The sequence below is a fragment of the Gymnoscopelus microlampas genome (genome assembly GCF_963454915.1).
Source record: "Gymnoscopelus microlampas genome assembly, chromosome: 9".
Taxonomy (NCBI): domain Eukaryota; kingdom Metazoa; phylum Chordata; class Actinopteri; order Myctophiformes; family Myctophidae; genus Gymnoscopelus; species Gymnoscopelus microlampas.
The window spans coordinates 2,703,838-2,775,926 of record NC_139946.1 but is presented as its reverse complement, the minus strand read 5'-3'; the positions used below and the strand labels follow the sequence as shown (position 1 = coordinate 2,775,926).

Sequence of the window (72,089 nt, the reverse complement as noted above, 5' to 3'; positions counted from 1 at the left end):
AATCCCTTGACATTATTTAACCAGGGAATTGTTTGAATTTGTTACTAAGATATTTATATACGTATATAAATGATATACTGTTTTGCCATCAGGTCTACATGCCTCTTTTCTTTTTTTTTACTGTGTCAGATCAAAAATCTACAGTATATCATCAACCAATTCCATGCTGATGTAATCTATTCTTCCATAGGAATTGGCAGAAAAAGCTGAGAACATGAACGTAGTCTTCCTGAAGGTCGATGTGGATGAGGCAGCGGTAAGTCAGTGTGTTTTACCTATACAGCCCACCAGTTTCTGGCAACATTAAGGCAAGAAATATAGGATGTGCAGTTGCTCAACATGAATTCATTTACAACATCCAGTTTAGTTTTAGTTTTGTTTCTGTGGGTGTATGGGCCCAGCACAACAAGAGAACATATAGATGTCTTGCTCCTCACAGTGACATGCATATTTTCCTCTTTAATTATCTCACCAAACCGTGTGGTTGTGGATTGATATTGTGTATAATGCTGCTATGGCAACCATCGTCTACGTTGATACTTCTGTCATCAACAAGCGGAACATGATGTGGAAGTGAACGCAACAGCGAATGCAACATCTAAGAACAATCAATGACAATCATTTTCACCGTCTCTCTCTTCTCCCTTCTCAGGACGTGTCAGCAGAATGTAAAATCCAGTGTATGCCCACATTCCAGTTCTACAAGAATGGAAAGATGGTAAGCTATTTAGTTCAAGTACAGTATGTGTTCAGGAATAACTAGTCTCAAACTGTTGCCTCCCACAATTTTACAGTACAGTACATACAGTCTGGAGCACGGAAGCTCTGAAAATGGTCTCTAATCGTCTCTAAAGTTGTGCAAATTTGTTCTCATATACATTAAAATATTTGAAGCATATATAGTAGCTTCCTGCTTATCAGAAATTGAAATTATAATATAAAATGTAGAGACGGAATTGACGAGCAGATGACAGCTTCCGTGGACATGCTTTTAGGATGTGTAATTCCAGACTCTATATAGTATTCAGAGATTGAGGAATAGTTGTCTGGCTGCGCGTGACTTAAAGAATAATCATCAGTTATTTGAGCAGTGGAGACTGGAAGAAAACATCAGCATTAAATGTGTAGCGAGGCAGGTTTTTTTTTTGTTAACTATTATACAGCTTTGTTGAATACTCTATTCTTATTTGGTCAATCAAGGCATGCTCTCTTTGTTTGCATTGCTGTGGAAGCAGATGCTCTTTGGCTAATAAAAGCATAATTTTGCATTAGAATAAAGTAGGTGTATTATAAGTGGGATACTGTACAATGAGGTGGTCATTATTGGAACAAAAACCCAGACAGGGTGACCCAAGACGGTGGGGGTCCTTTTCAGGCTAAGGACCCCTTAGCTGAGAGAGAGATGAAGCAGGGACCCCCTACTACATTGTATACAATTGTGATACAGATACAGTAATCCTTTTCATAGATTTCATAGATAGCTTCATTTACTTTTATCAGTGTTGTGTAAATTAATGTTCCTTTTATTTGTTTGTTTATTTCAGACATTTAACCCTCAGTGCTTAGTAAACTTGACCTTTGGCTCTGTACTTGGTTTTCTGATCTACAAGCTCTTGTGAGCTAGTAGATCGTTTGAGCTTGTACAGTAGTATAGTATAGTGTAGTATAGGGATTCTAGGGTTCAAGTGGTTCATGTAAAAAGGATGATCCTATCACACAAAGATTTGCAAAGCCCCCTGTAGTAACTCCGAGGACCCCCTGTTGAAGACCCCTGCCTTAATGCATATTTTCTTTTTAGGTTGAGGAGTTCTCTGGGGCCAATTATGACAAGCTGGTGGAGAAAGTGACAGCTCTACGGTCATGAGAGAAAGCCCTTCCACCCATCCCAATGCACCTCAACTGTAGAAAAGAACGGGAGCCAACACTCTTCCCACAGAACCCCTGGAGACGTTCCACGGCAATAATCCTCTGAACCCCATCATGATGTCTTAAATATTTCTAAAACTTCATTGTTTGTTTTTCTGTATGTGCACCATGTGAACATTGGTTATGGTTTCATTAAAAACAACCATTATTAGTCTAAATGGTTGGCTGCATGTCATCCCCCCCTCTCTGCCCTCAGGTTCCTGTCACTCTGCTGTCCCATTTCAATGGAGGGAAAACATTTTAGTCCTGTTTTATGTCTCAGAGAGGATTGATGATGGGATATCTCCTCTGTATGTCATCCTCATTTGGTGGATTTAATAAATGAAAATAAGTAACAGACCTAATACTTTTGCTTTTCATGTGTGAATTTTGTTAATTTGGTTCATTTAAGCTGGCACTGCAGCTTGCATTATGAACAAAATATGAATGTAATTTTTATTTAGTATGAATGCCTATCTGCATGGCAGAGCTCATATGCCATGTGGGCTAAACAACACGCCAACAAGTGAACACCAATATAAACATTTTTTGGTGCCAAAGGATAATGTAGACATCGAGGAGTGGTTTACTGATGTAACAGTGACTATTATGCACAGCCTATCCCCACCAGACCCCAATTTACATTTCTCTGAAACAAAAGGGCAGGAAATGTTATCAATTATTCCATTTTCCTTTCAGTCTGAGTATTAGGACTGTATCCATATGCTCCTGCCATCTCTTTTTGGCATAAGTTCATCTTGAACGTGCTGTACTGGAAACTGGAAAAGCCAAAGACTCCTCAGCACTCATCACTTGTAAATAGGATTCTGACTGGTCAGAGGGTGCCGTAGCATTGATTAGTTTACTTTAATAAAAAATAAAAATAGACTTTAGACAGAATACAAAATATACAAAGCTAACTAAAATAAAAAATCTCTGTAGATTTATTTCTGATATTTTACCCTAAAACTATAGTTTTAGTCTTTGGGAAACTGGGATGTCTACATGACTGAGACATTTACCTATTGTGAAATTCTTAAATCTTCCCTCTGACAAATACCTCCTGTATTATAAAAACTAATAATACTGAAACTAATAAAAACAAAACTAGGACTTAACATCTTTAAGGGCAGGGTTACACCAAAGTTTAATTCTACCTATGAGGGCGGTTTCTGCCAATGCTTTTCAACGGGAGTAGAGTGGTTTTTTTTGTTGCAGAAATCCATAAATAGCAACAAACCGCTCGGTTCCCATTGAAAAGCATTGGCAGAATCCGCCCTCATAGGTAGAATTAAACTTCGGTGTGACTGCGCCCTAAACCATAAAAACTTAAACTAGCAAACACACTCATGAATCTATCAAAACAGAAAACAAAAATAATCTATAATAAACTACCAACAGGTAACATGACCACAACATTGCGAGAACACAGCATTTCATTAAGCCTAAGTGTCATTCTTTTTGACACATGTTGAGGCCACAGATGTGATTTTGTTTTACATTTATCAGTAAAGAAGCTTTTTAACAAAAGTATTACATTTGAATTATTTAGTCCCACGTTACTTTAACATTTTCCTAAATTAGCAATAGCCAATCCCTTGAGCTGATCAAATATATCTCACATTCTCCGATGTAGCAGTAGCAACAACCTCAACCATGGAAACAGGACCACAGCCTTATGAAATCAGTGTATAAAAATCGCCTTTTTTTCTGATCAAACAAAAACCTCCAGTAGGCAATCTAAGGCCACTACACTGGGTGCTTTATGTTTGAGATAAAAAGGGGTTTCTGCTTTTCCCAGAATGATAATTCACAAACACATAGAAATTAAGCCTTACACAATGTTATACAGTTAGTATTAACTTGTTCTCTAGTCTAGAGCCAGTGGGGCTGATGAGAGGCCAAGATGAGTGTGTAAGTGTTAGAAGTTCATTTGAATAACATGAGACAGACAGGAGAAGTTGTATGAAAAACAAAGTTCACAACCAACACAACACAGGGTTGTTGTTAACATGTTAGGGTGTGTGTACAGTAGCAAGTTGGTCGGTCTGTATAAGTTTAAAACTGTTTCACTGTGGACATAACCCTAAGCTAACATGATAACAAACAAACACAACAACATGAGCTCGGCTATTTGTGTGTGTCCCTCTTCATTTGTGTGTAGTTATGTATTCTATATGCCATGTTTGTTTGCACAACACTAAAGGCAAAACGAAATGTAATCATTGTTTGTGTTTCCCATTCTGAGTGTACAAATGGAATCAAATGGATGTTTTATTATGAATAGGATACAAAATGATCCCATTGAGCCATAGTGCTTTCTTGTGTTTTAAGGGTTTGGCCATTTTTCATATACCCTGTGCTAAGTTTGTTTATAAAGACCAAGAGATCCTGAATATCAGTGCTTATATTGTTTAGTTACAGAACTGTAAGGGTCCATTTGGTGGCCACTGGAATATTTGATCTTAAGTATTATGCATTTATATCTTCATTTCCCTCCCCCCTTCACAGGTTTCTTTGTCATTCATCACCATCCTTCCAGTGAGTACGAACAACTTAAAACACAATAACACAACCACACATCTTTAACTCACAACTAATACATGACCGAAATTGGAATAATGTGTGTTCCGTGTTGGACAAACTAAACAAACTCATTTTGTGTGCTGTTGAAGATGTATTGATGTAGCTTTTGTCAACATGGTGAAGAAAATAGATTGAAACTTGAAAGCTACATCATTCTGAAAATAGTTGTAAATCTTTTGAATGCCGGACTTTCACTTACATATTTTTTTAATTAAAATATTTGAGTACTTTTTTCCACCATTGGTTCTACACAGCCTGCTTTCTAGTTAAGTCCCATTGTCATACAAAGTGTTTTGTTTTGTGCAGCCATAGTTCTGCAACCTGTTAAGTACTGGGAGCTGATGGTACTGTAGGTGTTGCACGCTATACGAGCAAATCAAATAACAGAATTTATTTTATTCTATTTATTATTATTTTCTAATCAAACTGATCCCAATCATATGTTTTTTGTTTTGATCCAGATTACAATTTGAGTAGGTTTTCCTGATCTGATCAGATATCAGAGTGCTCCCAATCCTGTTTTTTCGGTTTTGAACTACCCAAAATCCAATCGAGATAGGGATTAAAAGTTTTTAACTTAATGAGAATTAACACTAACACTTTACCCAATTTTATTGTAGGGTTTTATTTTAAATAGCTGATCTAAAAGCTCACAACACATTGCTATGCAACATGAGCTTGAAGATCTGCTATTTCTGAATAGCAAATGAATATAATTTGGTGTCCTTGACATTAAACATTTACAGTGCCACAGCCATAAGAGTGTATTTGGTTCCTTCTGTACATTTTTTAAATTATTGTGAATAAACACATTGTGTAAAATTCTGGTTATTTTCTTTGTCTCAACAGTTCCAAAAATGACACGGCCAAAGACAAAAACATGTCCCAAATGCCGAGCTGATATGGAGGCCAGGAGGATCTCCTGTGGGACCTGTTTTTCACTCCAGTCCAAACCAGCAGTGGCTGCAAAAGTTCTTAAGTATGGCCCAGAGTGGGCCAAAAAAATAGTCAAAGCTAAGAATGTCTCACGACAGGTGGACAGTGCAATAATTGCTGTAAGTATATGTAGATCCTTCTAAAAATCATGTAAAAGTTGAATGAAAATATATATTTTTATCTTGATGATTATTATCAATGTGTTATGGCATGGCAACACAGTCTCACTGGGCAAGGAGGTGATCAGCCTGTGGTACTGCTGAGTATTATGGGAGCCCAGGTTAGCTTTGATAGCATTCTTTAGCTTGTCTGGTGTCTCTCATCTTCCTGTTGACAATACAACATAGATTCACTATGGAGGTCAGACCAGTTGGCCGGTCAGTCAAGCACAGTAAAACCATAGTTAGTTTCCTATAATCAGGGACGGATTATGGCTTGGGCAAAGTGTGCACGTGCACAGGGCCCTGAGCCAATGGGGGGCCTTGGATTTAATAGGCTTTTTAAAAAATATATATAATACATATAATATATATATATATACCCTAACCCTAACCCTAAAACCGAAATAGAGTAACCAAAAAACGCCCAAAAACGCCCAATATAACCGCAATAACCGCAAAAAAATCCGCACGCTCTGCACGCGCGGGGGCGGGGGGGTCCGTTGCGATTTTGTGCACAGGGCCCATTTTCACTTTAATCCGTCTATGCCTATAATACTTTAGCTATTAAAAAGTAGCTGATCTACAAACTCAGTGTTGTATTGTGACACATTGTGACCTTTGTGCATCGCCAAAGTATAAATATAGTTTTATTATATACAGTTTCTTTCTTAGTGATCTGTTATCCATCTTGGACCCATCTGTCTGATGTGGCTGTTTTAACCCATTCAGACTGGGATAACCTATATGTTATACGTTTCAATCTGAGTCTACATCATATCTGAAACTCTTGAGCTCCAGTTATACTTCGCCATGTGACGGAGTTGGATGCCAAAAATAGCACATCTGCTATTTTCCAGCATAGGACGTGTCACACAGTGAAGTATAAACATGGCTTTGTTTTTAGAATCATCCTAAAGTCTAAATGGGTCATAATCTGACAATCAGGTCAAAAAGGGTAAGGGTTGCAGGAGGTTAATCTACCACAGGTGTAAACTTGTTCTCCATAAAGTATAAATTATTATCTTATTTACAGGGTCCCCACGGTCATGAAATTCCTTGAAATATTTTGAAATTTAAAAAAAAATAATCCAGTACTGGAAAAGGTTTGAAATTAATCAAACATCATCAAAGGTCCTGGAATTTATCAAGGGTCCTGGAAAAATATTTGGCTATGCATTGTTTTTGGCTATTGATTTTGTTTTAACCAAACATTTTCATAAACATGAATAATATTACACGAAATATGTAACATAAGTAGTTTTTCGCCGAACGGGCTGTGTGACGGCAGCCAAATGTATGTCTCAATTGTTAGGTTGCACTGCATCAACACTGCATAGGGTGCCAGGTTGGTGTCACATGATAAAAAAGAACAGATCTACAAGCTCTACATAGGAGTAAGAGACACATTATTGCGCTGAATGATTGTTATATAGGCCTGGAAATTGGGCTAAATATTCTGGGAAAGTTTTGGAAATTCATTGCTAAAAATGTGTGGGGACCCTTTATTTACAATGTTTTGAATTGATCATATGTGGAAGAAGCCATTTTTGTCTATAAACTTTGATAAAGAGCGAAGTTGTGTTGTCTGTCATTGACATATGGCCTTACATGGGAATAAGCATTGAGGTACAGCAATGTTGCTTCTAAGATAATCATCTAAATTAGACAGGTTGCGTTTTCAATAATCCAGTGGTTTTAACTTATGTGTGCCAAATGCTTTTCTTAATTTCTTAATTACAGATGGCAAAACTTGGGGCTTTGGGCTTAAAGCCCGTCCTATTTCTTGCTCAACAAACCCGTCGAGGGCAGAAGTTGGTGGCCGACCTCATCCACCATATTCCAGTTGATGAGGAGTACAATGGGGTTTTTCTGACGATGAAAACGGGATATGAGTATCTACTGACTATGTGTAAGAAAACGTAAAATTGTCCTTATTTTTTTTGTAAGTGTAAGAACACACACACACACTTTTATAATTATTTATTTATTTTCTTCAAAATTTTTAATTACAATTTTCGTATATTAGTTAATAATAAATACAAATAAAAGATTACTTTTAATAAAATGAATGTAATCGTGTTAATTGACTAACCACAGCAACAACACCAGACCAGTCCTCACTGGTTGAGGATGAGGCGGATGCTGAGGAAGCAGTGGTTGCTGGTGCTGATGATGATGAGGAGGATCAGGATTCAAATGAGAGGTAACTCCATCAGTCTTAAGGACATAGCACACAGGATGCATGCGGACGCATGCATTATCTTTAGGTTGGCTCAGACAGGGTGCCTTTTTTCCATGCGAATAATCGCATCCTGTGTGCAATGGCCTTTATAGTGTCCCCCCCCCCAGCTGTCAGCTTATTACATGGTCTTAGCTAGGTAGGTAGGTACTTTATAAATAAATATGCATCTAAGCATCGTCAACCTACAATATTAAGAAGACAGACCAAACACTACTCAAGAGTCCGATGGCTTGTATCCCACATCCCCCATCCTAATCAGCCTGATCAAGCCAACCAGATGAGGACTTGTACAGTCTTAATGCTGCAGGCAGAACATATCTCCTATAGGGCTCCTTCTTGCAACTTGGGACTGACTGTTACATGTAACAGTCTGTTGCTGAAGGAGCTTTTCTGCCCTGCCACAGTAGTAGGGAATGAGAGGGATTGTCCATGATGGCCACAGTATCCAAAGTGGTACCGAGGACAGAACCAGCTTGATTCAGCCTCCTGCTGTCGCCTTCCTTGATACTACCCCTCCAACATACCGCCGCATACAGTACTGCACTGGCCACTACTGATTGATAGAACATGTTCAGCAGAGTCCTACACACCAAAGGAGCTGAGCCTCCTCAGGAAGTAAAGCTGGCTCTCGCCCTTCTTGTATAGGACATCTGTGTTCCCAGTACAGTCAAGTTTATTGTCCAATTGCATGCCCAGATGCTCTGGACTACCTCCACATCCTCCCCCCTAATGGAAATGGGAGACAATGGGGCAGCCACCATCTTCCTAAAATCCACCACCATCTCCTTTATTTGGCATTTTTTAGTAACAGGTGGTTCTGTTTGCACCACCTGACAAAGCTGTTCACCAGTCCTCTGTACTCGATCTCTTAACCTCCACTGACACATGCCTCAATAGCTGAATCATATTCTGCATATTTCTGCAAAGGACAAGTTGCTGGACTTATATACTTGGCTGTCCTGTATATTGCTATTCTGTGTTAAATGTTTGTTTTTATGTGAATATAAATTAATGTGTTAGTGTAATCCACATTGGCTATTTGTTTTTAATTGCCCATACATGTTTTTTATTCTATTCTAGTCCCACCAATGAACCGATCACCGTCATACTTCAACTTGTTGAAGTTGTCCCCTCTACAAGTGACCCGTCTCCTCCTCTCTCTACTCCCTCTACGACTGACCCGTCTCCTCTCTCTACTCCCTCTACGACTGACCCGTCTCCTCCTCTCTCTACTCCCTCTACGACTGACCCGTCTCCTCCTCTCTCTACTCCCTCTACGACTGACCCGTCTCCTCTCTCTACTCCCTCTACAACTGACCCGTCTGCTCCTCTCTCTACACCCTGTACCACTGACCCGTCTCCTCCTCTCTCTACTCCCTCTACGACTGACCCGTCTCCTCTCTCTACTCCCTCTACAACTGACCCGTCTGCTCCTCTCTCTACACCCTGTACCACTGACCCGTCTCCTCCTCTCTCTACTCCCTCTACGACTGACCCGTCTGCTCCTCTCTCTACACCCTGTACCACTGACCCGTCTCCTCCTCTCTCTACTCCCTCTACGACTGACCCGTCTCCTCTCTCTACTCCCTCTACAACTGACCCGTCTGCTCCTCTCTCTACACCCTGTACCACTGAGCCGTCTCCTCAACCATCTACCACTGACCCTTCTCCTCAACCATCTACCACTGACCCTTCTCCTCAACCATCTACCACTGACCCTTCTCAACCATCTACCACTGACCCTTCTCCTCATCCATCTACCCCCTCTGTCTGTCCTCCCACCCGGTCCGTCCGGAAGAGAGGGAGAGGGAAGATGCCGGAGGATGGGAATGGGAAAAAGCCAGAGGATGTGAAAAGGAAGAAGAAAGAGGAGAAGAAGAAAGAGGAGAAGAAGAAAGGTGGTTATTGTAACCCTAGCATTCTGGGACTAATATTGAGGAAAAAATAGCAGATCTACAAGCTCCCATTTCTGCGCATGTCTTAACCCGTTTAAGTTGCTGGACTTATATACTTGGCTGTCCTGTATATTGCTATTCTGTGTTAAATGTTTGTTTTTATGTGAATATAAATTAATGTGTTAGTGTAATCCACATTGGCTATTTGTTTTTAATTGCCCATACATGTTTTTTATTCTATTCTAGTCCCACCAATGAACCGATCACCGTCATACTTCAACTTGTTGAAGTTGTCCCCTCTACAAGTGACCCGTCTCCTCCTCTCTCTACTCCCTCTACGACTGACCCGTCTCCTCTCTCTACTCCCTCTACGACTGACCCGTCTCCTCCTCTCTCTACTCCCTCTACGACTGACCCGTCTCCTCCTCTCTCTACTCCCTCTACGACTGACCCGTCTCCTCTCTCTACTCCCTCTACAACTGACCCGTCTGCTCCTCTCTCTACACCCTGTACCACTGACCCGTCTCCTCCTCTCTCTACTCCCTCTACGACTGACCCGTCTCCTCTCTCTACTCCCTCTACAACTGACCCGTCTGCTCCTCTCTCTACACCCTGTACCACTGACCCGTCTCCTCCTCTCTCTACTCCCTCTACGACTGACCCGTCTGCTCCTCTCTCTACACCCTGTACCACTGACCCGTCTCCTCCTCTCTCTACTCCCTCTAAGACTGACCCGTCTCCTCTCTCTACTCCCTCTACAACTGACCCGTCTGCTCCTCTCTCTACACCCTGTACCACTGAGCCGTCTCCTCAACCATCTACCACTGACCCTTCTCCTCAACCATCTACCACTGACCCTTCTCCTCAACCATCTACCACTGACCCTTCTCAACCATCTACCACTGACCCTTCTCCTCATCCATCTACCCCCTCTGTCTGTCCTCCCACCCGGTCCGTCCGGAAGAGAGGGAGAGGGAAGATGCCGGAGGATGGGAATGGGAAAAAGCCAGAGGATGTGAAAAGGAAGAAGAAAGAGGAGAAGAAGAAAGAGGAGAAGAAGAAAGGTGGTTATTGTAACCCTAGCATTCTGGGACTAATATTGAGGAAAAAATAGCAGATCTACAAGCTCCCATTTCTGCGCATGTCTTAACCCGTTTAGATCAAAGGGTAATCTCTCAAGAACAGATTCCGACCTGCGGTGGAATCTGTCGGAGCGGTTCGTCCTAACCAGTGCGCATTGGCTAAAAGTGGGCGTGCCTTCAGATCAGGAAGTGGGCCGCGCTTTACCCAATCAAATGTAGTGGGCGGGATTCACGTGTCCATCCACCATGATCCACCCTCCCCCCCTCGAAACTAGCCGAAACTAATTTAACAATAGCGTCCTCGGAGCGGACAAAACCACGGAAAGATATTCACATTTTAAATTACTCTTTCATCATAGAAACAAGTGGGCTTATAACCAAAACCATCCATGTTCTCTGGGAGAAGTGGTGTTAGTGTTCCGTGTAGAAATATTGTTAGTGGGAATGAAAACATGGTCGCACCAACCGGAAGTGATGCGCTATAGGCAGACATGAAACCGGTGTTTCCCTGCGCTCTAGTCTAACATTATACTCCTGCCAGACTCCACAGAATATCAGAAAAGCAGAGGTCGCTGTTTTTCATTTTCTGTGGGGTCTGGCTATGCGAGACTAATCAAAGGGTGATTCTAAAAATGCCTTCTAAAGCCTTGTTTAATGTTTATACTTAACCGTGCAACACGTCCTATGTGGGGGAAATGGCAGATAAGACACACTATGAGCTTGCAGATCTGGTATGTTCTGCATCCAAGTATGTCATATGTTGTAGTATAAATGAGGCTTTTAAGAGTTTCAGAAATAAATGACTTATTCCCAGAGAGACGTGTTCCCAGAGAACATATAGGTTATCCCGGTCTGAATGGGTTGTGTACATTCATAGAAATTAGCCAAACTATAATTATTGTCAGCGAAGATTTGTAGTGTACAACAGGATGGGGCCTAGTATAGATCACTTTGGAATCAACTAAGTATAGGGTTTAAGTGGTTAGCCACTTAAACCCTATATACTTTGTTGACTGGAGTCCCCCAGGGATTTGTACATGTTCCCTTTACACCCAATCACTACAGCATCACTACAGACACAGAGATTTAGCTAATTTGCCCAATTTTTGTCCACAGCTAGGCGTTTATCTTGTGCTGCTTGTTGTGACTCAGGCATAGTTCTACAACTTAACAGCATTACCCCACATTGTCATTGTTTTATAGTAAGACATTATGATGTCACGTGAAGCTTGACCAATCATGGAGACACCACCCTTTTCCCCTCTCTGATGGGCTATGGGCATAAACAGCCCCTCTCGGAAACACAGATGCATAGAGATTCGGCAAATTTATAGATAGATGTAAAATACTGCTGATATTTACAAAGCATCATGGCTTAATGAACTTGTCTTTTCATCCTTTAAGGTTGCAAGAAATGTTCCCAGATGAGAAGGTCCCAGGTCTACCCATATAAGGAGATTACAGCGAGAAGGACAAATGAGGTAAAAAAAATATATATAGAACCCTATATGTCTGTGTGTCTCTCTCTCTCTCTCTGTGTACACACACACACACACACACACACACACACATAGGGGACATTTCTGTTTGGTCGATTATTGCTCTATTGTAACAAAGGTTCTTGGCAATTACTGTTATACCGTTGGGACGCATGTTTATTTACTATTTAAATGGTTCCCCATTTGTAGTGAAGATGCAATTATGGGATGAGCATATATGGGTTGTGGCCACTAAAAATGTGACAAATCAGTCAGGGGGTCAGGGTTCCTACAATGGTTTATTAAAACAACCCACTGTTCCAGTAAGTTAACTTCACGTCACCATGGCTTTCTGCTTTTCAATAGTGTGAGGAACTGTGAGGTCATTTTACTGCTCAGTGCTGAGATCCTGGTCAGACTACTTTAACCAGTAATTTGCACAAACCAGTTCTACACAAAGAGAGGTTGTTTCTGTATCCGCTCTAGACTCCAAAAAGTCCTGATGCCATCGCACATCACAATGGTTTGATGTGCAGATGGCGATTTAATAGGCATCGTCCAAGCCTAATAGTCTCACAGTGTATAGATACAGGAAGCAGGGAGAGTATTGGAGCAAAGGTCTGACCTGCCCAGGAATCAACCTGGGGACTCAGTGTCAGGCGGTAGTATTTCCCATAACCACTTGGCCATCGGCCCCACAGAACCATGTTAATTTGTATATTTGTCTTTAGGATGATCATGACTGAGACAAGCAAAGGTATTCAAAATAATGGTATACCTTACCCAGTGATTTCTTATACTCTGTGTGTGTGTGTGTGTGTGTGTGTGTGTGTGTGTGTGTGTGTGTGTGTGTGTCTGTGCGCGCGCGCGTGTGTGTGTTTAGGGCAACGAAGAAGTGTTGGTGCATTGGGCGCCTTGCCCTGCATGGTAAGACATTTTTGATATTATTCAATTGACACTATTTGCCCTACCAAAGGCAGTAGTTTCTGGTTGATCCCACAATTCTTTCTTCCCTCTCAAATTTGCCTTACTATTTATGAAGGTTTCACCTCATCTGTGTGGTGCTGCAGACCTGCCGATGGCCCACATTTTCACTTAAAAGTACGCTGGTACAACGTGTCCAGTTAAAGTAGGCAAAATGAAAAGCTGACGACCCAACTTCCAGGTGCTTTTATCTCTCTCCCTCACTCTCTACTGTGTGCAGCTGTGTGCTGTTCAGCGTAGAGCTTAAGATCTCAGCCCGAGGCCAACGTGACCCGACGGGTCTGTGCGGCGAGGGCTGGGCCGGGCCCAATTGGGTCATTTTCTTTTATCAGGCAGGCAAGCGCAGCGCGGTATCATGATGTCTCTGTGACTATGTAAGCTGCGCTCATAACTGTGGCTGTGAGTTATGAGCTACTTGACACAGTTGAGACTGTGTGCGCTGTGGCGCAACTTGACACAGTTGAGCGTGTGTCTGTGTGGCGGTGGCCGCTGTGGCGTGTGCATGCATGCAGTGCCCAAGTGGAGCGGAGGACATTGTTGAAACCGTACACGGTCACTTTTGTATATCCTGATAACATTATAGACGTGTGAACTTTGTAGCTATAATAGCCTGTACGCCTGTTGCCTGATTTAGCGGCGGCCATCAGCCGTGTTCTCCAGCGAGGCTCCGATATTTATTTGTATCCTTAATTAGGACGGGCTGGGCTCACATATTAGGCCCGATTAAAGCTCTAGCTCAGCGTATGGGCTTGATTGGCAGCTGCAGTCCACCGGCCTCAGCAGTTGGATTGTAAGCTTCTGTGTAACTTGCTTGTACAGCTTGAATGTACAGGAAGGTTACAAACATCAGATTGTTGGATTCTAGTAATTAATGACTGTTAGTCGACTAATGCTGTTAATGACTTCTCTTTCAGACTTCAGATATGGACTGCCTGTCACCAGTACAAGAGTAAATTGTTTTATGATGAACTAATCTAAATTCACATCAGTCAAAATCAAAATAATGAAATTACCAGAACTTTAGGCTGGATTTGTCAAAGTGGAATGTTGGCCGCTATGCTTGTCTTATCTTTTTTTACATGAAGGCATTAGGCAATAGACATACATGTGCATTAGGGCTGCATGATACTGATGCAAACTTTTTCCCCTGGACACCAAATGTCTTCACCAAAAATTGATGATCTACAAACTCACGTCACGTCTCAGTGCGAGGCATTCTGAGGTTGTAGATCTTCTCTTAGAATGTTTCAGGTGGTTAATATAAAAATAAAAGGTGTCCCAGTGCCCCTTTTTGAAGACCCATGGGATAAATGAATTTCTCTAAATAATGTATTTATACTTTACAGTGACTACATCTGGGAAGACACATGGCAACCAGCCAAGAACTTTCCAGAGGACATTGCCAACCTGTAACCTCACCAGCATCTACGCCATACTTAAAACCACTACATCTCAGAGGCCAATATTGTACTTTTACTTTGTGTTATTATTTATTTTGGAGATTTTGTTTATTATTAGAAACAGAGTATATTTCTACATTGCTGTATTGATACTTTTACTTAAGTGAAACATGTGAGGAAGTGGTCTAAGAGAAGGGCTATATTTTGTTCTGTGCAATATTTTTTCTGTTCTGACTTTGGTGTCATTAAAAGCCTTTTGCACTTTGAATGTTGTGTTTCTTCCAAGATGTCAATCTATACCAATCAACAGTGATATTAACTGTCATTTGTCAATGAATGAATACTGTATGTAGGCAAAACAGTGTCAGCTGCAGGTAGACTATACAACTGTATGGACAGTTGTTTATTCAGACTCATTATCCAAGAGAACAACATGTTTTACAAAATGTAATGAAGGTGATGCAAGGAGATACACACTTTTAATAATACATCATTTGCCAACTATGGAAACAATGAGAATTTAAAGCCATACACCCAATAACTTTATGATTCAGACAATGATGATAGTTATCTATAAGAGGCTATGCATCATATGCCACTCATTAGTCCAGGCGTTTCGGGCCAGAATCGTGCACTTTACGATACAAGCATGAAATTTGGCACACAGTTAGAGCATGCCATAAGGAACATTTTTGGCTATAGGGCCATCGCAGATTTGTCCTGTGGTAACCATGGCAGCCATTTTCCCAAATGGCCTCCATCTGCTGTTATTTTACCAATAACTCAGGTGCTAGACCACCTAGGATCTTGATTCTGGTGACTAATCCTACATTTTCAAGGATGAGGAATACAGCGGTACTGTTTACAACATTCTACTACCTAACTGCATATATCTGGCATTCAGTTAATTAAATAATAATAAACCCATCAAAATATGTAATGATGTAGTACAGTAGATGTTTTCAAACTGACACGTGAGAGTCAAGAATGCAGTACTTCACTGTTTCTTTTATTAGTAGTAGTATTGCATAATTATTTTCAATGGACTATAAGACACAACAAAGGCAGAAAACTCATGAGTCATAGCCTAATGGCATATAGACCAATTATTTGTTTACCAACATTGAGACTGGACGCACAGGTGATTGTTTCACGCAATCAATTCTCAACCTGTTGTTTTGGGGTGCGCTGATTTCAGCACACCCCAACCCCCTCTTGTGTGTTGGCTAGTGAGGCGCGTCCTAGCGAGACCTGATAGAATGGGTTTCATTGCGCGCATACTGGTTCCGCGCAGACTGGTTCTTATCAGTGTGACGTCGTCTGTTAAGGGGTCTATTCAATAAAGCCAGATAATCTACACAATGTTAGTTGCACAGTCCACCACAGTAGCAAAGGGCAGTACACTGAAGTGCTGCCTTAACACATCTGCATTGTCCACTGCATCCCTTTTTGCAACCACAGCGGAGGAGTTCCCGAAAGGCCAGGCTCTCTTCTGTGTGGTCCAGTGCACTTCCCATCCTCCTGTCAAAATTAGAATCAGCTTTATTGTCAGATCACAGGTTTACAAGTGTAAAGAAGTGGATTAAATTATTTGTATTCACCTGTCTCCTTCCTCTTCCACCCCCATTCACCTGGGGATGGGAGTTCAGGGGCTGCAACCATCGCCTGTCCCCAACAATGGCCAGCTTGGTAGGCTGCCCTCTTTGTATGTTGAATCAGTGCAGCTCGTGTTGGGGGGAGTCCATCAATTGTTCTGCCCTTCTGGGTGAATAGCTGCTTCCGTGCCTGAATCACTGATGCTTGGCCGCTAGTGCGGTCATAGAGCAATACCACAAAACGCTCCAGAGGCTCCATCCAGTCATCTATTTTGTCTGGGATGGCAGCTAAGGAACTGAAGGCACGTGTGACGTCACCATAGGTTTTCCAGGTCTCCCATGCCGTCTTCTTGCCTCTGCCTCCAAAAGATGACACTGTGTCACATCCAGTAAAGGCATCGAACATGGGTAAGGCTAAGCATCGATCTGGGCCTAATGCCCTTGCCATCTCATGAGCTGCTAAGTTACGGAAACTTTTCCCAGTTCCAAAAGCAACCCACAGCTCAGTCAAGTGGAGGCGTTGGGCTGACGTTACTGCCAGGACTAGCACATCCGTGTCTACTGTGCGTATTGTCACCTTGCTATACCCTTTCTTCACAGCATCTTCTAGGTGTAATATGACACGAGTATCAGCCTCCTCATGTACTGTAGTTAGTTAGGTAGTTACTAGCATGTTGTGAATAGTACCACTGTATTCCTCATCCTTGAAAATGTAGGATTAGTCACCAGAATCAAGATCCTAGGTGGTCTAGCACCTGAGTCATTGGTAAAATGACAGCAGGTGGTGGCCATTTTGAAAGATGGCTGCCATGGTTACCACAAGACAATTCTAAATAGTACCACTGTATTCCTCATCCTTGAAAATGTAGGATTAGTCACCAGAATCAAGATCCTAGGTGGTCTAGCACCTGAGTTATTGGTAAAATAACAGCAGATGGAGGCCATTTTGGAAAATGGCTGCCATGGTTACCACAGGACAAATCTGCGATGGCCCTATAGCCAAAAATGTTCCTTATGGCATGCTCTAACTGTGTGCCAAATTTCATGCTTGTATCGTAAAGTGCACGATTCTATCAAAATATGGCCCGAAACGCTTGGACTACATCTAGACTGTGGCAAAACAAAGCATCTTGAAGCTGGAGTTTGGAAGCGCTTGTTTGGAAAATCCTCCTAACTCCTCACTCCTACTGACTCCTCATACCCCTATTGTGTGTAGACTGCTAGCCATGCATGAAAATCAATGTTATTTCTATATTCCTGAGGGGTTAACGTGTAGACAATAAACAGAATGGGATCCAGGATTTGAAGCCTGGAGAAGAGGAAGATGCCTCAACAAGTGTTGCAGAAAATGACCTTTTTGACAGATTTGTTTTGCATCATAGCCCACAAACAAACAAAGAACAGACTGAGAGGTGTTTGGACCTTTTTGATAAAAGGTAAAATGATTGTCATTTTAAAGCCCAAACCACACCAATGATTCGCGATGCAAGTCCTTGCAACCAAACAGTTTTATGGACATGTCACACCAATGCAACTCCTTGCAACTGCCATTGTGGATAATGGTTGCGAGTAGTTGCAAGTAGTTGCATGCAACCGTTTGGTTGCAAGGAGTTGCATCCTGCTAGCCTGGGGAATGAGGCTCTAATGGCCATATTAAGTAAAGGGAAGGGTTAGGGTTAGGTAACCCTAACCCTAAACTACGTATCAGGTCCAACATGTAGTTTTCCTAATTGTAATGGATGACTATGTAAGTAAGGCACACATCAATATCTCAAACAAATTTGGTTACTAAATAATTCCTGAAACATCTGTTTGACTGATTTTATCTAGGATGGCTCTGAAATGGTCTGAGAATGTATGACTGTTAGACTCATAGCTTGGAAGGAGATGGACATTAAACTTTGTCATAGGTCAACAGCAAAGCCATAATTTGAAAGGCCTTGCCCTACATAGAAACATATTTCATTGTAAATATTATGGGTTGTTCCTGCTCATCAAAGGTGCCCTTTGAACATTGACACTGACCCACCTTAGCTTCAAAGTGGGCCTAAAATAGACGATCTACAAGATCACAACGGATTGCCGATGCTACTCATTTGAGCTTGTGTGAATCGGTTATTTTAGGCACAGTCATATGTGTTATTATGGATCTCAACAACGTTATAGGACAGACCCGCCTCACCTGTGTCTTGATGGGCTCCTTGGCAGGCCTAGTTGTACTGAGGTTAGGGTTATGGTAAGATTTTGGCATAGTTTTACTGAGGTTAAGGTGCAGGTCAAGGGTATGCGTGTGACATCATTGTACCTGGACGTTATGCATGAACGTCTATTGAGTGGCAAATACAGCGTCAGTAGGAGTTTCCCAATGAGCTCTTCCAAACTCGAATGCTTCATGATGCTTTATGTTTTGGCACTCAGTGTAGATGAGTGGCATATGATGCCTACCCTTTATTACTTTTTTTTAAAATATTTGTTTTTGGGCTTTTATGCCTTTATTGATAGGACAGTATAGGCTGACAGGAAATGGGGAGAGAGATGGGGGGCGACACGCAGCAAAGGCCGCCAGGATCGGGACTCGAACCAGAGACACGCTGCCAGGCATCAGAGCCTATGTGGTATGCACCTGGACCGCTAAGCCAGCACGCACCCCATACCCTCTATTACTTTATTAGTCTATTACACTATTACACTATTACACCATTACACTAACCTTGGTGTCATGTTTGACGCAGAGCTGTATTTTGACATTCCCAGGCCCCATGTGGCCAGCTTTCTGATACTCATTACTTTCATATACACCCACCTTGGTAACACTTGCTATGCATAATGTCTTATAACAGGGGTCTTCAACGTTTTCAGCCCAAAGACCCCCTAGCTGAGAGAGAGATGAAGCAGGGACCCCCATACATTGCATACAATTGTGTTGCAGATTAAACGTTTTCATAGATTTCATAGATAGCTTCATTGACTATCATCAGTGCTGTGTAAATTAATATTTTTGGTTCATTTCAGACATTTAACCACTTAAACATTCAATACTTGGTACTTGATTTGCTTCTTTTGCCCTCGACACCAAACCACTTTGCCGAAAATAGCCGATCTACAAGCTCACAACGCCTTGCAGCGTGAGGCGTTGTGAGCATGTAGATCTGCTATTTTCAGCTAATGTTCATAAGAATAGAGATGCTAGGGTTCAAGTTATTCATGGGAAAAAAAAGATCCTATCACAAAGATTTGGCGGACCCCCTGGAGTAACTCTGAGGACACCCTAGGGGTCCCGGACCCCCTTTATAAGAAACCCTGTCTTATAAGCATAGTTATAATGTATTATAATCTGCTTATGAGTGCTACTATACTATTACACTGTACTATTACAGATTCATGGAATGTATTGTTGTAGTATATTCCCACTGCTAGCTAAAGCCAGTAATCACCTTTTAATGTAATATTTTGGCATCATGTGGTAATAGGCTGGTCTACAATGATTAACATAAAATATATGTATATTGTGCTCCAGAAATGTCTCAACTCTCCACCTTGAATGTCCACACATTTTGTCCTCCAGCTAGTGGGAATGAAAGCATGATTTGCGGTTTTGTATGAACAAAAAAATTCTGTGAACAAAATGCTTCATAAGAACATTCAACAGACATTTACTGAAAAATGTATTACTTGCATAGAATACAAACAATACACGTAGGCATTTCCTGGTGTTCTATAGACTATAAGTAGCTTTAACTATCTTTTAATCAGAATCAGTGTTATTGGCACATTACAGGTTATATAGATGCCTGTATAAATCCTAAGAGGAAACGTCAGTTGCCCAGAGGCAGCACAGTCAGCCAGCAGTTACAACATGACAGATACACAACAAGGACTGTCAGATACAGCAATAGAGATGAATACATTCCAGAAGGACCAATATAAGGAGGAGGCAATGGAACAACAAGGAAGGTTTAACTGCCTTTTATTAAGGTGCAGAGAACTGTATAAATCAGACAGCATTTCCGTGTGAATCACACCTTCATATGGTCCAAAAGTACCATCAATAATAAACAGTATACGATATATACAAACATGTACCCTGCAAAACACAGATCACATTCGCACAATGGAAAAGAAGCCCCTGGGCCTTTAAAAAAAAAGAATGTTGTCATTACATTAGCTTAAACTTACTGTACTGCCTGTACTGTTAAAAGTATTAACAGGAAAAGGGACCACTTCACCCATTATTACAAACACTTCAGAAGCATTTCACCTGCCCCCGCTACTGTTCTCACAAAGACACAAAGGGACCCGCACACAGAACACATTCAAATGCATACTTCCCATCTTTCCACTCAAACAGAGAGCGTCTCCTTTCAAACCCCAATGGTTCTAATCAGCCCCCCGCCCACAGGAGTGGCCCAATTCTCTCACAACTTGCTACAAAAATCCCTCATGAAAAACTATATAATCTCCTACCTTTCATTTTCAACCTTCACATGTGTCTCCTTCTCTAATAATCAAAAAGTGCTATATATTTCATCTCGCAATTTACTTCCGGATGGTTCGTTTTGCACTTTTTTTGCCACATCGGTCACGGGAAAGAAATAAGCGCTGCCGTGGTCTATGGAAACGAGCCCAAAAGTGCACCCAAATAAGACCAAAATCGCTTATACAAACAGTCACACCTGGCAACGCAGCCTACGCCAATCATGCGTGAGAGATCTACAAGCTATGGGGCAGAGACGCCACCGTATCTTAGCAACAACTACAGCGCTCACTCTCATTGGTCGTGTCACGCTAAGAGCAGTCTCCAGACAATGGCATCGCAGACAGCTTGCTGTTACTGCTGTAGCCATCACAGCCAGTCCCAGCGACGACGGACAGGGCGCTGTGATAGCTGCCATGTCGCTAACGCTAACGTGGTTGTCATGCCTGCAGCGGCTGTGCAATCACTTTGTCAACAATGCACGTTCGTGTGGTGAATGTCAATATTGCTGCTCAGTTCGTCCATTGTAGATGGTGTATGTTTGTGTGTGTCTTCTGGAGAACTATGTAGCTCCACAGCAACTACAGTAACTAACGTAATGGCAGGACCGCCCCGTGCAACGCATGTTTAGGCTGCATTATGGTCATGTAGTAATTTCAGATAATTTCGCTCCGATTACAGCAGTGCTTATCAACCCTTTCACGCCGCCCCCCCCCCCCCCCCCCCCCCCCCCAAATAAACGTACTTGATCTGGGGACCCCCCCATTCTGTTTGACTCCGTTCCACAAGTACATATTGTGAAAATAGCCGATCTACAAGCTCAAAACGCCTCACGTTGAGAGGCTTTGTAAGCTTGTAGATCGGCTATTTTCTACATGATTGCCTCTTTCTTACATTCTTTGACAATGTGGCCCATGTTTTCATAGTATAGTTTGTTGACTACTTTTGTTGCAGAAATGCTCATTTCCTTTACTTTCCTTTTTTTATTGTCTCCGCCAGGCCGAAAGGCATGGCGCAAGACTATGTTTCACCCCCTGTCCGTCCGTCTGTGATAGCTAATCTCTCACATCGTTGACTTGATCCCAGCAAAATAACAGCCCGATGAGTCAGTGAGAGCTGGATAAACGAGGTAAAATGTGTCAAAAGGAGTCTGTACGGCTGTCGATAAATGAACACATGACGTCGGTGGGAGAGGAGATATTGTGTCTTTTGGACAAACAGCAGCGTCGTGCTGATGTTTGTTGTGTGAAGCAGCTTAATGTCAGAGTGTTTGTGTTGGAGCGCCTCAGTGCGGCTGCAGAGTTCATGTGCAACCTCTTCCAGAGAGAGACAGAGACACTAGAAACTCTGCTGGGGAAAAAAAAACACTGCTGGGCATTGACTTTCATATGGACATAGATCTACACACTGCAGGTATATCTGCAACACACACAACATCAAACTACACACTGCAGGTATGATGCAGCGTTTGCATTACAGCCAGCATGCCAGCGTAGTTCCCATATGGTTTCAAGGTGGGCTAAACCATATGGACCCCATGTCAGCAATGTCAGCGGCATCCACTTCAGTCCCAACTGCGATGCCCATGCAGGCTATAAGTAGCTTCTATCTGGCCCTTAGGTGGGCCCCAACTACCCATGTTTATGTGGGACCAAGGCGGGTCCTACCTGGGTTTGCCCATGCAGGCTTCAACTGGGTTCTACCTGGGCCCTAGGTGTACCCTAACCAACCACAGTGCAGTGCCCATCGCTCCAATTGTTGTGACGTCAGGGCTCTCAATACTGCACATTGATGGAGGAGGAGGGGCCGCAGGGCGACCGCACACATCGCTGAACCAATGGTAGCCCACGGATGTTTCCTCTGGGGATTTACAATCTGCCCCTCTATGCCACATATCATCCGCACTACAGGGTCTTCACTGACCGAGCCACGGCCCCACTGACCCTCATGACGCTACGCCACTTATATGAGTTGCCAAGTGGCCGCGGGCGCTACGTGGGCGTGGCCGCGGGCTAGACGCGAGCCCCCGCGTAGCGGGGGCGAGCTTCTAGTTTTCTCAAATTCTAAGCCTGTGCACTAAAAAGGTCTGGCACAGACATTATCCTCTCAAACATCAAATGCGTAAATGTATGAAGCAGTCAGGATGTAACCATGTCCATTATGGTCATATAGTGGCCTACCTGCAGCACATACTGTGCAATGGACACACGTTTGTACTATAGCACAAAACACTGGTCAGTGCTCAGCATGCAACAAGCTGATGTAACAAGTTTTGGTTAATGGTTAGGGAAAGCAAAAAACGTTGTCATCCTGTACAACCAACCATCCAACATATATTTTGGGTATATGGAATGTGTTCCAGTTGGAATGTGTTATAGGGCCAGAACACATTTGGCCCACAGGCCTCCAGTTCAATATCACTGGTTTAGATGGATGTTTACTGTGATATCATGCTCTTGAAATCTTTTTTTCAGGGGTTGACAATAAGGTCTTAGAGGCACTTGCCTGTCGGGCAAGGACAGGTCATGTTCTACTTTCCCAAAGGTCATCCATTATGGAATGATATGTAACATTTTGATTACCGTTCAATTCAACTCATACATAGCTATGAATATGACTATGGGTTCACACTTTCCATTTTATATTTTTAAGTGTAGCAACAGTGAGAACAGAACATTATACTCCATTCCACAGACCAGAAGGAAGAGTGCTCTGGCCACGTTCAGGTGTTCAGGCAGATATCTCATGTTGCGTTTACAAAAATGATTCCGTTGGCGTCCGCTCTCAAACAGCGGAGAGGGGACGTGCTCTCTGCATCCTCATGCGTTCTTCATAAATGGTTGGATTGTGTTCCTTGCTGAGGGCCAGAGTCAATGACCTCTTCTCTCCGTCTCATACCCCATGCTCCATCTGACACAACACAGCCCTGCTGTCCCCAGTCGGGCAACCTGAAAGCAAACTCCACCTGACAGAAAGTTGTATTTACCTGCCAGGGGCAGTTTAGTAGTCCGCAAAGGGAACAATCCACACAAATCGTGGTAATCCAACATTGGGAGTAGTCCATCAAAGAAAAGTGGTCCAGTGTGCCTGTAAAAAAAAGGCCTGTTGGTAGGAGTGGTTGAGAGAGAGCGAGATAGACATGACCAGAGGAGAGCCAAATGAAATGGTCTGCAATGTTTGCCTATTCCAATTCGTCCTCAGACATGTCTGAGTCACTGTCATCATCATCTGTGTCGTCCAAAAAGGTGACGTTCTCTGCATCATTTAGAACTTTCATGTAAAGTTCCCTTGACAGCATCATCACATTTTGGTTTTCCCACTGCTTACGAAGGATTATGCACTGCAGTCCTTTCAGACCCTCGAAACTTAGGTTCCACGGTGAGCCTTGGGGTAGAACACAAGACAAAACCTGTGTTAGTAACAGTCATCAGTGGTATGTATTATATTCATGAAATATTGTAACACTTGCTATGCATCCCATGCCTATAATGTGTTATAAACATACTTATACAGTTGTAAGTATAACACTCATGAATAATGCCATATAACAATAACCATAACACATTAGAGATTTGTATAATGACGTATAAGGCCATGTAAAATGAATTGGACTAAGCTTATAAAACTATACTTACAGTTATAGGCAATCATAACTGCAATCATAAACCATTGTATAATGACACTTCCTAAGAATCCCATCTTAATTCTCATAGTAGTAATGCTTTATAATCACTCTTATAATGGATTATAGTGTTTGTTAAAATCCATTATACTGTCATAACTGTTTATGCACAATCATATACTATAATACTTGACCTTAAGTCACCTTATAAGGGCCGATGCGTACTCCACTTTTAGAGCAGAGTTAAAATCGGTTTGGCTCTGTCCAAACGACGTCATTCAGAGCTTCGAAGGGTGCTGCCGAGATGTTGTGACACCCGAAACGAACCGATTTAAACTCTGCTCTAAAAGTGGAGTATGCATCGGCCCCAAGTCATCATTAAATGCTATTTGTGTTATGATCACTGTTAAAATGCATTAAGATTATTTTGTGGGTGTTTATTATTATCATTATACAGTGTTATACGCAGATTAGAATGTATTAGAACTATGTTTATAATTATTAAGAATTATAGACATGGAATGCATAGCAGTTGTTACAAAAATAATTTATTGCAAATACATACTCATTGGCCCAGAAGAAACACTGCAGGACAGCTCCTTCAGGTCATGGTCATAAGCTGAAAGACTTTTCCAGTGATGTTCCATCTCAGTCACCAGGATTTTCTTCTCCTCTGTGAGTCGCCTTCCTGCCATGATGATGTCAAACGCCCGTCTCTTTGTTCTGAGATCGACAGAGTCTGGAATGCATTTATGACAAAGATTCAGTGTTAGCCACTTCGACACTTGTAAACACACCACTCAATGTTGCCTCTCCCAAACTCAACGAGCAAGTGCGTATATTATGTGTAATTATGGGTCAGATTTGTTGGAAGCAGTCAACAGACTAGTGTACATACCACTGTGTTGTAGCTGCCATGGCCACGCCGTATCAACAGATAGGATGGTATCCATGCTCAGGTGTTCTGCGCTAGGAACCAACCTGTTGTATTGTTCTACAACAGAAGCTAGGATCTCCTTCTCCTTCCTCATCTTTCGAAGGATCCTGGCACGAGCTTTTGTTCCGTCAGTGTCTTTATGCAGACGCTGAGACCTCCTTTTGATCCCAAGCACCAGCATCTCTATCCTATTGGCCAAGGCATCAGGCTCATCAGCAGTAGTTGTAGGTGCTGCAGAAGAGAGGAAATAGGTGGGTACAAAACCACAGTATAAGACACAAGGATTAAGAACCCAATGTCAGTGAACTCCAGGTAACGTGACCATATCACCCCCATCTTAGCTGTTTTCACTGGTTACCCGTTAGTGTCAGAATCGATTTTAAGATTTGACTTATTACTTTTAAAGCTGTGAGGAAATAATATGTGCATTAACAATAATCAATTCCTCACCTTCTGCCCACTCCTTCACATCATTCAGCCAATCCTCCAACTGCCTCTCTGACACTGCTAATTCTACCTTTAGAGATTCCAGGTTCTGCTGTTGGCTTTGAAGACCTTTAAAGGCCTACAATGACAAAGAATCAGAGAAAAGAAAACAAATGTCGTCTCAAACACGTAAAATACTGCCACATGGAATATTAAAGATATTAAAGAACATCACTGATCTCATTACCTTCTGATATCGGCGAGACAGTGATGAAGCTAAATTGTCAATCTTTTGTTTATTCCAGCGCATGGCCATGAGACTCAACATGTCTGTGCGTCCTGCAAATATAAATTGATGCAAAGTTTCAAAAATGATAGAAAACGCCAATATTTAGCCAATTACAGCACATGGTCATGCGAGTCTGTCTGTGAGGGCTCCAAATTGAAATTAATGTTAACATTATCATAATATATGTTAACACATAGGCCTAAGTAAGTATTATTATACTTGTATACGTTTTTGAAGTGGTCATCTCACCTGCTTTTGACATGTGCTTGGTGGTCACTGCAATTCTAGAGAGGAAGGCATTGCATTGCTCAACCTAGACAGACAGACAGACAGACAGATACCTTTATTATCCCAAGGGGGGAAATCAGTTGCCCAGAGGCAGCACAGAAGTTAAGGTTACAAGTTACAGAGACGTATGAAAAGGAAAAAGTACTGTTAAGTACCAAAAACGTGTCAATGCTACATAATTATATCACTTACCTCCTCTCCCAAAGTTAATCCAGCTCCATCTTGATGATTTCCACTCCATTTCACCTGGAAAAATGTATACAACAACAAATACAATGCACAGATTAGGTTGACATCCATGTGCTGGTGTTCTGATAAAGTAATACTATCACGTGATAATGTTTCCTTACCTCACATTTGAAGTCATGGGCCTTAGCATGAAACACCGAGAGGAAAGGTTTCATGTGGAGCAGATGGTTTAATTCTGGACATTTATCTGCAACTTTCTGAAGGTATGGCCAATATTTGCACGTTACATCCATGCAGAAGAACTTTATTTGCCTGCTGGCCAGCTGGTTCTGCAGGTATAATGGGTAGGCAAATATTTCACCCCTGAACATATTAAGAGCGCCAAGTAGCACTCCATGGCGGCACACTGCAATCTCCAGTCCCTCTTCATCAAGATTGCTTGCAGAACGTTTGGAGGTCTCTCTGGCTGCTGACCACTGACCACCACAAACGGCTCTCCCAGGGACCTAAAATATGGAAAATGGATGATAAAAACCTTTTCATATGAGCTTATTGTAGTTGTGTCAATACAAAATAATAACGTTTTTTATTGTGAATAAACCAATCCGCAAGTTACAGAATACATAAAAATACATATCTGTAGAAAACAGAACAAAATACTACTTTCCACAAAGGATCGATGGAAAAGTACCATTTGACTTTTATCCAGTCTGCGCATAAAATGCAGCCTCTGCTGACCTTTCTTAGACACGGCATCGTTGTTGGAATTCCATGTCATCTTGGAATCAATCGTTCTACCCAAGTACTTGTATTCTTCTAGTTTCTACCTCATCCCCATCAATGACTATTTTCTGGTGTGCACGAGCACTAGTCCCAAAAGCAACCTCCTTAGTGTTCTTAATATTTAACTGAAGGAAGTTACTCTTAGACAAACCAGCAAACTCATCCACTCTTCCTCAATATCTTATCTCATCATCCTCAATCAGACCAACGATAGCATGAACAAGTAAGCTCAAGGTGAGAGGACAGCGCATTTTGAAATATAATTATAGTATGCAATCTTACATGATTGGTGGTCTTGTGTATGTAGTTCACAAATCTGGTCACGTCTTCATCCCTGGCAATGAAGATTCCATCTAAGATGGCCTGTTCCTCAGATCTAGAAAGAAAGAAAGAAAGAAAGAAAGAAAGAAAGAAAGAAAGAAAGAAAGAAAGAAAGAAAACAAAGCTACTCAACATTTTACAATAGATTTCAGCCCAAGGTTTCTTGGTAATATAAATGCTGTTACATTATACTCATTTTTAAGTACCTGGCTGCACTCTTAAATCGATAATGTTTGCGATTTCCATCGACTGAAATCGCAACCATTTCTGGTGTGCATGCAGGGCACACGAAGGGCTCCTCCTTGCAGAGTTTTTCGACCTCAAACTGTACAACTTCCCACTGAAAGTAGCTCTTCTGGAAGGCTTCTGTTGAGATCTTCCCTGTCTATTTAAAAAAAAAGGATATCAACAGTTTATAATGGGCAGGCAATAAATAAGAAACAGATTCAATGCACATGACAAAAAGAAAATATATATACTGTAGGCTAACTAAATTAAATACTCACACGGCCAAAGTGAACAGTTCGCTGATCAAGCATTCTTAAAAATGCCTGGCAGGACAGTCCTGGTGCAGCCATCTTCATTTTCTCAAATGAGAAAAATATATCTGTGGCATAAACTGTTGCGAAATTAAGTGTAGCAGGCCAGTAGTTACTGCAAATGAGATCGTCCACTCCAGCAGTCCAAGTGGCTTGGCATTGCTCGCAACTCAGGTCAGGCATGCTGAGATCATATCGCCCTAGAAAATCAAAGACACGCACACTGTAATGTAAAACCTAGCATGGCATAAATTAGTCAATAGGCATACGTTTGATTTCATAAATACACCTATGACAAACCTTGTGGGTAAGTAAAAATACCAAGTAAAAATATCTTTTTAAGATGCTTTAAAAAAAAAGAAAACCCTTACCATCCATTGTGATCACAGCAACAGACTTTCCTGGGTTGACCCTCAATGCCTCCGATGCACAACCACAGATATTTGCAGGTATCCGCACAGGTACAAAGCGCTCTGAAAAGGATCATAGATTTGAATTTAGATCATTTGTGTCCAATAGGAAATAGAACATTACGATTGCTGGAACCACTTGAAGAGACTGAATGAGTGAGAAAGGTTAAAAAGATTCCATGACCGTAAGACAGGACAAAAAAATGCATTGTTTAGTGGTCAAAGTAATGAGATTAATGAGTCAAGAGAGGATATGATATGGTGTACTCACAAACAAGAACTTACCACAACGGCAATGAGCCTCATCTACAATGCAGGTGGTTGGAGGCAAAGGCTGGAAGAATCCTGCATTCATGGCATCCCTGTTGTGCATCACGTTTCTAGTGTCTGTGTGCGTTTTGATGTCACATTCGGCACACAGGAATGGCCGTGGTTCACAGCCATGACAGCAGACAGCAGCTGGACTGATGGCACACTGTTGGCACATGTGTGTGCCTACATGTGCCCTCGCTGCAACGCGGTTAATCAGACGGGGTCTCTCTGCCCGCCATCTCTCTAAAAGAGAGTGGTTCCGCGTACTCCAGTCGGAGGAAGCTTGGAGAGGAGCTGGGGTTGGTGCTACCTCGATGTCAGCCGATGCAACGCTCAGGGAGTGCTGGAGCTCTTGTATGAAACGCTCTGTTAAGATAGTATGGGATATTGAAAAACAACATTAGGTTATGTTTTACATTTACAATATAAAAAGTATAATAATGGCTGTGAAAAGGTTGGTTGCACATTTATTCTGGTAAATGTGTAATACAAACATATAATTAACATTCAAACTCATTGACAGATTATTAGAATATATCATGAACATATTGCTTTGCACTAATGAAATACACACCAACGGCATTTGGAGCAAAGGAGACCTCAGCATTAGTGTCAGGAAAATCGTTGGGAGGAACAGGTTTCTGACTGCAACCACCTGGATGAGCCTTCCGACTTGGACCAGCTACAAGAGGAAAAAAAAACCCACTGTCATCAACATTTACTCTCTCCTCAACATTTACTCACTGGCCTGGCATGTGCACTTAAGCCTTTCCAAATTGTCTAGAATGCCGCAGCATGATTGGTCTTCAACCAGCCAAAAATGGCACGTCGCTCTGGATTGGTCTTCAACCAGACAAAAATGGCACGTCGCTCTGGATTAAGAGCATCTGCTAAATGCATGAATTGTAAAAACTATAACTAACTATATAACTACACTATGATATTTGCTGCAACACTAGTGTCAGCCTGGTTATTATCCTGAGGACTATTAGACTTTTCCCAAACCATAACGTGGACAGTTCAGTCGCCTATGAATATGCAATCAAATAGGAATGATTGCTGTAGGTTGTTTTAAAAAAATGTCTAGCTGTCCATTGGCAAGGCACTCAGGACATCTTTTTTAAAGGAAGCCTTATCAAGGTAAATGTTGTTATATCCACAGTGATTTTCAATGTTTATTACATTCACACACATCAACACAGACGGCAAAGCAAGGCACCAATCTGCTCATCAGGAGCAGTTAGGGGTTCAGTGTCTTGCCCAAAGTCAATTGGACACTTCACATGGTCTGAAAATGTATGCCATACACACATATGACCACTGAACATGGCAGCTGAGATAGGCTGCCGGGTTAAGTGGTCAGATGGGTGGATCGCAAAAGCTTTTGAAATTTTAAAGTGGATTTTAGAATCGGCCTCAGGTCTAAATGAGTTAATGGTATAACAATACTGACCCTGATTTCTGGTTGATCCTGGCCTTGCAGGGATGACATTTCTATCGCTGTCTCTCTTTTTCCACCTTATGGTAGGTCCAGGTGCCTTTGCCTTCTTCGCTGGAGTTGGTGGTGCTCTCCATTGTGACTCTGGAGGAATCAAGGCATTTAGACTTCTGGCCACAGCTTCCGCTTTTGCGGCATTTAAACTCCTTTCAAGTTCCTTAACCATGGCTTTTGGATCACTCATGGTGACGGGTAACAACAAATAACAGACAAAGACAATGATAAGACAAACAACGTAAAAACACACACACACACACACACACACACACACACACTAAGAGAAAGGTGGGGGGGAGAGAGAGAAAGAGAGAGAGAGAGAGAGAGAGAGGGGCTCTTAAAGTGCCTTTTGGGTTGTTTGCTTGTTTAGGAGAGTTTGGTTGGAAGGATCTGTAAGAGAAAGCAACATATTCAGAATTACAATGAACAAAGGGAGAAACAGCCCTAAACCAGATATACAGAATCTTATACTTGCCCAAAAACACATCACAGTACCTTTTATAGCTGCATACACTGAAATCCTCAGATAAACTCTGAGTGTACAGAACCGAATAGAACAGGGGTCTTCAACGTTTTCAGGCCAAGGACCCCATAGCTGAGAGAGAGATGAAGCAGGGACCCCCTCTAAAATTGTGTTTCAGATTAAACTTTTTTTGTTTACTTTGTCTGCTTTTTCCCCCCCAAGCTCTCAACGCAAGGCGTTGAGAGCTTGTAGATCTGCTATTTTTGGCTAATGTTCCCCTCAGAAAAGGAATTATAGGGTTCAAGTGGTTAATGTAAAAAAAAAAATCCTATCACACAAAGATTTGGCGGACCCCCTATAGTAGCTCTGAGGACCCCCTAGGGGTCCCGGACCCCCTGTTGAAGACCCCTGGAATAGACCCTTATAGACCATATCCACACAGCGGCCATATTGCCATTAAGTCAATGAAATGCCACCCCAGTTGCCACAGCAACGCAATGTTAAATTCCAAAATGGCCGCCGTGTGAATATGGACTATGGCTCTGCAAGTTTTTCATGTGAAGCACCCCAAGTTAATAAGTAACATCTCAGTTTTAAGAAATAGATCCATAAGCTCACAACACGTCACATCGCAATGCGTTGTGAGCTACTTTCGAATATTCCAACAACAACATTAACATCATATACATTTAAATTAAGTGATTAAATAGCTCCTGTTTCAAAAAATCTTTATTTAACTCCTGGTACCAGCTTTATAGTTGAATCCTCTGCCCCCCGCCCCCACCCATCTTCTCTTATTCAACTGACCTTTATCCCAACATGTTTTGGATTGCACCTCTGTATGGTATATATATGACTGTTCATTTGAGTACAATGGACCAAAATGTAAACAAGCCCCTGGGGCTTATTGTGTTCATATTTTAGCATAACATTTGACTGTACTACTAGAACTGATTGATTGATGTAATACTTTATTAGCAGTACAGGACAGTAAACTTCTATAGGATTTAAAACACAAGAAAGCACTATGGCTCAATGGGATCATTTTGTATCCTATTCATAATAAAACATCCATTTGATTCCATTTGTACACTCAGAATGGGAAACACAAACAATGATTACATTTCGTTTTGCCTTTAGTGTTGTGCAAACAAACATGGCATATAGAATACATAACTACACACAAATGAAGAGGGACACACACAAATAGCCGAGCTCATGTTGTTGTGTTTGTTTGTTATCATGTTAGCTTAGGGTTAAGTCCACAGTGAAACAGTTTTAAACTTATACAGACCGACCAACCTGCTACTGTACACACCCTAACATGTTAACAACAACCCTGTGTTGTGGTTCTATGATTTAGTGGTGGTGGGGGGCATATTTAACATGTATTTCTATTAAAGAAATGAAAAAGTAACAAGACTTGACTTACCGCGATGAGTTGAAAAACAAATGCAATGCATCATGGGAGGACCAGACGCACATATCAATACATTGTGACCAGTGTTGCCAGGTCTGCTTATTATAAGTTACCCCAAAATTGAATTTGAAAATAGCAGATCTACAAGCTCACAACGCGTCGCATCACGACGCGTTGTGAGCTTGTAGATCGGCTATTTTCAAGCATGTTTGAAGTGCTCATGACTGAGTCATGTGGCCCATAGTTGCTTCTTTTGGGCTTGTTTTCCTAGACCAGTGGTTGCTTGTTTCTCTCACAAAATCTGGCAACACTGGCAATGACGCTTTAGCAGCCAACTGCCCCCAGAATCAATAGGATTGTTCACGTCCTAAATGTTACAAAAAACATTAAATCGTTTTGAGAAAAAATAAATGCTGCTATTTGTTCCCAAGCGACTGCAAAAGACTGCTGTTATTTGTTTCAAAAGCTTTAAAAGCAAGCCAGAACCTTTACAGAACGTGAAATGTGCCTATAACCATATTTCCGGTCCAGAGCGGATACGGAAACGTTATGTTTGTTTTCACGTATGTGGACGTGGTGAACATCCGGATGCAGTAGGCGGGATTTTATGAGTGCTAGGAATCAAGAAATTACAAATAATTATTTATTGCTAGAATTGTTCATACATTTGCCATTTAAGTGCCAGAATAATTGATTTATGGACAAGCAGATCATTTATATAGATCTATTATATTAAAATAAATTGTTTTGATCGGATCTTTGCTACTGTCAATCAACTCATACGGAAGTAATGTGACGTGACGTCACGGGTATAGAAAAGTTAAATAAAAGTGTCGTTCTCAACAAATACTCATCGAAAAATTACAAAACTAGTATGTACATGCTCAGAATATTTACAGGTTTTTGTGGGTGGTGGCGTGTGGTCTGGTGCATTTCAAACAAGCTTCTTAGCGCACGTTTTGAAATGCCAATGCATTATCAATGGCCTGCCTGTGACGGCGCAATGTGCCGTCTTTGGACCTCAATGAATGTCTATGAGTGACCGTGGAAGGCACAATGTGCCGTCTTTGGACCTCAATGAATGTCTATGAGTGACCGTGGAAGGCACATAATTACGTCGCTGGCGTCCAGCGACGGCATTCGGCTCCGTCGCGGGGTTCTGACAAAAAGGCAACCGGCTACGTTTTCGGAGTGAGACTGTGTTGATGTGGTACATCAAGAGGTGGAAGGTCCTCTCAAGTAGAATACATCGGGTAAGTACCTCCACACTGAACTTCACTATTATTTGACAATAAAGCAACATCATTTTGATTTGAAACAAGTTTGATTTTTCACCGCTATTAAAGGCATCAGGGTAACGGCTATAAAAATGAGGCATCATCTACAGTATATGAATAGTTTTGATGCGATAGCATCAATATATTCTAAAGAAGTATTTGTATAATTTATTCGTCATGTCCCTGGTGTTTAAAGACCTTAAGAGGTCTAACGATAGAATAATATCTTAGCTGTCCACTTAATATGGCATTTTCCTTCCTGTGACTTTTACCATACTCTCAGGTTGTCATGGTTGGAGACACAGGAGGTAATTCATTGGATGATGCACCCAGAAGAATGATGCCGTTCCTCATGTCACATGAATTGACACTCCAGTACAACCTTTGTTGACATCATGGCAAGAATAAGTCCCCGGGGCCTGTGTCTTTTTGACGTTGCATATGGTAAGTTAAACATTTTAATTGCCCGATGTAACTTTTCCTTGACCTTTCCGTTATCTTTCAAATTCAAAAAGGAGTGCTACAAAATGTTGATTATTTTTATATACGTTGGCAGTTATGCCTAAGTTCAAGAGTTTGGAATCACTGTGAAAATTAAGTAAGTACAGCCAAGACACTGATGATAATAATAATAATAATAATAATAATAATAATAATAATAATAATAATAATAATAATGGTAATAGTAATAATAATAAGGGTAATAATAATAATAATAACTTATATTCTTCAACATTTCTGTTCATTAAATAATCCACCAAGTGCAGCAATATCTTTAAAGACCTTAGGCATTCTAGATGTCATATTCTCTAGATATCCAGGTCAAATTTCACCCCATATTTTCAGTAGAATTTGCCGTACTTTGAGACTGGTTTGTATAAAACTTCTCATGAACCTTACGGTATAGCTGTTCCCAACATAGGATTTAGATCAAGCAATTGTGATGGCCCTTCCATCAGAGACAGTACTCATATCTGCAAACTCAGTTAATTTCAAAATCATAATTTCTCACTGATTCCAAACTTTTGAACAGATATCTGTCAGTCAATAAAGATGTTTCATAATGTAAAAATCAAGTTAGAGTTATTAAAATAGCTTATTTCTGTCATTTATCTTTAGGGGAACTAAAGAAGAATGCAACCCTCAACAAATTAAACAGAATGATGCAGAGAAGACTCTCCAAGTGATTTACGGGAGCTCAGTGTTATTTCTCTCTCTTTTTAACGTTTTTGCCCTTGGTGCATATGTTATAGACATGCCTCAAAGAATGCACTTCATTGTTTTTATTGATTTGTACTGTTTAGTTATTTTAAAGTTTCACAAATGGAATCATTTTCCTACAAAGGCACTTTGGGCTCTGAACCTATTCACCAAACCTGTAACTGTTTGGACAACAATATGACTTGTAATTTCTGTTTGTTTATACTACCTATTCAAATGTGCCAATTACAAGTTTAAAAAATATTTAATAATGTTGTTTTATTAAACTTTGTCAAATAATATTGTCTGATATTGTATTTTCACCTTGGTAAAACTTGACACTGAAACAAGATGTAATTTGTTGTTGGTTGTCTGACGTCGTGATGATGAGATATCGACGTCAAAATGACGTCTGGAAGATGTCCTGTTCCCACCGCCCACTCAGTGGGCACAGGACGTTATTTTAACGTTGATATCTTGTTGTGACAAGATATCTACGTGACAAGGTAACTCTGGAGGTTGATGTCCTGCTAATGTTGGATTGACATTTTATTCTCAACTAAAATACAACGTGATTACAACGTTAGAAATATGTCATATTTTGATTGTACTCTAACGTTGAGCCAATGTTGTACTATGACGTCAACCCGATATAAATTTTCAGCTAAAATACAACTTGTATCCAACGTTGGGAGTCTAACCTTTAATCAACGTCTACATAACATCAGAGATTGACGTTAAATCAACGTTAGTTTAAGATGTCAAACCAACGTCAGTTTATGACGTCAGACAAACGTTAGGTTATGACGTCAGACAAACTTTCATTTACAACTAAAATACAACTTGTATCCAACGTTGGGAGTCTAACCTTTAATCAACGTCTACATAACATCAGAGATTGACGTTAAATCAACGTTAGTTTAAGATGTCAAACCAACGTCGGGTTAAGACGTCTAACCACGTTAGGCTATGACGTCAGACAAACTTTCATTTACAACTATAATACAACTTGTATCCAACGTTGGGAGTCTAACCTTTAATCAACGTCTACATAACATCAGAGATTGACGTTAAACCAACGTCAGGTTATGACGTCAGACAAACTTTCATTTACAACAAAAATACAACTGGTATCCAACGTTGGGAGTCCAACCTTTAATCAACGTCTACATATCATCAGAGATTGACGTTACATCAATGTTAGTTTAGGATGTCAAACAAACGTCAGGTTATGACGTCTAAACAACGTTGGGTTATGACGTCTAACCAATGTTGGGTTATGACGTCAGACAAACTTTCATTTACAACCAAAATCCAACGGTCATCCAACGTTGGAGTACAACGTTGGGACAACGTTGTACTGACGTCGCGTGTCAGCTGGGTTCCTGGGAAGATGACAATGTGAGTGACCATTTGATCTGATCCTCTGCTGCTCTGTCACTGTGTTGAAGGTGTTGTGGTATTTGTCACACACAGTTAAATGTGTTCTCTGCAAAAGTGAGGGGACATTAGTGTGTGTGCGTGTGTGTGTGTGTGTGTGTGTGTGTGTGTGTGTGTGTGTGTGTGTGTGTGTGTGTGTGTGTGTCGGGGGGGGGGGGGGGTTAGACGGTGACATCATGACGTTCACTGTCAGTTTTGGTGTGGCTCCGAAGAGTATAGAAATGTAACCAAATGGACTCCTCTGTATTCAATAAACAAACTAAGCATTAAGTAGCTATAGATAAAGGATATGGACCAGATTGTAAACGTTAAAGTAATTTTCAGACTTTCTATTGAAGAGAAATTCAAGCTTACTCTATAGTGAAAGTTAAAAGAACTTCATGAAACACTGGATTTCATTTCAATAAACATCACTTAGTAATCAGGAAGTCAGAATAAATAGTAGGGTTGCCAATCGTCCCGTATTAGCCGGGACGCCCCGTATTTGAGCCAAACGGGGCGTGTCCCGTACAGGACTTTGTTTGTCCCGGACTCCGGTGTAAAGGGAAAAATAAAAAATATATTTCTGTTTGCTCACAATGCAGTGTGTCTGGCTGCGTGTTTGTGTGCTGTATGCGAAGGGCGCTAGGACCGCTCAGTTGATAGGGCAGGCACAATGCTCGCACGCGTGTGCGCGCGCGCGCGTGCGTGTGTGTGTGTGTGTGTGTGTGAGATTTACTCTGGTGGGCGCGGCATCATTGTTTGTGTGGCATGTCAGCCTGTTCGGTCGTGTGGGAAAATGAGCGCTGCCGGTGGAGGAGGTGATAATGAAAGAGGAGAAGAGAGAGAGGATGTTGTCCTGGGCCCTGGCCCTTCTAAAAAGAAAAGACTTGTGTCTTACAATGAACAGTGGGAAGAAAAACACAGTTGGGTAAAGCCTGTGAGTGGAGATCTGTTTCGGGTCTTCTGCACCTTGTGTCGGAGGAAATTTTCAATAAGTCACGGTGGAGAAAACGACCTGAAACAGCATGCTGCACAGACATGCACAAGCGAGCCACACAAAATAAAGGTACATCAAATATAACTAAATTCTTTGGCAGTTCAACTGCAGAACATGACAAAGTTGCTGCTTGTGAGGTAACATCAGTGTATCACACAGTTAAGCATGGTTTGAGTTACAACAGCATGGACTGCAGTAATAAGCTGGCAAGTGCCATGTTTAGTGATTCTAACACAGCAAAGAAAATGCAATGTGGAAGAACAAAGGCTGAGATGATAACAGCCAATGTGCTTGGCCCCAAAACTGTTCGGGATATTCTAAAAGAGCTGTGCAGGTGGATGCCGCCCCTGTGTATTTTTCAGTAGCCACAGACGCCTCAAACAAGGGGAACCGAAAAATGTTTCCTGTGTGCCTGAGATACTTTAATGAAGACGGAGTACAGTCCAAACTACTAGATTTCTATGAAGACAGTGACGAATCCGCCAGTGGGATCCACCACGCCATAATTGAGTGTTTGACCAAATATGAACTCAAGACAGAGTGTATCACATCTTATTCTGCTGACAATGCCAATGTCAATTATGGCAGGCATCACTCTGTTTACCAGTTATTACAGAGTGACAACAGTCGCATTTTGAAAGCAAATTGCCCAGTCCACGTCGCTCACAATGCCTGTAAACATGCATGCGACCAGCTGTCAGTGGACATAGAGACAGTTGTCTTAAAAGTGTATAGCCACTTCTCCGTGTCAGCTTCTCGGCGAGAGAACCTTCGTGGATTTTTCGAGTTTGTGGACATTGAGTGGAGAGAGATTCTGCGTCACGTCTGCACGAGATGGCTGTCACTGTATCCAGCTGTTGAGCGTCTCCTACAGAGCTGGCCAGCAATAACAGCATATTTCAGGTCACTCGGCGAGGCCTGCCCTGTGGTGCTTAGGAAGATATTTTCTGATGATGATGATGAGGATAGAGGAAACAAGCTAGAGGAAACAAACCTCTGCATCACTGATGTGTATGAGGAAATCAGGAAATTCAAAGCAAAAATTCAACAAAGAAAAGATGACGGATTCTGTGGATTCCAGACCAGGCAGCTGATGGATAAACTGCTGCCTGCAGAAAAGGCCAAAATTAAAGTGGATTTCACTAAATTCTACAGCACTGTCATTTCATACATTGAGAAATGGTTTGATTTATCCACAGACAATGTAATGATGAAACTCAGACCAATCGGCCTGTTTGAGACACTCAGATTCTCTGACTTGGAAAAGGTGGCGGCTGCCCTAAAGTTGACTGACACACTCAACATGGACAAACTGTATGAGGAATTCTGCAACGGCACGACAGGATCCCCAAAAATCAACCAGTGAGAAGTGGGTGTCTGTCTTCCAGAAAGTCGGAAAAGCTAACTTGACCAACCGGTTCCAGATAGTGTCATTCGTTCTCAGTGTGCCCGGATCAAATGCCTTTGTGGAGAGGATATTTTCACTTATGGCCAACAAGTGGTCAGATGCAAGAAATCGCTGCAGCACTGACCTGATCAAAACTGAGCTTCAGTTTTCAGTGAACATGATTATGCCTTGCAAAGACTTCTTTCTTGCTGCGCAGAAGGACAAAGAATTGCTGGGTGCTGTTAGGAGCAAGAATAAGTATCCCTGGAGAAATAAATAGGTGAGTAATATTTTAATTGTATTTTCATTTTGACAATATTGGGCTGTGCTTTTTACACACTCCTAATGTGTTTTTCCTCTTGTTCTTTTTTCTTTCTACTCAGAACTTTGTCACGACTCACCCGACCCCCCATGAAGGACACTTATACGGACGTTTACTTTACATCTTATATGGACATTTACACATTTAAATGGACATTATTATCATCCATATCCTGTCCATATATTATTACTAGCAATAGGCCTACATGCCTTTCTGTCTGGTCCTTGTACTGATACTGATCGATCTCTGGAAAAGCCAATTAAAGTAATACTGAAACTTGAATCTTTGTCTTCTTGGTTGAACATTAGCAATTGGTAATGCGTGGTGATGGTTAAACATTTTCATCGCAGGTGATCCTATTTTTCTATTTTGTTAACGTGTGGTTGAGTGAGAGAGTGAGAGAGTGAGAGAGAGAGAGAGAGAGAGCGAGAGCGAGCGAGCGATGAGTGAGTAGGCAGGCGCTGTCCGCGGTGCTGTTTGTGTGTGTGTGTGTGTGTGTGTGTGAGAGTCAGTCAGCTGATTGATGGGAAAATGGTTGGTTGAAGGATAACATTAAGTCTAATAATGATGTACCGTGCATGTTCACATCATGTATACTTTGCATTACTTAATACCATTTTTCAAATATTTTATTTTGTAACATTTTGGACAAAATAGCCAATTGTACATCGAGGTGCCCAGATGTCCCTAGTGCCCACCTATCCTGTATTCGATTTGAACATGCTGATGTACAATGTGATGTAGGCCTAGCCTAATGCAGGTGTAAGACCAATGTGTTTTTATTGTGTTATAGGTATGCATAGTTTTCTATGCATTTTGAGGGTTTTGGGGGTTTGACCCCCAAAAACGTTTTCGAACCCTATGGGCTGGCTCCCCCAAAATAATTAAATTACATAACCCAACCCTAACCCTAACCCCAAAACCGAAATAAAGTAACAAAAAAAGTAACTTTATCCGCGGGAAACTCGAAAAAAATCGAGGGACCCATCGACGCACGCTTAAAAAGTTTAAAAAATGATTCTAAGTCAAGTGGATGGCAGAGTTCACTGCACAACTAAAACCAATACAATGGTGAACCATATAGTTATAGTGCTCAGTGTGAACGGCCCTTTAGAGTTAAGACGTTTATTCAGTCTAAGCAGGATGATCAACCACTTCATGTGGGTAAAAAGAGAGAGCTGTTCACTGTAGGACTGAAAGTTCAACACACACACACACACACACACACACACACACACACACACACACACACACACACACACACACACACACACACACACACACACACACACACACACACCATATTACAGCATGCACGCGCACAAACACACACACACACACACACTCATAAGCACACGCACGCACGCACACACACCACACGACGGCTTAAATCGGGCCTAAATATGTGAGCCCGGCTCGACCCAGCCCGACGGAACGTCAAGCCCGGCCCGACCCAAAACCCGATACATAATTGACTAATTGGGCCCAGCCCAGCCCGAAACCCGTCATTTTTCTAAACAAGCTTAATTGCTGCATACAACCTTTTTTCTCATTAAATCTTGATAATTCGTAAAGAACAGGAGTCATTATACCCTTTTCCAACTGTCTTTATTTTTTAAAAACAGTTTGTTGCAAATTCAGCAAATAGGGCTATAAATGTATAAAATTGTAATAATAACTGTTCTAAGTGGAACAAATAAACATTGTTGGAGGCCTCTCTTTCTTGGAGGACACATCACGGCCTCCGCTAAATCAGGCAGCAGGCTGCAGGCGGCAGGCACCAAGCGCAGTATAGCGCGCACGCAGGCCAGGCCAGGCAGGCCTGCGTGTCTATTAGGCTATACAAAAGTAGCCTATAATATTTAAACAACAACCCAACAAACCAAAAAAACTTCTGCTTAATAGCGATAACAATTAAAATGTGTACAAATATTGACTCAAATCAAACTAGGCTTATGCAATATGCATTATGCACCACTAGGTCTGGAGGACAATTTAACATTCGTTCGTGTTTACAAAACTTTACATTGTGCAATCTTAAATGAAATCTGGGACTCTGGGCACATGAAATTAGCCTAGGATAAATCAAATAAGGATACGACATGAATGAAACATATAACATGAAAACATATCTATGATGAATAGCCTGCCCTGCCCTGAATCAGTAACTAAACATTTCCGGATTAAATTAAATATCAAAATAGGCTAAACAAATAAAATAACCAACATTTGCTATTTTTGTCCAACACAAAACTCTACTTCTTTTCAAATTAACACTTTCTTGTTCTTCTTAATAGTCCCAACAAGTCAGCGCACGCACGGCAGGGCCTCGCTCAGGGCAGGCCGCAGCAGCGAAGCAGCAGCTGAGGAAAAAAAAAGAAAAGAAAGAAAAGATAAATGAAAATGATATAATCACAAGAGAGTGAGACTAAGCCTACATTTAAGGTTTATAATGCTTAGTTACCAATGATTAATTAAAGGCTAGAGGCTACAGTAGGCCTACTCACCAATATTATAAGTTGTTATGTAGAAAAAGGATGGAATCCACTGTGGACGATCCTCCGCTCGGAGATGGTTCTGCCTGCGGTGCTGAAAACACGTTCACTGGCACTGCTGCTGGCTGGGATGCAAAGCACTGATCTAACCAACCGTGTCAGTTTTGGGTACTGTGCCTTGTTGGCACTCCACCAGCCAAGGATATCTCTTTCATTGTCCATGACAGCCGTCTGGGCAATATACAGATTCACCTCGTCAACTTCTCCCTCGTCTGCGCCTCTCTGCTCATTTTCCCACTCCGCAAACTCATGGTCCGCATTTTGGGCCGAAGGAGCCGGTGTCCCCGCAGCCTCTCCATCAGTGTCAACATCTCGTGCTGCTGCTGTAGGCATGGCCCGGAGAAGAGTGCGGGTATGCTCGTAAACACTGTCCCTGTCCGATGGTGACATCATTCTTAGCTGGTTAAATTTAGGCCAGAGGAATGTAGCGACTTTGTGACGGATATCTATTATGATTTTACGAGCGAGCCACTCTTCGTGCCGTTTACGCACGGCGGCCTGCTGGGCTGAGTCAAGTAGGTGGGGTTGACAATGGCGTTTGAGTCTCTCATGCCAAAGGCACACAAGATTGAGCGTAGGATACTGGTCTCCCTCGAGTTCCTTCTGTGCATCGTAGAAAGGCCTTAGAAAGTCTACTAAAAAGCTCAGTGTGTCAGGGGCTATGTTTTCGATCCGTGCACTCTCTCCGCGCGATTCCAGTTTCACATGGAGCTCATTGTAAATGTCCTGAACAGAAGTCAGTGTGAGGAAAACTGTACTGAACCGGGTGTCCCCCATTTGCAACAGGGTTTTGGACAGTTGAGCTGCCAGCCCAGTCTGTTTAACATACCTCACTAACTCTTTTGCAGCAGTAAGTGTCTCTCCTATATCGGGAGCAACATTCTTCTTCAACTCTGCAATGTCAAGTCCATGGCGTAAGACTGTGTTGAGTACGTGGTCAATGCAATCGAGCCGGGTGTATGGACGCAGAGCGTACTTAATGTTAGATCCCTGGTCCGTAACCCACACAATTCTGCTCAGAAAAGTAGCATCAATGCCAAACTTTATCGTTAGCTTGTTGACAATCTCCCGTCGGATATTCTCTCCGGTTTTTGGATCTTCCAATGGGAACGCGGCTGTTGACAGTGTTTTTGTCATAAGTTTCATCTCCTCTGTTATGAAATGGCACGTGATCGTCAGATAACTTAATTTGCGATAATCGTCGGTCCACATGTCTGTTGTCATAGCGACAGTGGAGCCATCTTTCAATAAAGCCTGTAGTGTCTGTGCCAAGGATTCCCTCCTCTCTTCTGCCATGTCATTACACTTCTTTGCAATTGTAACATTGCATGGCATTACTGAGCTAAGGGCAACTCTCCCGTGCGCAGCCCCCACGTTAATGAGCTCTTGTGCTAGATCTTCAAAGCCCTCTCCATTCACGATATTAAAAGGCCTGATATCTTTACAGCAAAAGCTGACACATTTTTCTGTGATATTTTGTTTCACCTTTGCGGGCAAGGCTTTAGGGGCAGTTGTGAAAAACGATGCCACACTTGGTTGACCTGCCTCGACCGGCAGTCCAGATTCACACCGCTCTTTGTGCCTGTTAAGCGAGGAAGTCCCAGTGTTTTTGCTGCTGTGACGGAGCACAGTTTTGCAGCTTTTGCATTGTACAAAATCCAACTGATCATTGTTCTTGTCATGCACTTTGTCAAAATAGTTCCATACATCAGACTTTAGTCTTTTGCTTTCTTGCACAACTACACCATAATCACCAGATGCCAGTCTCCTTTTCACTTCAACAGAATCCATTTTTTGCTCCATTTTTCACCTTTGCCGCGCTGCTGTTTGTTATTGTCGTTTCGCTGACAGCTGACGTTCAGATCAACGCATCTGCCAGGTTATTGGCCAAGGCAGGTCATGAGGGAGAGGGAAGGGCGGTGACACACACACACACACGCGCGCGCGCGCGCGCGCAGTCACACACACACACACACACACACACACACACACACACACACACACACACACACACACACACACACACACACACACACACACACACAGAGTCAAGCGCACTTTTAGCGCAGCAGCAGAGCAGCAGCTGCAGCTTACAACAGTCAGTGAGTGAACAGTGAGTCACAGACAGAAGACAACTTAACATTCCGCGCTTATTGTTGCTTTTTGTAAACACAATAGGCAACTAAATTAATACAAATTAATGAATATATACATTTATTTGTAAAAAAATAAAATATTGCCCAGCGGCCCCAGCCCAGCCCGACCCAAAACCCGACAAATACGTGACGAATTGGACCCGGCCCGGCCCGTGCCGACGGGCCGGGCCGGGTCCCGTCGGGTTCGGGCAAAAATCTTAAGCTCTAGCACCTCCCACCTGAACCAGTCCCTCCACCTCCTGCCCTAGTCCCTCCTCCTCCTCCTCATGCCCACACCTGTTGTGTTATGATAACGAGGGGGAGGGTATATTTCTACTGCGTCATTAAAGCGCTGTTTTTCTATTGGCACGTTTGACCCTCAAGGTTTCAGCCTCCAGGAAGAAACTCAAAATAGTCAGAGAAGACATAAAACACCATAAAAACACCACCGGGGGGCTTAATGAAGTTCTATCAACCTCATAGACACATGAAAGACACATGAAAAGTTCAAAACAATGGCACCACCTCTTTAACTAAAATATTATAGTGACACATTATACAGTGCACTACAGCAGAGTAAGAACTTCACTGTTTAAAGTTAACCAGACTATTATAGTGACACAGTACACACTGTGTCATGAGACTGAATGGATAATTGACTGTTCACTCTTCTTTTCTCATTTCTACACTACCTAGCCTACTTTACTCCAGTCAAACTCATTCACACACAAAGTCCGACATAATATCTGTTTGGTTCCATTTGCACCTCTCAGAGTAAAAATGTAACAGTGTCAGGGAACAAAAGTAGGACGTGCAAGTAAAGTACATTGAATAAACATAACCCTGATTGTATCACTACAGTCTTAACTACTGTGCAGTGTTACCATGGTCATGCCAAATTACATTATTAGTGTATTATGTAAACAAACTGTGGTATAGATTCTATGTGAGTTTATATGTACAGTACTGTACTATTAATGCATATCGTCGCTGTCGGGTGGAAACCTGATATGTCCAAAACTATACTTTTCAGGATTCAAGCTTGTAAACAAACACAGTGGGGATATACAGTAGGTGTTACATGAGTTCATATGAGTTCATACGTATGCACTGCATATTATTTTGTAAACAAAGCAAAGTGTTATGATGATAAATGAGTTCATATGAATTCATCTAATAATGATAACAATAATGTATTATTAATATTATTAGGCCCCCCTCTTGTTTACAGTATGTATTTGTCAATGTATATTTGCAAACAGGCCTACAGTGAAATGTGTTCTCTGCATTTAAGCCATCCTAAGTATCAGGAGCAGTGGGCGCTACGGGGACAGCGCCTCAGGGAGCATTTAAGGGTTAAGTGTCTTGCTCAGGGGCACTTCGACAAGTAGACTGGGGCCGGGACCTGAACCAGGGACCTCTTTTCCCAGGCAGCCTCTCTACTCATTCAGCTATGAATGTAGTGGGCCTCTGGTTATGTGAAATAGATGCATCTCTACTGTATAAACATACAGTACATGCTGACCCTGAAATTCCTGAAAACTCTCCCTTAAAACACACACACACACACACACACACACACACACACACACACACACACACACACACACACACACACACACACACTGTTGCAAATCTGTGTGGAATTTTCAGTTCTGTGTAATTGGGTTAACCATTAATAGGCTAACTGTAGTGAGACACGCATGCACGCACATGTGCGCGCGCTCACACACACACACACACACACACACACACACACACACACACACACACACACACACACACACAGTGGCATTGCTACTGAGGAGAGGAAACCGTGAGCTGTGCTCGGTCTGTCTTCAGCGAGTGAGTTGTTTATGGTTTTTGTCTATGTTTCATCGTTTTGTAGGAGTTGTGACTGTCATTTTGTTTAAATATTGTAGGAGCTCTGTAAGTTATTTAGTTTACTGTAAGAGCTGTGTTCTTTGTTATCCTCGCCCCCTAGCACTTCACTCTCCTCGTATCCTCCCTGTCTGTTCTCACTTGTTCTCATGTTTTGTTTCTTAGATTATTGTTTTATTGGCCACAAATGTACAAAGAGTTAGATAGCATATTGTTTTTTAGACAGATGCTAGACTCATTGTTTATCTGGGATCATCCTAGATTTTCTTCACTGCATTGTTCTCTACTTACACTCTGACCCCACACTTCACGCTGTACAACAGCTTCTGTTAAATGCCTAACATATTGTAGTAGTGTTTATCAGTGGTGTACTTTACTGGAGCATTTCCAATTTCCAATACTTTTACTTCCACTCCACTACATCTCGGATCCAAATATTATACTTTTACTCCACTACATTTATTTGAAAACTTTAGTTACTAGTTACTTTACAAAACGTCCATTATCCACTTCAGCCCTACATTCTGTCCGATCTGCTATTTTCAAAAGATTGTTATACATTTGAAAACTTGAAATGGTACATTCTGTGTAATGAGTACTTTCTACTTCTGGTAATTTAAGTACATTTTGATACCAATACTTTTGTACTTTTTTACTTTTTTTGTTGAATTCCGGACATTACTACAGAGTATTTCTACATTGCAGTATTGATACTTTTACTAAAGTAAAACATTTGAGTACTTTTTCCACCACTGGTTAATTATTTATTGTATTATGGGATGCATTTATTGTATTGCAGGGGTTTGTGATGGCCAGGTGGTGTGCTGTGTCATGGTGTTTGTGGATGATACTGGGGGTTGTGGCAGCTCAGACAGGTAGGAGTCACTCAACTCTACAACGCTGACACTTTGTTAGTACATGTTAAAATGTCACTTATTATTTAATACAATGACACGTTGCTTTCACTAACCGTGTGTCTCCGGTTTAGATGTAGATGATTCACTGACCGTTTCTCAATCATTTTGAATTAAGTTGAGGTTTTGGTACACAGTACTACTATGTGCAGTGGTGGAAAAGTACTGAAATGTTTTACTTAAGTAAAATTATCAATACTGCAATGCAGAAGTACTCCGTTACAAGAAAAAGTCCGGAATTCAAAATGTACTTGAGTAAAAGTACAAGAGAATTGGGATAAAAATGTACTTAAAGTACCAAAAGTAAAAGTTCTAAAATGCTTGAAAATAGCAGAGCTACAAGCTCATTGATGCGACGCGTTGTGAGCTTGTATAAAATAGGGCTAAAGTGGTTAATGTATGTTTTACAATGTAATTTATATCTTCAAAGTAACTAGTAACTAAAGTTTTCAAATAATTATAGTGGAGTAAAAGTACAATATTTGCCAAGATGTAGTGGAGTAGAAGTAAAAGTATAGACAATTGGAAATACTCCAGTAAAGTAAAAGGACCTCAAAATTGTACTTAAGTACAGCACTTGAGTAAATGTACTTAGTTACTTTACACACACTTTTGTTTTCTTTTCTCCTAATAAAATTGTTTTTAAACTGTTTTGTAAAGCGACTTTGGGTACTAGAAAAGCGCTATATAAGTCTGATGTATTATTATTATTATTATTATTATTATTATTATTATTATTATTATTATTATTACCACTGAGTATGCGTCATATCATATGAGCTGAATCTGTTTCTTAACTCAAATTATATTTTAGTTAAAATATGCAGTTTATCATTCATGTGAAGTTTCTTTTCAATGACTGTGCGTATTTTTTTTAATTATTTCTGTTTTTAAATGGGTTTCTATTTTTATGTGCAGCCCTTTGGGACATGATTTGTGATACTGGGCTAAAATACATTTTGACTTGACTTGTAATGTTTGTTCACAGTTTTGATATATTTTCATTTTAGTGGACTTGATCTAAAATGTATTCTACGTTAATCGAATGTGCGTGTGCGTGTGCGTGTGCGTGCGTGCGTGCGCGTGTGTGCGTGTGCGCGTGTTCAGAGCGTGCTCTTCCTCAGTGGTTGACAGGTATCATAGCTGTTGCTGCGTTTCTCTTCACTGTTTTCCTGGTTTTCCTGGTAAACAAGGCTTGGTGTGATGACTCACGGTGAGACCCTTAACCAATCTCACCAATTTTCAACCATATCTTCATATAATTTGCCCTCGCTCATTATAAGATTGCACCATTTCTGTCTTCTCATTCTGTGTCTCAAAGGAGGGCTGTGGACGGTTCAGAAACCTGCCTACTGGTGACATCATCGGTAGGCAGATGTCATTGTCATTGACATTTCAAACTAGATTTAAATTTGTATTTAATTTTGTATGAAGAACAATGGCTTCCATTTCAGCATGCTAACATTCCAGGAAGAGAAAGGCTCTAGCTTCTATTAGCTTGGAATCCCTGTCGATGATGATTGGTAGACAGGTTTCTGATCTGTCCACAGCCCACCAATGAGACACAGAGTGAGTCGACAGAAATGGTGCTATCTTATAGTGAGCATTAGTGAGGACCAATTATATGAAGATAACGTTGAAAATGGGTGAACTGGTCCTTTAACAATCACACCCCCCCATATACATTTAAAGGAGCACTTCACCTATTATTTATAAGACTAACCATGGTCTTGTCGCCAATGTGAATTTTACACAGCAGTGGTTCCTAAACCCTTTCCCCCAGATATAAAAGCTCACAACCCGTCGCGATGCAACAGGTTGTAAGCTTGTATATCTATACGCATATTGAGTATATCACATATTGTATATTGTGTATCTATATATTTACACATATTGTATATCGTCGCTGTCGGGCAGAAATCAGCTATCTCTATTTTTCAACGTTTTTATTTGTTTTAATAAATCAGTGCTATTGAACACCATATGTGTGAGGGTTTCACAAATATTTAACCAATGAAAAGTATTACAAAAGCGCTTCTGACTAAACCTCCTAACTCCATTGGATCCTCAAATAGGCATATGCACAGCAGCCATATTGGACAGAAATTGGGCCCCTTCCTTGCTTCCTTCACAGGTGCTACATGACACTAATGAAGGCTCTGTTCCATTCTGGTCAGGGTGCTGATATCGTGCATGTTGGCTCACTAGAAACACTCCATTTTGGTTCCCAAATGGCCCCTTATGGTGGGTGTGTAACTCTGAGAGTGTAGAAATGGAACCAAATGGACCTGTGAGGGTCCATTTGGTTCCATTTGTACACTCTCAGAGTTATGGGGGGTCATTGAAAATAAGAGACAACTGTGCCAGACTAAATGGAACAGAGCCTTAATTAGTATTATATTGGTAACACCTGTGAAGGAAGTAAGGAAGGGGCCCAATTCATTCCCAATATGGCTGCTGTGCATAGAGCCTATTGTCCTAACTCCAACTTGTGGTTTGGAATTGGATTAGAATGACAAAGTCAGACGGAAAAAAATCTCCACATTAATGGTCAAAAACCTCCAAGCTCCACTTGAGCTGTATGTGGGTAAAGTGATGATAATATAAGGACACATGCAAGTACCTGACAATGTATAAAGTCACCATACCGACTTTGATTATGCGGTTTTGTGTTGTTCTAAACGTTTTTTTTCCTGAAAAGTTTATATTTTGGACATAACTGGTTTCTGTTCTGCCCGACAGCAGAGATATGTGAACTTGTGTATTTTCACTTTAGAAGCTTATTTGAAAAATGTGACACGTTGGACTGATTTCACATTGAGAAAATACACGCAGACAGTGGATGAAATCTAGTTATGATTTTCTATGTTTAAAATGTTGGACTACCTCCAAACAGACATGACCTGTGATTTCACCACACACACACACACACATACATGCTCCATTAACTCTTTGACTGCGGTTGACTCGATAACGCGTCAATTGCTAGTTTGTCCAGTTGGCCGTGGACGTGTTAGACGCGTTGGACGCGCGTTCATTGTTTGATCGCGCTATGCTGTTTATTTTTCAATCTAGGTTTCGAGTTCCACTTACTTCACCCACACCTGCATCCGGTTTTATGACGCAGATTTCGTTTCCGGTTTTCATTTTTTCCCCCCCGGTCATTTTCGGCCAGAATAGGGAAACACACGTTTTTTCACACGGTATAAATAATGAACGGAGACGTCCACTTCTATAATCTATAGTCTGGGTGACGAACAGTCATCGCCGTCGTGTATCACATCGTAATTTTGGCCGATCGGAGAATCTGAGAACACGTCACATCCGGTTTGACGTATTTGACTGGGTGTGGGGGGGGGGCGAGTGAGTCAGTGAGCTGATCAAGCTGTCATTTGCTGCTCTCTAGAGGCAGATTTGTCGTATGTGTTTAAAACCGCACAAAATAAAAAAAAATAAAAAACACGAAAATCGCTGGCACTGAGGGAGTACTTTATGAAAATACTCTGGCAGTCAAAGAGTTAATGTTAAAAGAACTCCAAAACATGAAAAACATGGTTGTCAAAAGCACAGATATTGCCTCTGTAGCCTAACACAACTGTCACTTTAATTTTTTTGCTTTTTTTTTGTTTCTTCTTTTTTCATAGACCTGGTTGCTTGTCTCTCTCATGATAAATCTGGCAACAGTGCATGCAGTTCATTAGTTGTGTTTTGTGCAGGAAGGGGATTAAGGAGGAGGAGTCAGAGGGCGTCAATCACTTCACCATGACCAATGGGAACCCCCGTGACATCACTGTGGGCACGCCCATCAGGTATGACATCACTGTGGCCACGCCCAGCATGTATGACATCACCGTGGACACACCCAGGTCAGAGTGTCAGGTCACAGATACTGACCCTTCAGTGGTAAAGTGCCTGGCCACCACCGCGGAGGTTGTGGGTTCGAATCCACCGTGGTGCGTCCGGCTTTGTCGAGCGTCTATATACGAACACAATTGTCCCGTGTTTGGGGGAGGGGCGCCGGGGCGGGAAGGGTGATAATTGTCATAGACCACCGAAGTCTTGACGTCACTCGTTCATCCCCAGGTTCGTAAAGTAATTTCGCTATGAAGAATAACATTGGGTCATCATAGAATCGTCTCATATAAGAATTGTGGTACAAAAATAAACAAACTGTCTCGGCGATATTGTCAGGGAGGAGGTTCTGTATCGTTTATGATAGTCAGTCACTTATATTTGATACAGTCTGTTTCTGGCGAAAATGTAACTAATTCGGCGGAAGTAACATTATCGCTTTCTCACCGTCAGTTGATGCTTCATATCCATAACAGTAAAAGTGCCGGGTCATTTGTTTATTTTTGGAACACAGTTCTTGTTTGACGCGATATTAAATACGTCTATGGGATTCAGAATGGGGGTGGAAAACCGCGAACCAGGTAGACAAACAAAGGATGTGTAAATTACGCCAGACTTCGGCGCTCTATTGAGTGTATCCCTACGGGATACACTCAATAGAGCGCCGAAGTCTGACGTAACTTACAGCAAGGGAGTGTTGGGCAGGAGGAGTAGGAAGAAGGCTCTTTAGTCCTCCCGGTGGGGGCTCCTCCCTGGCAGGTGAGCCAGTAGGAGACAAACAAAACATTACAACATACAACAGCCAGTTAGGTCTGAGCAGGTCTTAACGGTTAAAGCTGTTAACTGATGGTGTTCTAATGTAGTTCCCTGTGTGTGCGTGTGTGTGCGTGTGTGTGCGTGTGCGTGTGCGTGTGTGCGTGTGAATAACCAATAGAAGTGGAGCTGAGCAGTGTCATGACAACCTGGGATTGGACACAGAAGAAGGACGAAACACTTCCATGTGACCTTCCTGGGTCAATCCTATTGGCTGCTGGGATGACACGCACGCACGCACGCACACACACACTATACTGTACTGGGCCCTGTTATATTTACATGTAGGCTATAAATAATGATTTTGAATTATATGCATCAATCACTACTGATATATGGAAAGCTAAGAGTACAGATGCCATTGTGCTCTCACTATCATGCACAGACGCACGCATGCATGTGTACACGTATGCACACACATAGTGTATGGATGGGCACACTTTATATGTACGCACACACATCATTCTGATCCACTAAATCTGACAGTCAACACGTTTAGTTCATTTTGTACTAAACGTTAGTTCATCAAGTACATTTTGATACCTTTGTACTTTTAAAGTACCAAAAGTAGAGCATACTCATTGTGCAGAATGTCCGATTTCACAAGTTCAAATTGTATTCAAACATTTGAAAATAGCAGATCTACAAGCTCACAACACGTCGCATCACGACGCATTGTGAGCCTGTAGATCGGCTATTTTCAAATGGCCGAAATATATATAGGGCTGAAGTGGTTAATGTATGTTTTGTAATAATCATCTAAATCTGCAAAGTAACTACTAACTAAAGTTTTCAAATACGTATAGTGGAGTGAAAGTACAATATTTGCCTCTGAGATGTAGTGGAGTAGAAGTAAAAGTATTGAAAATGGGAAATACTCCAGTAAAGAAACTCAAAAGTGTACTTAAGTACAGTACTTAAGTAAATGTACTTAGTTACTTTACACCACTGCTTATGAGTGATTTTAAAACACAATTCTATGACATACAAATGTCATTCATTCTTTAAACCACAAGAGCTCTAGTGCGTCCCTATTCTGGGGCCAACATTCCGTGAAAATAGCCGATCCACATTTTCAGAGAAGATATCTGGTGTAGAGGGAAAACGGAGGGGGGTTATTATTAGATCCCTGGAGGACCTAATAATACTGAAATACTTCATTTCAGTCAATGAAGTATAGCTTAAATAGTATAAATCAGTGTTTCCCAAACAATCGATTGTGACACTTTTTTTATGAGTCACCTTCGTTGTGCATTTCCAACTATTTGTTTTGTATTGTTATTTCAAAATAATTTCAGAACCCCCCCCCCCCCCCCCCCTCCATAAATTAAAAGAAAATAACATGAATAGGAGATCTACACGGTCACATCTGCTATGTTCACTAAAGATATGTCGTGAGCTGTTTTCACTATTAAATGGTGCTCAAGTGGTAAATTCATAATGGATTTTGGGTCCCGGCCGGGGAGACGACTTATTTATCTTTTGGGTCTGAGCTTAAAATAGTTGGGGTGCCAATGGTATAAATAGAATAGTGGCATACCTATTGAAACAGAGGACTAGGACCTCTACAGTTGCTAGAATAGAGCTGGTACACTATAGACCGTGATTCCGGTAAAAGAGTCACAGGAGAGGAGCTTGATTCAGTTGCTTTACTTCCGATACGTGCGGTCTACAAAACACAAAATACAAATTGCCTTTAGCATATAATATAACATAAATCAACAATCAAATTATTGTTACATGAAACATCACGGTTCAAATAGACAGTAGGTACTGCACAGCTAGCAGCTATCAACAAACAATTCACAGAAAGTACAGTCACTGTAATATATTCAAACATACGTGCGGTCTACAAAACACAAAATACAAATTGCCTTTAGCATATAATATAACATAAATCAACAATCAAATTATTGTTACATGAAACATCACGGTTCAAATAGACAGTAGGTACTGCACAGCTAGCAGCTATCAACAAACAATTCACAGAAAGTACAGTCACTGTAATATATTCAAACATACATAATCTAAAACAGCACATGACAATAACATAAAGTATCGCATCATATTCTAAACAAACAATAAGACACTTACTTTTACTGTCATGAACACACACACACAGTCAGAGAAATACCACTGCTCCTCATGTCAAACAAAGTCAAACTGGCTGAGTGAGAGCACACAAGCTGAACATAATCGCTCATTAGGTGAGCATCAACTGACTGGGAAAGGAACACCAGCTGAAACTAGTCGTTAATTAGGTGCATCAAAAGCACTGCTGGGTCAACATGACTTCTATGTCAACGAGGACTGCTGAGTCAACGAGGGCTTTCCTACACCTATGCAATCAGGAAAGCTAATGTAAGGGCAAGCATTTATATAATTTATAACAGTAATCCAGACTGCTTATTGGCTGAAGGCTTAGACACTTTCTGAAAGAATATTCAGGGGGTTGAATGAGGTTCTGTAAGTGATATTTCAGTCTTCATTGTAGTTTGTGTCTGTGTTGTAGTTAGTAAACAGCTACATTCTATTATGCACATCTTTTATTTAGTCTATACTGTACTGCCATCTAGTGGTCAAACTGGGTAAATGTCACCATGTGAAGTTAATTTGCTTAAATTAAACAGACTTCCTCAGTTGAAGGTTGAGTCTTGTTGAACCAGCAGTCAAATAATTAAGATGGACAATGTTTTGAAACTCTGTGTATTTGATTTAATAACATCTTTATCAACACCATAACATGTGATACATTATCTGTCAAAAGGATCAAACACAATAAAAGCTTGAGATACCTACCTGTTCACTTGAACCCTATACTGTACTTCATTGACTGGTGTCCCCCAGGGATCTGTACCTGGCTCCTTTTTTCTTTTTTATCTGTCTAAACAATATTTCTTAACCAAAAATAGCTCATCTCCATCTTAAAGCATTACAACACAAGCTTGTAGATCTGCTATTTTCACCTATTATGACATGGCCATATAGGGACGCTAGGATTAATGGGCCCGATTCATGAACCGTACTTACAAACAAATTTGTTCTTAGAGCCACTTAAGAAGTTTTTTAAGAGATTTTGGCATTCACAAATGTTTTCTTAGCTGTGATTTGTTCTTAAGTTAAGTAGAAATCTACGCATACTAGAGAGCACTCTTAGGGTGGCCTTTGAGTTCTTAAAGGGGCTACACCATGAATTAAAAAAATATATATTATATATAAATATTGCCCCCTAATACGTTTTAAACAGGTTGTAAGCCTAAAAAACATCCAGATATTTTTTCTCACAATCTGACTGTCTGTCATTCCAAGCTTTTTCAGCTGCAATACCAAAACGTCCTATTGGGCAGGGGGGAGCTACTGAGCAATTCTGTCTGGCCATCGTCAATGCAAAATCAGTGCAAGTGACATCACTTGCACAGCCATTCTGAAATGGCCTGTTCAGACACGCCCATTCAGGAAATCCATGAAATGAGCATGAATGACTGAATGTTAAAAAAAAAAAAAATTGGGGTACAAGAGACACTGGGGAGCCCAAAAAATACTAAAAAACCTTAAAAAAAAATGAAATTCATGGTGTAGCCCCTTTAAGTGTGATCTTTGAGCAGAAATAATTAGTTCTTGCAGTTTATTCAGTTATTATGTAACTGAAAAACATGAAATAAATATCTTGTGTCATTAAGAAATAATAATTTAAAAAATCTCTATATATAATAATTATAATAATAATAGCCCCCCCAACCAACCCCCCCCTCCCCCCATCCACCCTAGATGCTAGATGAGGTCGCTAATCGTGCCCTGTCGAGAGAGCGCATTTTTTTATGATCACGTTGATTTATTTGCTCGAAGTGATGAGTATTTATTTTCAAGGTTTAGACTTCCACGAGCGATTTTGTTAGATTTATGCAACACATTGGGGCCAGTACTAGAGAAACCTACCAGACGGTCTAATCCGGTACCACCTCATGTCCAGGTATTTTCTACCTTAGGCTTTTTAGCCACTGGCACTTTTCAGACGTTTGTAGGAGACAGGGTGGGCGTCTCTCAGCCAACAATCAGCCGCATTCTACCACCCGTGTAGTGTTCTCATGCAGTGTAGGGAACTGTCATTAAACACCAAGATAAACCGCAGCCAATGAAGACAGAGTCGAAGTAAGATTTGACCATTTACTGTTGCTCTTCCTCATTAACATGACGGTGAAAACTGCAAAATAATAAACAATACATACATTCAGTGTCTGTGTACTTAATTGATAGCATTCAAAACTACAATCACAGTAGAAAGAAAGCAGGTGAGTAGGCTAATCACATTTCAAAGGCAGGCACACTTCAAAGCAATTAGGCAGGTCAGTAGCAATCACATCTCAAAGGCAGGCACACTTCAAAGCAATTAGCTGCATGACAGACACCTGTGCACTAGGCCCCCTACTCTGCAGACAGCAGAAAACATGGCTAAATAATGAACTTTTCCCAAATTCCAAATATATAAACATTCACAAAACATCACAAAGTGGTCACAGAAAGTTATCATGACTGAAATCAGCAACACAACTTACAACATTGCGTCTAAAATGCTTCCAAGTGGGTTAGATGGGTTTAAGGCTCACAGCTCTTAACAGGTCTGTCTTCTCTGTGCATTGCTGCATAAAATGGTGCTGACAGGAAGTGACTCTAGTTATATACAAAGTTTTCAAAATAAAATACATGGCTACACGTCTTCACAATAAAGTACTCACTAGCCTTTCTAATGTAAATAGAAATACAAAGATGTAACATCAAATTACTTCAAGTAAAAAATAAACAGAAATATTTAACATTTGCCTTAAGGCAACACAACCCGTCCTGGATGGATTAATTAAACTGGCCCCAATATATAAAGTTTCCCTACACTGCAGCAGAACAGATCCCCATAAAGAGAGGATTCTATTCTATTGCTGGTCTACCCAACACCATCGGCGCAATAGACTGCACGCATGTGCGCATTAAAGCACCCTCTCCGGACCCGTTCCCCTTAGTAGAGGACCTGGCTAAGATATGTATGCACTTAATTTAGGAGAGAATATCTCAACTGTTTTTGGCTAATATGACCCCAGGGAACAACTTAGGAACTATGAGAAATTCTCTATCCGGGGCGAAATACCCGAAAATGACCACGCCCTTTTTAAAATGACCACTACTTCAAACATGGCACTATCTTCTAAACCGTTGGAGCTACAGATTTTCTGAGGTTCTCAAAATGTTCAGAATACTCATGTTTGGGAAACCCGTGCCCGAGCCAGCAACCCTACAGGTCATCATAGTGGCCAAATCCAATATGGCCGCCACCTGAAAAAGGTTTTGTCTATAACTTTTGAACCAGATGAGCTATGAATGCAAACTTGGTGTCTAAATCATGATTTTTGACAATTAAAAACATGTTGGAACACTTATCTTTATGACTGGGTGTGGCTGAACCTCTATTTTACCTCTATTATGTTGTAACACCAAGACAATATGTACAATGTACAATAATACAGAGTGTTCAAATTCTATACATCCTATGATAGGCTTACATTTATGCTGCATTGTTGCACATACTGCACTAGCTGTAGCTGTATAATTGAGAATGAGTTCTACTCTAAATCATTCTATTGTTTCAATACATTTACATCTGTAAGATACATTGGTTGTTTCATAACATAATGGCCATATATGTGATATGCACATTAGAATCCTCTAGATAGATTAAATCATTAAGATAAGCATTCCAACATGTTAGTGGTCAAAAAACATGATTTAGACACCAAGTTTGCATTTGTAGCTCATCTGGTTCAAACATAGCCAAAACCTTTTTCAGGTGGCGGCCACATTGGATTTGGCCACTATGATGATCCCGAAGGTTGCTGGCTCAGGCACCCTTGCTACATCATCAGAGCATGCCCTGGGTTATATCTGGGACGTATTTGGTGCTTTTAGATTGATTCACGCAAAAATATTCTCATGGCCCTGCACTATAGTTGACCGTTTTTAGCCGTTTGTTTTAGCTGTTCTGTAATAAAATATAAAATTTGACATTTTACACTTTTCTATTTTTCACTAAACATGAGTATTGTGAACATTTTGAGCACCTCAGAAAATCTGTAGCTCCAACTGTTTAGAAGATAGAGCCGTGTTTGAAGTAGCGGTCATTTTAAAAGGGGCGTGGTCATTTCAGAGTATTTCGCCCCGGATAGAGAATTTCTCATAGTTCCTAAATTGTTCCTTGGGGTCATATTAGCCAAGAACAGTTGAGATAATCTCTCCTAAATTAAGTGCATACATATCTTAGCCAGTTCCTAGACTACCTACCTTAACTGCAAGCGCTACCACTCCATCAACGTGCAAGTCATCTGTGATGCTGATAACCAGCTTCTCAATGTGGTCGCTCGGTATCCTGGAGGTGCACATGATTCCTTCATACTTTAAAACAGTTCTGTGGGTATAAGCCTGGAAGGAGGTGCTGCTGGAGACGCGTGGCTCATTGGTATGTAGGCTATATTTCACAGATGTAGGCTACTCAATATAATTGACAAATGGAGGTTTAAAGTCATTATAAATGACATGTCATATTTGTATAACTTATTAGGAGATCGTGGATATGCCCTGGCCACCTGGTTAATGACACCAGTCACCGGCTCTCAGACTGCCCAGGAGATGGCATATAATGATGCCCACGCACGCACCCGCTCCACCATCGAGTGCACAATTGGGATCCTTAAAGCACGCTGGTTGTGCCTGGATATTGCAGGTGGCAAACTGCTTTATAAACCGGAGAAGGTACGTTTAAATAGAATAGCTTAGGCCTAAAATGTTACACACACTATGATCAGCATTCATTTAAGTCTGATCATTTCTAATTAGCACTCCGGATTTATACCCCTATGATTTATATTTTTCCCATCCATCTTTATTCTAGGTTTGTAAAATGATCATGGCCTGCAGTGTCTTGCACAACATTGCAATGAAACATGGTGTACCTCTCCCCCCAATGCCACCTCCTGAAGCTGTGCGTCCTGGCGCAGCAGAACCAGCTGAACCGCACCTGATGGGACCAGCTAACAGACGGGCCCACAACGTTCAGGAACAATTAATTGCACGTTTTTAACCATCATGATTCATGCCGATGGTGTAGGGTAGACCAGCAATAGATAGGGAAACGTATATGTATTGTGGGGTCTGTTAATTAATCCATCCAGGACTGGTGGTAAATTGCATCGTCTGAAAAGTGCTAGTGGCTAAAATGCACAAAGCAAACCAGGTTTCAAAACTTGACTTCTTTTATTACATTTTTGTTCACATTTATGTCCGTTAATTCGTTAAGAATCATGGCCTGGGTGGCAGCCATCCCTCTCAGGATGTCAGCTATTTGTGCCAAACTCCTGGCCATGCTTTCATTTGCGGTTGCAAGCCGCTCCTGGGTGTCTATGACACTGTCAGCCAAGGCTCGTGGGGGGGTAGCCTGGCCGGTGGAGGTAGAACGACCCCTTCTTGCTGTGCTGGTGGAAGTGGAGGTACTGCTGCAGGAAGGCTGTGATGGTGGCCGCTGTGATGATGCTGTTGCTACTGGCGAATGAGGCAGAGTGTCCTCCTCGTCTGCGTCTGATGACAACTGCAGCATTATATAATCTGGAATTCAAAGAAAGAATTTAGTGACCTTTATTTGTAAATGTTTAACCTAAAACAAGGGATATTAACACATAGGCCTACGCGTGTATAAGGAAAAATACAAATTTGGAACTCACCAACATCAATTCAGTAAGTTTAACCACTTAGATCCATATGCTTAGTGAAAGACCTTGTACTGTACTTCATTGAGTTGTTTATCCATCTACACCAACTCTCTTCACCAAAAGTAGCCGATCTACAAGCTCACAACGAGCTTGTTTTTGGTAAATGTCCCCCCCAGAATAGGGATGCTGAGGTTCTAAGTGGTTAATCATCAAGCATTAATTTATTTTCAGTAGGCTACTGATGAAAATTGATGATGGATTTATAAGCGACATGCCATATCTCAGGTGGAAAGATATACATAGGCCTATTTTCATAGCTAAATATGATATAAGATTCTTAGAATTATCAGTGTAATTCAGGGGTGCCCCGAGTCCAAAAAGTTTGAAAACCCCTGCAGTAGCCTATTTTCGAGCGCCCGCTGAGCCTGTTAAGTCACGTCAATGATGCGCACACACACACATTTTATACAGAAACATTTAAGAAGTGTGCATTAAATAAAACTTTACAAGCTCACCTTCAGGTTCCGAGAAGGGAAGAGCTGGTGACGGCACTGTCACGGTGGCCAAATCTGAGTCCAGATCGTCTGTGGCTGGCACACCGGACAGTGCCGTCTCTCCAATGATGGCAGCAATCCTTATGTCCAGCTCGGAGATTTCCAAACTTGCTGGACCCTGGCCACCTCCTGTCACTAGTGTCTCTCTTCTGTATAGTGATATGCTTTGCTTCGCAGATGACTTAATATCGAACCATTTTTTTTTACGTCGGCCACAGAGCGGACCTCCGCCGACATTATGTTGATATTTGTGGTTATTTCAGCCCATATTTTGTTTTTCTGTGGTCCTTTAAATCCTTTAGTGACAGATCAAAATAGTATTTCTTTATGTTTTTCCACTTCCTGCAGCAGTACCTCCACCTCTGAGCCTGACCAGTTTTTTTTCCTGGTTTTGGGTTGTTGCTGGGATTTCTTCTCGCTTTTGCGTTTAGGCATGTTTAAATCGGTTAAAATCGGCGTTGTTTCTGTCTCTCTGTCTGTGTGTATGTGTTGTGTGTCGGCTTCTCTTCCGGCAATTGTGCCCTTATATGGGGATTTAGGGGCGTTTACCTCTGCTAATTCTAATAGACGCGCACGCGCTTCCACTTTGGGATTCATCACTTTAAGAACGGCAGGTGCGAACAATTTGACAGGTTAAGAAGACGTCATGAATGAGACCAGGGTTCTCTTAGGAATTCACTTAGGAAGACATTTAAGAAGACAACTTACAAATTTATTGCTGAATGAGGCCCATTGTGTTTAATGGCTCTTAGTTCCAAAATAGATTCTCTTCAACTTCACTGTATAGTATAGTCCAGTGGTTCTTAAACGTTTTCATGTCAGGGACCCCCAAATTTATATATTGTGCTGTGCACACTGTGTAAAGGACTGGCCCAATAAGTAGCTGCATGGAAATCAGCACAGAGTCAAGATTTAGAGTGCAACCAAAGGGCTCTTTATTCACCACAGTTTACAAAAATGGAAAAAGATAGCATAGGCAGCAAAAAGGTGGCATGGTAGTCTGCAGAACACCATGTCCTAACACTTAACTAAAACTGAGTGTGTTTGTGTCTGGCAGCATTGTATACTCAGCTGAGCCAATCAAGTGTGAATCAATCAAGTGTGGGCTCATGTAACAAATCTATAGCCCCAAAATATCCCACATCACATTCCATTAGACATCTATATCAATACTCTGGCAAATAAATATAATGTATGCACTCTATTGCAAAACAAACCATATCACAATATTCTTAGCATCTTTCAATAAACTACACAGTCCTACCAGTCCAAACCCATATATGGTGCTCGGGCACACCAGGGATTATTTTGCCGGCACACCGGCATTGTTTTGACAATTAATTCCTCCCCCCACACACATGTGTGTGTTGTCACTGCTGTTGTATCCTACTGACTCACCTGCCAGTGAAGAGCCCCCTCCACCAACAACAGTCCTTTTTAGCCAAACAAGTTTTGTATGGGGGGTCCCTGGCACAAAATTCGATTGAGGTCCTTGGCACAATATATGTTGAGATGGGGGTCCGCCCATACCCTAGGTGGGGTTGGTGAAAGGGCCTTTCTGTGTGGAGTTTGCATGTTCTCCCCGTGTCTCCTACGGTAGGTACCCTCACAAAAACATGCAGTAATCCTGGTCACTATACTGCCTCCCCCTGGCCAGCCGGGGCGCCTGATGGAGGGGAAACGAACTGGTTTGAATAACGCGTTCCTTCCACGCGCTACGTCCAACCAGGGAAACTCTCCCCTGTCAGGTGACAAAAAGGTCAGTTGGCTCTCATGCATTGAAGGAGGCATGAGCTCGGCCCTGGCCTCCCTAGGTTGGCAGAGGGAAGGTAGTGCCCAGGATTACATCTAATTGGCACTGGGTGTTAAAAATAGGGTTACAAAATTGTGGGATAAAAACATTTGGCAAAAAAAAGAGATGGGGGTCCGCAGCCAAAAACATTTGGGGTCCTTGACACAAGTTTGAGAACCACTGATTGGGCCAGTTACTCAGGAAGAGTAATACGTTATAGTCTAGGAACTGGCTAAGATATGTATGCACTTAATTTAGGAGAGATTATCTCAACTGTTCTTGGCTAATATGACCCCAAGGAACAATTTAGGAACTATGAGAAATTCTCTATCCGGGGCGAAATACTCTGAAATGACCACGCCCCTTTTAAAATGACCGCTACTTCAAACACGGCTCTATCTTCTAAACAGTTGGAGCTACAGATTTTCTGAGGTGCTCAAAATGTTCACAATACTCATGTTTAGTGAAAAATAGAAAAGTGTAAAATGTCAAATTTTATATTTTATTACAGAACAGCTAAAACAAACGGCTAAAAACGGTCAACTATAAATGGTAAATGGTAAATGGTGCATTTATATAGCGCTTCTATCCGAAGCACTTTACATTGATTGTGCCATTAACCCATTCACACACACATTCATACACCGATGGCGGAGGAAACCATGCAAGGCACCAACCTGCTCATCGGGAGCAATTAGGGGTTCAGCGTCTTGCTCAAGGACACTTCGACACTAACTCTAGGGGAGCGCCCCAGCCCGGGATCAAACTGGGAACCTTGCGGTTTTCCAGTTCACTCTACCCGGCCACTCTACTAGTAGAGGACCTGGCTAAGATATGTATGCACTTAATTTAGGAGAGAATATCTCAACTGTTTTTGGCTAATATGACCCCAGGGAACAACTTAGGAACTATGAGAAATTCTCTATCCGGGGCGAAATACCCGAAAATGACCACGCCCTTTTTAAAATGACCACTACTTCAAACATGGCACTATCTTCTAAACCGTTGGAGCTACAGATTTTCTGAGGTTCTCAAAATGTTCAGAATACTCATGTTTGGGAAACCCGTGCCCGAGCCAGCAACCCTACAGGTCATCATAGTGGCCAAATCCAATATGGCCGCCACCTGAAAAAGGTTTTGTCTATAACTTTTGAACCAGATGAGCTATGAATGCAAACTTGGTGTCTAAATCATGATTTTTGACAATTAAAAACATGTTGGAACACTTATCTTTATGACTGGGTGTGGCTGAACCTCTATTTTACCTCTATTATGTTGTAACACCAAGACAATATGTACAATGTACAATAATACAGAGTGTTCAAATTCTATACATCCTATGATAGGCTTACATTTATGCTGCATTGTTGCACATACATCATCAGAGCATGCCCTGGGTTATATCTGGGACGTATTTGGTGCTTTTAGATTGATTCACGCAAAAATATTCTCATGGCCCTGCACTATAGTTGACCGTTTTTAGCCGTTTGTTTTAGCTGTTCTGTAATAAAATATAAAATTTGACATTTTACACTTTTCTATTTTTCACTAAACATGAGTATTGTGAACATTTTGAGCACCTCAGAAAATCTGTAGCTCCAACTGTTTAGAAGATAGAGCCGTGTTTGAAGTAGCGGTCATTTTAAAAGGGGCGTGGTCATTTCAGAGTATTTCGCCCCGGATAGAGAATTTCTCATAGTTCCTAAATTGTTCCTTGGGGTCATATTAGCCAAGAACAGTTGAGATAATCTCTCCTAAATTAAGTGCATACATATCTTAGCCAGTTCCTAGACTATACCCCTGAGCCAATGCCGCCACACTATAGTGCAGGGCATGAGAATATTTTTGCGTGAATCAATCTAAAAGCACCAAATACGTCCCAGATATAACCCAGGGCATGCTCTGATGATGTAGCAAGGGTGCCTGAGCCAGCAACCTTCGGGATCATCATAGTGGCCAAATCCAATGTGGCCGCCACCTGAAAAAGGTTTTGGCTATGTTTGAACCAGATGAGCTACAAATGCAAACTTGGTGTCTAAATCATGTTTTTTGACCACTAACATGTTGAAATGCTTATCTTAATGATTTAATCTATCTAGAGGATTCTAATGTGCATATCACATATATGGCCACTATGTTATGAAACAACCAATGTATCTTACAGATGTAAATGTATTGAAACAATAGAATGATTTAGAGTAGAACTCATTCCCAATTATACAGCTACAGCTAGTGCAGTATGTGCGACAATGCAGCATAAATGTAAGCCTATCATAGGATGTATAGAATTTGAACACTCTGTATTATTGTACATTGTACATATTGTCTTGGTGTTACAACATAATAGAGGTAAAATAGAGGTTCAGCCACACCCAGTCATAAAGATAAGTGTTCCAACATGTTTTTAATTGTCAAAAATCATGATTTAGACACCAAGTTTGCATTCATAGCTCATCTGGTTCAAAAGTTATAGACAAAACCTTTTTCAGGTGGCGGCCATATTGGATTTGGCCACTATGATGACCTGTAGGGTTGCTGGCTCGGGCACGGGTTAACCAAACATGAGTATTCTGAACATTTTGAGAACCTCAGAAAATCTGTAGCTCCAACGGTTTAGAAGATAGTGCCATGTTTGAAGTAGCGGTCATTTTAAAAAGGGCGTGGTCATTTTCGGGTATTTCGCCCCGGATAGAGAATTTCTCATAGTTCCTAAGTTGTTCCCTGGGGTCATATTAGCCAAAAACAGTTGAGATATTCTCTCCTAAATTAAGTGCATACATATCTTAGCCAGGTCCTCTACTATTACTAGTTACTTATCACTCAGTTTAAAAGGAATAATGTTACTTATTACTTCACAAGAGTAAGCAATTACAAGTTATCAGAGTCATCTTTATTGTCACATCACAGGTGTACATGTGTAAAACAACACACACTATTAGTATATTACTTTTGCTGATATAGATTATTAATAATTAATACAATTATGAACCCAAATTTACGAGCTCCATTGATGACATCTGGCCATAGCAGCTTTTGATCGCCCCATTCCTGTTCTTAGGCAGCTGAGTGTCTTCCACCCATGGTGCTTCTGAGCCAGAAGGGAGGTCTTCAGAAGTGGGGATTCCCTTGTCAATAGGAGGGGGGTCACTCTCAAGCTTTTTTGTCCATAGCTGGAGTCTGGTTTCTTCCCTAGATGTTGTTAGGTGCTGGACATGGCTGAGGAAGCTTCTCCTTGACCTCAGTCGTTGGACCGGGGGTTCACGTCCGTGGAGGTGGTGTTCATCACTGGCAGCTTTTGTGATCTCTACTCGGCTAGCAGCTTCCCGTCTCACATCTGCAGGGGAAATGCCAACGAGGAGGTGCAGGTTGTTCAAGTTATTCAAGCAGCCAGTGATCAAGAGGCAGGTTGTTGTTCAACGTTGGGTCTAGTTTCTTGGCATGGGTTGATCTCTCCCAAACAGGACACGCGTACTCCGCAGAGGAATTGTTTGTATCATTCATTAATCGTAGTCGATGCAAAAGTTGGAAATAATCGTGATATTGATTTAAAGTCATCGCCCAGTCCCATTTTGCACTATTGAATTCTGGTTCTCAGAGAAGTCATCGTGCAAATGTGCAGGACCCCCCCCCCCCCTTTTTTAACGCATTCCCTGCCGCGGACGTAATTGACGTGGTTTACGTCCAAAAGGACAGGCTACCAAGGGGGGGGGGGGGGGGGGGGGGGGCAGCCTGTGGATGATCCAAGCACCACCGAAGAAGAGTACACCCAACATGTGACTGAAAAAAAGAGAATGCACAGATTGCACAGATTAAAGAGGAGGAGCTACTTCAACGACCAACGGAGGCTGAATGGTCAAGGTTGTGAAGATGATGGTGACATCAGAGAGACAGAGCCTCTGGCCAGTACCTCAACTGAACACATGACAACACAAGCTCATAACCTCTCTTCACACTGTTCCGAATCTGACATCAGTGAAGTCAGCTTTAAACGCACCGAAATCACAGAGGAGACACGTGGAAGGACAAATGTTGCCTTTTAAAAATAACCATACAAGGACTCGTACAGGGGAAAAACCCTTTACTTGTGTGGTTTGTGAAAGAAGCTTTCGTCATAATGCTTGTTTGAAGAAACACATGACGAGCCATACAGGGGAATACCCCTTTACTTGTGTAGGGGGAAAACCCTTTAGGTGTACAGTTTGTAGCAAAAGCTTTACTCTCAATTCTACTCTAATAATACACATGGGAGTTCATACTGGGGGAAACCCTGTTAGGTGTACAGTTTGTTGCAAAAGCTTTTCTTGTGATCGCTATCTCACAACTCACATGCAAATTCATACAGGCTTAAAACCGTTTACTTGTACAGTTTGTGAACGAAGCTTCAATCAAAATTGTAATTTGAAGCAGCACATGAGGACTTATATGTGGATTGATACAGGATTGAATCACAGGTACAGTTTGTAGCAAAAGCTTTACTTTAAAAGGTTATCTTCATAAACACATAAAAATTCATACAGGGGAAAAGCCTCTTAGTTTTACAGTTTGTGAAAGAAGCTTCAGTCAAAATGGTACTTTGAAGAAGCACATGAGGACTCACACAGGAGAAACACCCTTTAATTGTACAGTGTGTGATAAAACATTCAGAGAAGGTCATCATCTGAAGATGCACATGATGACCCATACAGGGGGGGAACAAACTTGAGGTGTGTTTGTTTAAATTCCTTTGGTCATAATGCAGTTCTTAACCACTTGAACCTCAGCTTGCCTATTCTAGGGGAACATTAGCCAAATAATTGCTGATCTACAAGGTCACAGCGGCTAGTTAGTAAATTGAGGCATGCAAGATTAACACATTCACTGTCAGGTATTCGTTAATTAATTCATCCGCCTGGAAAATAATCTGGAAATAAGGTCAAGCTTGTTTGTGTTTTATCCTTTTATGAGATATGATCATGTATGTAAATTATGCACATTTCTGTCAATAAAAAAACAGTCAATCAAACTCGAACGATATGGGTTTTTCAATGGCTGATGCCTATATTTGGCTTATAAAAAAACTAGAAAGTTGTTTCCTATGAGTTTTTTTGTTGGTGATCTGTATCTCATATCGTATCCTATAACCATTTTGGCTTGATTGTCCAAAGTTGCCATTTAGGCAACTCTTGTAATTTGCATTATCCATGGTTTAAAATTTTACTTTTGACCTGTGTGTTTAGAATCCATTTTTGATGTTATTTAACACTTTAAATATCAGGTCAATCTCACAGGTTAAAGGTCAAGTCAAGGTTAAATTTGAGGGAGAACAACAAATGACAACAACTTAATGAACATTAATGATCCACTTTATTGGATCTTCAGACAAACAATTGTGATTGAAAACGTAGGCCTATGCTTTCTTCATGTCTTCCTCACCTATTTCTTCAAATCGACCGGATCACAGGCAGTGGGCTATTAGGTAACATGGGCGATTCACATCCAGGTCTTTATATTGGATGTGATTTCTCCATCGCAACGCTTTCCTATCAAACAAAGTAATCCAAACTATTTTTACTGCTTATTTTGCTTGTTAAAAGCATAATTTTATCAAGACATGACAGCAATATGGAAAAAAACGGTTAATAGGGGCAGCCCCGTTTAACCGTTTAAAGGACAACTTTAGTTTTTTACAACTAAGGTTTATGTTTTAGATTGTAATTAAAGTAAATCAAATATGAGTGTTAACATTTTTAAATGTACTGCTTTCTATAGTTTTAGCAATTTTCGCGATCTTTTTTTACAGTGGGCGGGGGCATTCTGTCCGGTGGCTAAATATGTCTTTTTTACACAATAACCCGGCGTTTTCTTTATTATTATTTACAGTAGCTCTTCTAGCCCCCAATAACTCACATCTGGCCATCAAAGACCACAGGACCTTTTTTATTGTGTAGAAAAGGCATATTTAGCCACCGGACAGAATGCCCCCGCCCACTGTAAAAAATATCGAAAAAAATGCCAAAACTATAGAAAGCAGTAAATGAAAAAAAAAATAACACTCATCTTTTATTTACTTTAATTACAAGCTAAAATATAAACCTTGGTTGTAAAAAACTAAAGTTGTCCTTTAACGCACAACCCTACCTAATTGTATGTATAGCCCTATTTTCTCCAAGCAGTTTTTTTAAAATAAAGATAAAATATAAAGATATCTTTTATCCATTTTCCATTTAAGATAAATTGGAAAAGGGTAGAATGACTCCTGTTCTTAACAAATTACGAAGATGTAATGAGAAAAAAGACTGCATGCAGTAATTGAGCTTGTTTAGAAAGATCGGGCTGGGCTTGACGTTCCGCCGGGCTGGGTTGAGCCCGATTAAAGCTCTAGTCTTTAATCTAGGCCCGATTAAAGCTCTAGTCCCTGGCAGAACTTAGGCCCGATTAAAGCTCTAGTCCCTGGCAGAACTTGCTCTGCACATGACTGTGCCAAGCGTGTGCCATACTGTATCTGTAGTTTAGTCATAAGACCTGGTAGTTGGACATGCAAAATAGGGCCCTAATTGTGCTGTCGGAACCAGATTATTTGGAGGGCTTAATAGTGGAGAAGCTTAACCCCATTTTTTTACATTATTGAAACGAAGCGGATAAAAGCGCCAAATTTTTTATGAGGGTTCTTTAGGACCTACTGATGGATTCTAGCCTTGGGTACCAAACTTTATTTTGAAAAGTATCCATACAATTATCCATATCAATATCCATTAAAAAAAACAGGCCGATTCACTGTTTGGCCTATAACTCTTGAACCGTAGGTCATATAATCAAAAATATATTTTTCCTGGACTCCTTGGATCACGACACAACTTCTCTTATAGGTCCCGCCCCTTTTCCGATTTCAATTAAATTAAATCCAATTTAATTGTATTAAATCCAAAATTCACACAAATCGGCACACACTGTGTCTTTGGTCATGTGATGTAGATGTATCAGTCCGATTTCTCATATTCCCCTCAGATTGGCTACGATTGGCTTCTAAAATTTGTACACCTGCATTTAAATGCGCTTGGCAGCCAACTCCCCTGCAATCAATTAGCTCGTCACTTCTCCTTCTCCACATGACCAAAGACACAGTGTGTGCTGATTTGTATGAGTTGGACAACATTTGTAGGAGTAATAGCAAAATGTGTGTTTTGAAAATAACGCAAAATGGCGTAAAATTTTGAAATCGGAAAAGGGGCGGGACCTATATGGGAAGTTGCGTCATGATCCAAGGAGTCCAGGGAAAAAAGTACTTTTTATCCTATGACCTACGGTTCAAGAGTTATAGGCCAAAAAGTTAATCGGCCTGTTTTTTTTAATGAATATTGATATAGTTAATTGTATGGATACTTTTCAAAATAAAGTTTGGTACCCAAGGCTAGAATCCATCAGTAGGTCCTAAAGAAGCCTCATAAAAAATTTGGCGCTTTTATCCGCTTCGTTTCGATTATCTTGTTAAGCTCTCCCACTATAAATGCACCTGCTGGGAAGCCAGTTAGGAGGGAGTCAGGTTTGTATATGACTGAGGCCCATGACTCATCAAGGATTTCCCAATGCAGCTACGCCCAAATATGGAGCGTGTTGTCTAACCTCAGTGTGTCGCCATGGCATCAGGCACAAACAAATCAGTCAGCTCCATATATGGGCACAAAAGGGGCATGCCCATTGTCCAAATATCTAATCAATCACACCTTATGTAATCGTAGATCTCCCGTTGGAAAGGCGATATAGCTGTGGCCAGTGGATACAACTCAAACAAGTGTCTTTTATGGCGTTTTATTTCTGTTTCATTCAAACACAAACTCTCACACCCTAACCCTATAACGCCAAACGTATCATATATGATACACACAACTAATTATATTTTAATAAATCTGTGTAATCAATACTTGGACCAAGAACCTGTTGTATCATATCTGACACATCCCCACTTCCCCCCTGGACCATACCATTTGCACTGCAGGTAGTTAAAGAGCCTCAGGTGGTCTGACCCAAAATGGCTGCCATGAACTAAACAGGAGAGGTTGATGCACTACTAACAAACAATTATTTTTTAAGCAGTTCTGCTAGTATATCTTTACTAATATTTTGAAATAAGTGTTGGATAACTTGAATGCACTTATGAGCTCTCAAAATTTAGCATTTGAGTTTGTTTTTTATGATGTCAAAAGTGTGTGTATCATATTTGATACTACAGGTCTAATAGTCCTTTACGATTTGTATCATATTTGATACTACAGGTATAAAAAAAATATTATTTTTTTTTGTAATGTTAAAACCGACTTGAAATACCCCTTGTAATACCCCTTGTATCAAATATGATACAACAAATAAATGATACAAAGGAATGTTAAAAAAAATAAAACTAAATGAAAAATGTTTTAAGACCCAATAAAACTTTTCAAAATGTTGGAATTTTCTGACCTTTCCTTCATAGTTCAGGTTCTACATGGCTAATCTAAACACTATACTGGTTGTTACAACGGTAGGTTATAAACCTGCAGATAAAAACATAAAACATAACAATCATTACTGACATGAAATACATCTTCACAAGATATAATATATATGTGAGAAAATACGTTATGTCGTGTAAGCACCAGTGGAGGAATCCACATCAGGAAACCTGACTGTGACTCTGAACCTGCAACCATCATTTGTAAGTATTGACTAAAGAAATCCAAGTGAAAATGCAATCCTAATGATACAGAATTTCTATTTATTCAATGATTTGTTAATATTGGCAAGTTATTTGATGAGATGTTTGCACTAAAACATACTCCTAGGTTCACTTGGCTGTTTTTTTTACATTTATTTTTTATAATTTTTATCCCACGATTTTGTAACCCATATTTTTTCACCCAGTGCCAATTGCCTATGTAATCCTGGGTGCTACTCTCCCTCTGCCAGCCTAGGGAGAGCCCAAGCTGAAGCTCATGCCTCCTTCAATGCATGAGGAGCAAGCAGGCCGCTTCTTATCACCCGACAGGGGGGAGGTTCCCTGGTTAGACGTAGCGCGTGGAAGGAACACGTTATTCCAACCAGTTTCTTTCCCCTCCATCAGGCGCCCTAGCTGGCTGACCAGGGGGAGGCAGTATAGTGACCAGGATTACTGCATGTTTTTGTGAGGGTATTAACTACCCTAGGAGACACGGGGAGAACATGCAAACTCCACACAGAAAGGCCCTCACTTGGCTGTTTTTGCATTCGTGGGTTGTGTGTGTTTAGTTTCTACTCCCTCCTGTTGTGACTGACTGACAGTGTGACTTTAATTATTGTCGTCCTTGTCTAGTCTTCTTTGTCTTGTCATGTATTTTCTCTTGTCTTTCTTTTCTCTTTCTGTGGACTGCGCCCCTGGCCAGTGTAATAACTGGATGGGGGGGGCGCACTACAAATACTGAACCAACGAACTTAAACATTTGAGGGAAAAAAGTCCTCACTAAGAGTTTTTCAGTTTTTCATTGTGATTCATTCTATGTTTTGTAGGCAATTCGCCCGATTCTTCAATCGGACTACTCAGGGGAAGGAAATATTACAGAGTTTGGAAGAAAAGCGCTCCATCACCAACAATCAGAGAAAGCAACTTGTAAGACTACTTGTATCTCACCTGCTGGAAACCAATGGTGAAACGTAAGTGAGAGCATATGAATTATTCTGTGAACATACACTGAAAACAGATGAGATAAGAGCTTTCAGTAAAGTAAATGTACAATGTTGCTGTCCAACACTGGTTATCACACACACCATTAAGACCTGAGGCCGATTCTACAAAATGTCTTCTAAATCCTAACTGTTTTTTTTTTTTTTAAACTTGTGTTATTATGTCAGTGGTTTTCAAACTTTTTCATGTGATGGACCCCAAAATGTATATGCATTTGGCCACAGACCCCCACTCCGTGACACACTATTAGCTTGTATATCTGCTATTTTTGAGTAGCCAAAGTGTAAAATAATACACACACACCTAAAAGAAATTTGCTCAAAGTTTTTCCTAGTGCACAGTCACACGCACATTTTTGGATTGCTCCTTAAAATCCGATGTAACCATCTTCATGTTTTTTTTACAGGCAGCTTGGTACACACCTGGCCGGGGAAGAAAACCTACTACAGGTTTCCTGGAGGAGCGATTGAGGAACGCCAGGAAGCGCATGATAGAAGGCTTAAACGACCACACCACCAAGAACCGGAGGAACAGACCGTCCCTAGTACACCAGGTAATACTAATAACCAATGTTGATTATCCCCACCAGGCTAGATTGGACAAATGCAAGGGATTATATTTTCGGTCTTCTGTCCATCATCTTTTAAAAACTAGTCTCAGGCACCGCTGGACCGATTGGCGACTTTTCACACACTCCAAGTAGGCCAGAACCTCAAATACTTTAAATCAGCTGAATCTGTACTTCTCATTCAACAGAATCTGATGTGCCTCCTGAAAAACGTATTGAAATGGTTGAATGGATGAAGGTCAACATTGACACATTGTGATCTTGTTAAACTCAATGTTAACCTATTTTTGAATAATGTTTGCCTATTATGACCTGACCAGAAGAGGAATGTGAGGGTTCATGTGGTTAAGCAATATAACATGAGAGGGACTGCTGTAAAATATATAGTCCCTAGGTCACAGGACGGGTGTTGACAATCCAAACATTGACTGACTTAAATCATTTACCTGACACTGCCTGTCCCCTAACCCTTTTCCTAACAGGTACTACAAGCCCATATCATTTCTCTAAACACTGTTCTATTGTTTTTCAAAATGTATCAGATTTCACAAGACTTCCAGCAGCTTCATCCAGACGCAGTTGGAAAGCTGTTTCAGAACTGGCCTACTTTAAGTGACCCAATCCTTGCATATGCCCAGCGAGAGGGAAAACTGCCCTGTTTTACACCTGTAAACCTGTGATGTGACAATAAATATTCAGATTCTGATAAGATGTCACAACACTTCCTGTGATTATAATAGGCTATTCAATTCACACCTTGTTTTACCATTCAA

General features: G+C 41.2%; 1 protein-coding gene and 1 long non-coding RNA gene across 2 annotated transcripts in view; one reads left to right on the top strand and one right to left on the bottom strand.

Moving 5' to 3' along the window:
- The window catches only part of LOC311052257 (thioredoxin-like), a 4,646-nt gene extending 2,483 nt beyond the window's left edge, over positions 1-2,163 (top strand). The window contains exons 3-5 of the mRNA XM_084067145.1: positions 191-256; positions 653-718; positions 1,799-2,163. Of these exons, the coding sequence (XP_083923271.1) occupies positions 191-256; positions 653-718; positions 1,799-1,864 (198 nt within the window). The 3' untranslated portion in view covers positions 1,865-2,163. The remainder of the gene's footprint in view (positions 1-190; positions 257-652; positions 719-1,798) is intronic.
- A 26,096-nt stretch (positions 2,164-28,259) lies between these two features.
- LOC311052259 lies at positions 28,260-29,057 on the bottom strand. The gene is made up of 3 exons (XR_014601487.1): positions 28,828-29,057; positions 28,504-28,605; positions 28,260-28,332 (listed from the first exon to the last, which is right to left on the bottom strand). It is a non-coding gene; the product is annotated as an uncharacterized lncRNA (long non-coding RNA).
- Positions 29,058-72,089: the final 43,032 nt, after the last annotated feature.